Genomic DNA, 72,089 nt, shown 5'->3' on the forward strand with positions numbered 1-72,089 from the left:
CTATCCCTCTCTTTCTGCCTCATTTCGCTTAGCATACTTTCCGTGTAGTACACTTGTAAGTAAAATTCATGACTTCATCTTTTCTAACAGCTACATAGTACTTCATTGTGTAGATGTACCAAAGTTTCTTTAACCAGTCATCTGTTCTCGGGCACTCAGGTTTTTTCCAGTTTCTAGCTATTGTAAAGAGTGCTGCAATGAACAAACAAGTGCAAATATCACTTTGATTATACTTTTTTGCATTTCCGGGGTATATTCCCAGGAGTGGTATTGCTGGGTCAAATGGGAGCTCAATTTCTAATTTTTTGAGAATCGTCCATACTGTTTACCAAAAGGGTTGAACCAGTCGGCATTCGCACCAACAGTGAAGGAGGGTTCCTTTCTCACCACATTCGCACCAACAACTGTTGCTTTTGTTCTTTGGATGTGGGCCAGTCTTTGTGGTGTGAAATAATATCTCATTGTTGTTTTGATCTGCATCTCCCTGATGATTAATGATGTAGAGCATTTTCTCATGTGCCATTTAGACTTTCGGATTTCTTCTTTGAGATAGTTTCTGTTCATTTTTACACCCCAATTTTTGATGAGGTTGGATGTTTTCTTCTTGTGGAGTTCAACCAATACATTGTATATCCTTGATATCAATCCCATGTCAGGTGTTTATTCAGCGAATATCCTTTCCCATTCTGTAGACTGTGTTTGTATGTTGGTCACTGTTTCTTTTGAGGCGCAGAAGATTCTCAGTTTAAGATAGTCCAACTTGCCTATTTCTGTTTTCACTTGCGTGCCCAGTGGCATGAAATCTTTAAAGATACCATTAGATTCAATGTCATGGAGGGTTTTGCCAAATTTTACTCAGTGTACCTTATGGATTCCGGTCTTAAGTTGAGGTCTTTGATCGACTTTGATCTTATTTTTGTACATGGAGTTAGCAGAGCCCACATTTTTGCATGTAGCCGTCAAGTTTTGCCAGCACAATTTGTTAAAGATGCTTTCCTTTTTCCACTTCACTTTTCTTCCTTCTTTATCAAAGATTAAATGATCATATGTTTGAGTGGAAATGTCAGTATATTCAACCTTGTTCCATAGGTCTGCAGCTCTGCCTTTGTTCCAGTACCATGCTGTTTTAATTATTACTGATTTGTAGTAGAGTTTGATGTTCTGGAGGTTAATTACTCCCATTTTCTTTTTTCCCGAGAACTGCTTTAGCTATTCGTGGGGGCTTATTGTTCCATATAAATTTCAGGAGTGTTTGCTCCATTTCTTTGAAGAAGGTCATGGGTATAGTAATAGGGATCGCATTGAATTTGTACAGTGCTTTGGGAAGTATTGCCATTTTGACAATGTTAATTCTCCCGGTCCATGAACAGGGGATATTTTTCCATTTCCTCACGTCCTCTTTTGTTTTTCTGAAGCAGCATTTTGTAATTTTCTTTGTACACGTTTTTTACTTCCTTAGTTAAGCTAATTCCTAGGTATTTGATTTTCTTGTGTACAATTGTGAACGGGATTGTTTTTTTCATGTCATTTTCTTTTCTCCTTTAAAGTATCTATAAATATTAACATGGGAAATATGCAGTGCTAGAAAATATTTAGAGATTAGTTTTGGTCAATATTGGTCATTATTTTGGAATGTTTTATGTCACACAACTAGCAACTCTTGTTTAGGGAACTTTAAATGCAATTAGTTTGTATTTTTTCTATCGCTTTGCATGCAGAATGATTAAAAAAAAGACCTGAAAAAATATTCTTAAACATACCATAAAATGTAAATGAGAATTTGAGATTAAAAATTTCCCATAGAAACCTGGATTTTAAAAAATAGGTAATAGATATTGAAATTTTTATGATATACCAAATGGATTAGTGAATATGAATATACTCTCACTGTTACTGTCCTCCTGTTGTTCATCAATTTGCTTTAACAGGCCCAGAAACATCACCATTGTGAGACTTGTTTCTGTGTTTTTGTTTTTGTTTTTTTTTTCAAAGTATCACTCATTTAATAGATTCTCTCGATTTAAAAAAATTTTTAATAGTGAAACATCATGAGTTACGGATGCAGACTTGCACATTTTTTGCTTGGGTTTCAATTATACAATAATCAAATACACATCCCTCCACCAGTGCCCATTTCCCACCACCACGGATCCCAGTATCCCTCCCACCCCCCATCATCCTCATCCTACCCTGCCTCTGTGCATTCCCTTTTGTTCTCTCTCTCTTATTGGGTGTTGTGGTTTGCAAAAGAGGCAATGGGTGATAATCACATTTAGTCAATAGACTACTTTCAGCATGCTTCTCCCATACTGGGAGGATCCTCCCAACACCTTAATTTGCTGTTCCCTTCTCTATCTGAGCTCCCTTTTCCCCTAGCATGTGTGGTCGGCCTCCAAGCCATGGAGTAAAATTCCTGGTACTAATTTCGTCCATTCTTGGGTGTTAGTCTTCTATTTTGTTACTTTATGTTCCCCAGATGAATGCAATCTTTCTATGTCTATCCCTTTCTTTCTGAGTCATTTCGTTTAAAATGATACTTTCCATGTAGTACCACTTGTATGTAAATTTCATGACTTCATCTTTTCTAACAGCTACATAGTACTCCATTGTGTAAATGTACCAAAGTTTCTTTAACCAGTCATCTGTTCTCGGGCACTCAGGTTTTTTCCAGATTCTGGCTATTGCAAAGAGTGCTGCAATGAACAGACAATTGCAGATGTCACTTCGACTATACTTTTTTGCCTCTATGGGATATATTCCCAGGAGTGGTATTGCTGGATCAAATGGGAGATCAATTTCTAATTTTTGGAGGAACGTCCATACTGTTTTCCAAAATGGCTGAACCAGTCGGCATTCCCACCAACAGTGAAGGAGTGTCCCTTTCTAGCCACATCCGCGCCAACACCAGTTGCTTTTGTTCTTGTGGATATGGGCCAGTCTCTGTGGTGTGAAATGATATCTCACTGTGGTTTTGATCTGCATCTCCCTGATGATTAATGATGTGGAGCATTTCTCATGTGCCTTTTAGCCATTCGGATTTCTTCCTTGTGAAAGTTTCTATTCGTTTCATATCCCCATTTTTTGATGGGGTTGAATGTTTTCTTTTTATAGAGTTCAACCAGTACTTTGTATATCCTTGACATTAACCCCTTATCGATGTGTATTTGGCGAATATCCTTTGCCATTCTTTAGACTGTCTTTGTATTTTGGTCACTGTTTCTATTGAGGTGCAGAAGCTTCTTAGTTTAAGATAGTCCCATTTGTTTATCTCTGTTTTCACTTGCTTGGCCAGCGGTGTGACATCTTTGAAGACACCATTAGCTACTATGTCATGGAGGGTTTTTTCAGCATTTCCTCAATGTACCTTATGGATTCCGGTCTGACGTAGAGGACTTTAATCCACTTTGATCTTACTTTTGTACACGGAGTTAGGCAGAGATCTGAGCCCACTTTTTTGCATGTAGCCGTCCGGTTTTGCCAGCAAAATTTGTTAAAGAGGCTTTCCCTGCTCCACTTCACTTTTCTTGCCCCCTTATTGAAGATTAGATGGTCATATGCTTGGGGGGAGATGTCAGTATATTCAACCCTGTTCCATTGGTCTACAGCTCTGCCTTTGCTCTGCTGTTTTAATTATTACTGCTTTGTAGTAGAGCTTGAAGTTAGGGAGGTTGTTTCCTCCCATTTTCTTTTTCCCAAGAATTGCTTTAGCTATTCGTGGGGGCTTATTGTTCCATATAAGTTTAAGGAGTGTTTGCTCCATTTCTTTGAAGAATGTCATGGGTGTCCTAATAGGGATTGCATTAAATTTATACAGTGCTATGGGAAGTATTGCCATTTTGACAATGTTAATTCTCCCGGTCCATGAACAGGGGATATATTTCCATTTTCTCGTATCCTCTTTTTTTTCCTGAAGTAGCATTTTGTAGTTTTCTTTGTACAGTTCCTTTACTTCCTTAGTTAAGGTGATTCCTAGGTACTTGATTATCTGGGGCACAATTGTAAACGGGATTGTTTTCTTCATGTCACTTTCTTCTCTTTCACTACTTGCATATAGGAAAGCCATGGACTTTTGGGTATTGATTTTATAGCCTGCAACTTTACTATACAAGCGTATTGTCTCTAGAAGTTTCTTGGTAAAGGTTTTTGGATTCTCTAATTATAGTATCATATCATCTGCGAATAGTGAGAGCTTGATTTCTTCCTTTCCTACCTGTATGCCCTTAATATCTTTTTCTTGCCTAATCGCTATTGCAAGTACTTACAGTACTATATTGAACAGTAGTGGAGAGAGTGGTCATCCTTGTCTTGTCCCTGACCTTAGGGGGAAGGCTCTCAGTTTTTCCCCATTGAGGATGATGTTTACTGTAAGCTTGTGGTAGATGGCTTTAACTATATTGAAGAAAGTCCCCTCTATCCCCATTTTGGCTAGTGTTTTCATCATAAATGGGTGCTGGATCTTGTCAAATGTTTTCTCTGCATCTATTGATATGATCATGTGATTTTTATCTTTACTTTTGTTGATATGGTGGATTATGTTGATTGATTTTTGAGTGTTAAACCATCCTTGCAACCCCGGGATGAATCCTACTTGGTCATGATATATGATCTTTTTGATGAGTAGTTGAATTCTATTTGCTAGAATTTTGTTGAGAATCTTCGCATCCGTGTTCATCAGAGATATTGGCCTGTAGTTTTCTTTTCTCGTGGTGTCTTTGTTTTCTTTTGGTATTAGAGAGATATGGGCTTCATAGAAACTATTTGGGAGAGTTTCTTTTTTTCAATTTCCTGGAAAAGCTTGAGAAGGACTGGCAATAGGTCCTCTTTAAATGTTTGTAAAAATTCGCTAGTGAATCCATCTGGACCTGGGCTTTTGTTTTGGGGAAGGGTTTTGATTACAGTTTCGATTTTGTTTATATTAATAGGTCTATTCAGATACTCCAGATCTTCTTGATTCAGCTTTGGGAGATTATAGGAGTCCAGGAATTTGTCCATTTCTTCTAGGTTCTCTTGTTTCGTGGCGTATAGACTTTCTAAGTAATCTCTGATGATCTTTTGAATTACTTTGATTTCAGTTGTGATATCCCCCTTCTCATATCTGATTCGGTTTATTAGGGTTCTCTCTCTCTGTTTCTTTGTGAGTGTTGCTAGTGGTTTATCTATCTTGTTTATTTTCTCGAAGAATCAGCTCTTGGTTTCATTGATCTTTCAGATTGTTTCTTTGGTTTCCATGTCATTGATTTCTGCTCTAAGTTTTATGATCTCTTTCCTTCTGACTGATTTAGGCTCTTTCTGTTGATCCTTTTCTAAGGTCTTGAGCTGTGAGGTCAAGTTGTTTATGTGCATCCTTTCTACAGACCCAAGATATGCTTGCAGAGCTATAAATTTTCCCCTTAATACGGCTTTCGCTGCATCCCATAGGTTCTGGTAGCTCGTGTCATTATTCTCATTTGTTTCCAGGTATCTTTTGGTTTCGTCCTTGACTTTGTTCCTGACCCACTCATTGTTCAGCATCGAGTTGTTTAATTTCCAGGTGTTTGATTTGGTTCTCCGTGTCTGTTTGTGATTCAATTCTATTCTAAGTGCATCTTGGTCTGAAAAGATGGCTGACACTATTTCTATCTTCCTGATTTTGTTGAGGTATGTTTTGTGTCCTAGCACATGGTCTATTTTGGAAAATGTTCTGTGTGCACTGGAGAAGAATGTGTATTCTTTCTTTTTGGGGTGTAAAACCCTAGTATAGGTCTATAAGCCCTTTCTCTTCTATATCTTCTTTCAAAGCCAATGATTCCTTGCTGGGTTTTGTTCTTGTTGATCTGTCCAGAGGTGATAAGGCGATGTTGAAGTCTCCAATTACTATTGTGTTGCTAGCAATGTCCTGCTTAAAATCTGTTGGCAGTTGTTTTAAATATTTAGCTGTTCCCTCATTAGGTGCGTATACATTTAAGAGTGTGAAATCTTCCTGTTGTAATTATCCCTTGATGAAGAGAAAATAGCCTTCACTGTCCCTTCTAATCTTTTTCAAGGTGAAATTAATGTTGTTGGATACTAATATGGCCATCCCAGCTTTTTTGCAGTAGCTGTTTGCTTGCAGGATTGTTTTCCATCCTTTGACTTTGAGTCTGTGTTTGCTCTGACTGTTGAGATGAGTTTCTTGTAGGCAGCAGAATGTTGGGTTCTGTCTCTGTATCCATTTTGCCACTCTGTGTCTCTTAAATGGTGAATTTAGACCCGTTGACATTGAGAGAGAATATGGTTATGGGGTTTTGTGTCATATTTATGTAAGGGTGTGTTGTGGTTATAGGGTTTGTATTGTCTTATTGTAGCCCCTTTAGCCCTTCTTTTAGGTTTGGTTTTGAGTCTATGAAGTTCCTGAGCTGATGTTTATCTAGAAAGTAGTGTACCGTTCGTTCGAGTTTGAGTGAGAGTTTAGCCGGATAGAGTATTCTTGGTGAAGCATTCATTTCAGTGAGTTTTTTCACTATATCTAGCCACTGCCTTCGGGCGTGGAGGGAGGGTTTCCTCTGATAGGTCTGCTGTGAATCTAAGGGGTGCTCCTCTGTATGTGATTTCCTTCTTTCCCCTTGCTGCTTGCAGTATTCTGTCTCTATCGGCAGCATCGATCATTCTAACTATAATATGTCTTGGAGTGTTTTTGTTAGGGTCTCTTTTAGGTGGCACCCTTCGGGCTTCTTGTATCTGAATGGCTGTATTGTGGAGGTCTGGGAATTTCTCAGCAATGATTTGTTTAACCATGTTTTTTTTCATTGGGATTGTTTCCCTGAGCTTCTGGTAGTCCAATGATTCTAATATTGTTTCTTTTGGAATCGTCTCCTAGGACTCTGATTCTCTGTAGAGCTATTTTGAGGTCCTTTGCCACTGTTTGTTGTTGCGTGTTGGCTTGGTGCAGCTGATATTCCAGCTCACTGATTCTTTACTCAGCTGTGGTCATTCTATTTTTGAGGGCACGGACTGAGTTTTTGACTTCATCTATGGAATTTCTTATCCGTGCCATTTCTGTACCAAACTTTCCAATTTCTGCTCTCATTTTTCCTGTATTTTGTTGATTGTGCGTTCGATTGTTTCTTTCATGTCCTCTTTCAATTTACTGGATCTCTGTCTGACTGTTTCATTGAGTTGATTGAACATCTTAATCACTTCATATCTGAATTCTTTGTCAGAGAGGTCCCTAAGGTGGCTAGCACCCACTGAGGCTTCTGGACTTGTTTCCTCGTCGTCTCCCCGTGGCGGGGATTTGCGTTGTTTCTTCATGTTGGTGTGTATGTGTAGGGCTTAGATTTCTTGGTATGAGTAAACTACTTGGGGCCCCAAATCAGGCTTTGCCCACTTTTTAAAAGCCACGCCCACTTCTAAAGTGGCCACACCCCCACAGATATCTGATGTGTGCCCGGGGAGTAAAAACTGGGTGGGGAGAAGAGACCAGCTCGGCTTGGGCGGCGGAAAGGGAGAGGCAGAGAGCGTATTTTTGGCATATTGAATAAGTCACGGGTAGCTTGCCAGGCTGTGCAGTTCAGGCGATATAATCTTGATAGCTTGCCAGGTTCTCCAAGAGGGGTTGAGGAATCAAACCCGGGTCACCAGTTTTGGCCGTGTGCAAGGCAAACGCCCTAACACTATGCTATAAATATAATTTTAATAATTTTATCTGAAGTCATAATTTTATGTATGGAAAATTTGAAAATGTTTCCTCCTTAATCTTTGAACTCTAACAAACCAATATATTTCATCTTGTTAGTAGAACTGAAACATTTACTTTTTTCTCTTGACACATTATCCAACCTTTAGCATTTTAGTTCATATACTTTATGGCAATACGCTTGTTTGCATAAATCCAAGAGAAAGTAACTATTTGTATCCCATCAGCGGCCAAGACTCAGAGACTATAAAAACCAGCTTCCGGAGGAAAACAGTGCAGTCTCCTGCCCCCGCACCTGGCTGTACTCACCGGGGCCCCTTGGAGGGGAGCGGGTTGAGCTTTCCTCCCCGCCCCGACCAGGGCTCTGGCAGCCGAAGACCTCCAGGACCAGCCACCACCATGCTGAGACCACTCTCCGCACACATGAAGGTACTGGCAGAGGGACAAAGCCACGCGGGTTCCGGGGCCGAGATCTCCAAGCCTACTCGGATTGGAGTCGAGCATCCTCCACCCAGATCCTCCAAATTCCAGTAGGCGGGGGTCACACCCACCAACTGGCCCCCTGGCGCCGTGTAATCCCATCAGTGGCCAAGACTCAGAGACTATAAAAACCAGCTCCCGGATGACATCTTATTATGACATCTCATTCCTACTTTGACAAACTGGCAGGCTACCGAATGTAGCCTGCCCACACGGCAGAGTCTGGCAAACTCCCCATGGCGTACCCAATATGCCAAATACCAGTAACAATGATGGGTCTCATTCTCCTAAAGAGTCTTGAATATAATCTCAGGGCTAGGATGAAGGAGACGTTACTGGGGCCTGCTCGAGGCAATCGACGAATAACAGGATGATTTGTTATTGTGAGCATTTTAGTTCATATACTTTATGGCAATATGCTTGTTTGCATAAATCCAAGAGAAAGTAACTATTTGTAATGGATAATTTAGAAAATGATTGTTTTGATTGTATTTAACCGGAATATCAAAAACCATATTGCTTCTGAATTAAATTTGACCCCTTCAAAGTCTAAAAGAAGAAATCAGTGGAAACAGTCATATGCTTTGCTTATAGGGTTTGAATCACTAAGAAGACAACAAAAGTTGGCCTTGAAATGACCAAAAAATAGTTATTATTGATGAATACTGATGGAGAGCCTGGAGTCCAAACTCTAACATCAAACATTAAGCTCTGTCTAGCATTCATAGATTTAAAGAAGGCCTTTGATTCTGTTGAGACTGAAGCGGTCATCGAAGATCTAGCCAAACAGGGCATTCAAAAAGAGACTGCAGCTAAATCTCACCAAAACAATGTTCATGAAAAACGAACTAGTCCCTGACGTTCCATTTGTTCTCAATGGAATGAACATCTCCGAATGCAGCAGCTATGTGTACCTGGGTCAAAAAGTCAGCATGATGAATGACTTGGCGCCAGAACTGCACAGGAGTAAGAGAGCAGCATGGGACGCCTTTAAGAGCGTCAAAGGAGTTGTTAAGAGGACAAAGAACCTCCGGCTCCAGGCACATCTTTCCGACTCCACCATTCTTCCGGAACTAACATATGCCTCAGAGACCTGGGCCCTACGAAAATAGGATGAGAACACTATTCAGGTATCCCAAAGAGGAATCAAAAGAGCTATGCTTGAAGTATCACGCTTCATTCAAGTGAGAGAAGGAAACTGGAGTTCCGAACTCCATTGACGATCAAGAATCAGGGATGCTATCTCGTTTGCCAAGGCGTCGAAAATCTGATGGACTGGTCACGTAATGCAATTTGAAGACAACCACTGGACTAGAGCTGTTACTGACTGGATTCCACGGGATTTCAAAAGGCCGTGTGGCTGTCCACCTATGTAGTCAGACTTCTCCGTCAAAACCCTGAACGAATGGTTTAAGACTCTTCGTGTTTCTGGAGCGAGCAGATGCCATTGTGCTATACTAGCACACAAGAGGGACAAATGGAGACATTATTGACGCTTGTTCAAGCAAATCGATGATCAACAGGATGATAAGTGATACAAGTGATATTGATGGTGAATGTTTTTGTTTTTGTTTTTGTTTTTTATAATGAACTACATTCTTGTTACTGATGTGTTGTAGCCTATGCCTTAGAAGTCTTAAACTGGCTATATTTCCTTATACACAGGTATTAGTCACACCAACAATCTAGACAGACCCAGAACAAACAGCTATATCACCACAACTTCAACACAGTAGGACTTAATGGGCTATGAGGTCAACAAACTACAGATAGTCAAGAGCATAGTATGGGATGGACTCTGGCCAAAAAGTGGAAAGCTCATGAAATAATCCCTGTCTTGTTCCCTCAAAACTCAGAAGGATCCACTGAAGTTAAAATGAAAACACACTGGCTCACGGTTTCTAATTTGGAGTTTGTGACAATTTCTCCCTGGGAGAAGCTGACTTATTCTGAATGATTCATTGATTGTTGTACTCTTATGATTTCCCAGCACCTATCTATAATTGAGGGTAAAAGAAACATGTTGGTAGTTATCTCTGACCCCTTTCTGTACAATACTGGTCAACAAAGAAAGATACCTAAACAGATTTAATAAATGACAGAGCATCTGAGCCCCAAGGCCATTCAGAACTCAGTCTAGAATTCCTCACCAAAAATTTTAGCAATGCAAAAACTAAAAAAAAGATTATATCAGTTATTTCTGTGAATATGAAAAATTACTTGTAAAATTTATAACAGCTAAAGTTAATCTATTACTGTAATTACTTGATAGAATAGAGGTGAGGATGGGAAGTAATAATGTATTTCAGTAATATGCCTTTTTGGAAACTATGTTAGAGTCTGCTTAATCATTTTTGAGGTTTCTGTATTTCACATGTAAGCTGCAATGAATTCTAAAATTTTTAAAAATACCTAGGTAGGACTTTCTGGATTAAAGTGTCCTACTTTTCTATTTGACTTGTACTGAGGAAGAACCAGAACTATTCTTTCTAGAGATCATGCAACATAAAGATAAGAACATTCATATAGACTTTAGGGCTGGAGCGATAGCACAGCAGGTAGGGCGTTCGCCTTACAAGCGGCCAACATGGCCGACCTGAGTTCAATTCCTCCGCCCCTCTCGGAGAGCCTGGCAAGCTACCGAGAGTATTCGATATGCCAAACACAGTAACAACAAAGTCTCCAATGGAGACGTTACTGGGCCCGCTCAAGCAACGATCAATGGGAGGGCCTTTACCCTTTACCTTTACCTATATAGACTTCAGAAGAAGTACCGCAGTGATGATACTAGGACAATAGTATTTGTTTTCAGGAAAAAATTCTTGGAAGAATGCTTATCTCTTTTTCTCTCCTAGTATGCTCAGGGAAAGGCCCTGTTGGCTTTTAATAAGTGACTGTGACTTTAATAACCAATCAATCCATCTGTTCCATCACCAAAAATATACTTGAATATAGATTGACACAAGAAATTTAGGTCTTCTCAAGCCACTTTACCAAATATTTGGACCACACAAACTACTTAATCACAATACCTCTATTTGTTAGGTGGGTATGGAAAATGGAAATGTTATATATAGCAATGGGGAAAATCAATTTTTCTAGTTAATAAATCCTGACCACCAAACCAATGACATCTTTTGGTAGCAACCCAATGCTGGTGTGTGTCCCTATTCTTAAAAATCAAACAAACAAAAAACCAAAAATACTGTTCAACATTTCCTGAACACTCCAGTAACTGCCTGAAGCTTTCAACAAAGGTCATTTACTGGTCTTAGATAAGAAGGGATCCAATATATCCTTTGAAGAATTATTATCTAGGGTTAAGGATATAGTATAGCAGGCAAAATGTTTGCCTTGAATGCAGCTGAACCAAGTTTGATCCCTGGAACCTCATAAGGTTCGCTGAGACCTGCCAGGAGTGATCGATCTCCAAACACAGAGCCAGGAGTAATTTCTGAGTACCTCTGGTATGGGCCACGCAATAAGCTAAAATGAAAAAAAGAATAAAAAAATTATCAATACCGGGCTGGGTGCCTCACAATGGCTGTATTTCATCTGTGGTTGCAAGGCTTACCTCTCTCTACTGGAACATGTGAGTCTTTGTAACCCCACACATTTCCCACACCTCAAATAATAACACCCGACCATTGGCAGTTAAAATAAGATCCTGTTCTCATTCTCTTCCTTGCTGCTGAAATAACAACAAGCATGTGTAGGTACCATACAAATGTCATCCCTTCATAGCGCCAACAGCTATCCACTTCCACCACCCTCATCACCTTAGTTTAGTATATGTGATCCTGAGGACCTTATGTAGTGCTGGGGACCATATGTGGTATTGGCGATCAAACTTTGGTTGGCTTCCTGCAAGGCAAGTGCCTTCACCCCTATCCTATTTCTCTAGCTCCTACATAAAATAGTTTTTATATTTGATATATCATTTCATCCCTGGAATGAATAATCTTGGTCATACAGTGTAATACTTTTATATATTGCTGATTTGTATTTAGTGGTGTTCATTAAAGATTTTTGCCTCTACATTCATGAAGTTACTTGGTTTTCAGTTTGCTGTTTTCACTGTCTTTTTCAGGTTGGTATCAAGTTTATACAAGCGCCATTCAATAAGGTAAGATATAGTCCTTATTTTTCTATTTTCACAAAGAGATTGTGTACCATTGGTGTTATTTCCTCTTTATATCTTTGGTAGAATTCTCTAGTCAAACCATCTGGGGCTGGAAATATCATTCTTGGCAGTTTTAAAATTAGAAAATAAATTCCTTCAATAGGACTATTCAAATAATCTATTTCATATTCAGTGATTTGCAGTTTTTTTATTTAAAGACCTGGCTCATTTCTTAAATTGACAAAATTTATTCATATAGTGGTTTATAGTATTATACTGATTGCCCCCTTGGTGGCTGCAATTAAAGCTCTTCATTCTTAACATTATCTTATCTGTTGTTTTGTTTCATTTTGTCAGTAGAGCTAGAGATTTTTCAATTTTGTTTATTTCTTTTAAAATTCCCAAGCAGTACTTAGTGGATCTAGGGCCACACACCTGGCAGTACACAGCTGTGCAGACCAGTGGTTCAAAGTTTGCACTGGTGAAGTTGTACTACTCAGGTCCTCTGGTGCTGAGGGTTACCAGGTTCATACCTGACAGTCTTTATGGACTATCAGGGATACACAGTCTGGTCTTTCATCTTATTTTAATTGAAGAACATGCGTTAAAAATTGTCTCCAATGTGTTACTGCTTTCATTGCCATTGATTTCCACTCATGTTCAATATTTTCTTGTGTTTATTTGTGTTGAGTTTACCTTTGCCTTTTATTTTCCTAGTTCTCAAGGGAGGAATTTGGGGTATTGAATTTGATATCTATACAGTCCTCTGATTCTGGGCTGCTGTTACATAACAGAACTCCAGAAACCATCAAAATTTTCAATGAGAAAAGTGCCCATTGGAGATATGCTTTACAGTGACACTACTCTTCAAGTAACAGAAAAAAAGAGTCCCGAATGTTCAACTACAGAATTGTATAGAACTAACATATCAGTGATTTGACTCAATCATTTGACTAGTATTTTTTTTCTCGAAAATGAATCAGTTGATTTATAGGCAGGAGTTACCATGGTGTCATTAAAAATATTTCAATAAAAGTAACATACCTTTTTATCCCTAGTAGTGTTATACAAGAAGTTTGCTCAATCCAGCACACTGAGACAAAGATTTGACAGGAAAACAAGGAGGTCTTTATTTATATCAGATGTCCAAGCTAGGCACCATAACTAGGCAAACGTAACTGAAGCTGTTTGCTGGGATCAGAGGTTCTAAAAGCATTTCTATAGAGAATCTGTGGGCATGTGACTTCCTATCAAATATGAGACAGTATTTGACTGGCATCAAATATAGAAAAGACATTGGGGTCACGTCATGACACCAAATACAGAAATGATACTGGGGTTATAGTACAGCAAGCATATCTGTCACTGTCACTGTCACTGACACTGTCATCCCATTGTTCATCAATTTGCTCGAGCGGGCCCAGTAACATTGTGAGACTTGTTACTGTATTTGGCATATCGAATACATCACGGGTAGCTTGCCAGGCTTTGCCGTGAGGGAGAGATACTCTCGGTAGCTTGCTGGGCTCTCCGAGAGGGGCGTAGGAATCGAATTCGGGTAGGCCATGTTGGGTGCATGCAAGGCAAACGCCCTACCCGCTGTGGTATTGCTCCAGCCCAGCAAGCATATCATAAGAAGTAATTATAATTATGGTTACATCAAGGAATGTTGGACAAGTCTGTTTACCTGAAATCAGGTGGTCCTATGGTTTTTGTAGGTAACAGTTAAATTCTGAATCACACATTACAGTAGATAATAATGAATCTTCTATACACACCATTCATATCTTTGCCTGATTCCAAGTCTGCTAAAGTTTGTCATTTTACATTTCTGTTGGACTTTCTGAAGTTTCCATTGTGTGCAAGTCAAAGCATAGCTTTATATTTTAAAATTTGGACAAATTATTTTCTTGTCTGTGTCTGCTCCTCTTGTACAAATTGAGCATTATGGACAACTAAAAACCCATTTGCTGGACTAGAGAGAAGATTGAGGTTAAAGCATGTACCTTAATGTACATGTGCCTTAAACATCCTCAGCCAAACAAATATTTTGTCTATCAGTTCCTGAGAACTGAATGTAGGATGGATGCAACTGCACAGATTTTTTTTACCACTTTTTCATAGATGGGAAAAAAGGGTCATCTCCGTGCCAATGTCCATGTATATAGTATACCAAGATGCCTAGTTTATTTACAGAAAATTCCAAAACTTGTATCATTTCCCGTGCGCAAAGGTGGGAATTTCTGAGCTTCCTGGGCACCAAATGGGCTGCAGGATGTTCTAGAGGGTATGCTTGGAGCTCTGTGCATGTGTATGCAAGTGTGTACTCGGAATAACTTCACCAGAAGCAGGTTTTGAATGTACCCACGATCCGAGTTGAGAGGTGCTGTACGGGATTCTGTTCACCATGGGCTGTGGTGTGCTGTGTTATGTAGCCCCCAATAAAGAGTTTGGGGAAACAAAAAAAATTGATTATATACCTGGCATCACATAGTCCTCTAGACTGGGCCTAAAGAGCATGCCCCCTCATACCAAAACAATCAAACCATTTTTCTTGTCCTTTGGAAAGTTCTATAATAGCTGGCACCAGCATGTTCCCCTGTACTTCACTTGGAGGCAGCCCTGGAAATCCTAAAGCCCCACAGTTGTGATGTTAGGAGACGCAGGTATAGCTAGAGTGACCCAGGTGCTCCCTGGCACTTCAGAAAAGGAGCCCGTATATAAAATCACTGGCTCAATTGGCCAAGAGCCCCAATGGGGCCCCCAAGTCTCCTGATCACTGTTAGCAGACTGAGAGATAACAGAGTGGATAAGGCACTTCTCTTGCATTTGTCCAGTTGGGGTTCATTCCCCAAATACATATGGTCCCATGAACTCTGCCAGGAGAGATTCCTGAGCACAGAGTCAGGTGTAAGTCCCAGAGCACAGTCAAGTGTTGCCCCCAAATCAAACCAAACTGATGCTAGTGGAGTTCCCAAGTGACTTATGTGAAGCAGGGAGAAGAGTGGCAGCAGCCTCAAGAAGGAAATGTACCATTTTCTCTCTATCCACTCTGCAACCCAGGGAACAGTTTGGGAAATTTAGGACTGATAATACTATAAGAACAATACCCAAGAACAGCAGAAACACAGGCCAGGAGGCTAGGTCCATGCTTGGAATCCCGCCTCTGGTGTAACCACTATGGCAATGATAGTTGAAAATGATCACTCTGGATAAGAACTGTGATCTGAAAGTAGGTAAAGGGAAAAATGTGATAACCTCCCAGTATCTTTGTTACAAACCGTAATGCCCAAAGGGGAGGGAGAGAGAAGAGGGGGAGGGAGAGAAGTAAACAGAGACAGAGACACAGAGACAGAGACTGAAAGACAGAAGAAAAGTATTTGCCATAGAGTCAGATAATGTGTGTGTGTGGGGGGGGAAGAGTTTCAGGGGAGGGAAACTGGGACATTGGTGATGAGAAATGTACATTGGAAGAAGGATGGGTATTGGAACATTTTTTGACTGAAACCTGATCATGAACAGCTTTGTAACTGTATCTCCTGCTGTTTCAGTATTTTTTTAAATGAAGTCTGCTGTGGGCTTTGATCCTTTGCAAGAAAAGAAAGTCCGTTTTATACCTTACCCAGACCTTTTGTATCTTTTGCATTTTGCCTCTCAGATGAGAATTTCAGGAGATGAAACAGTGGAGTGTAACATATTTTATTTGGAAGTTCTGAGGAAGGGTGGGGAGAGAGAGCGTGTTCAAGAGAGAAGGTGGGCTTCGCCAGAATAGAGAGAGAGAAACAGAGAGAGAGTCTCAGTACACATCCCAGAATTTAAGTATGAAAGTACTTATCTCAAGATGGTAGATGTGGGCTACATATGTACTCCAGCATCACATGCACTCATCAACCTGTGGGTACCTGCAGGACAGGGTCTCTGGCATCATATGCATGCTCTTCTCTTTTTTCTCTTTTACATAATTTATTTTACACCTAATATACCAAACAACACTTTAAACGGACATACATTATTGCACTTTAACTTTCAACATTTGACAATGCATTCAGGAAATAATCTGCAGACTCAGTTAACAAATTAAAGAACACCTGTAGACAGAACTCTCCGAAGTGGTTTATTAGGTAAGAATTTTACAAATGTTACATTAATGGTAAGGATGGAGCAGGAGAGTATTGCGCCTTCTCCACACTGCGCGGCGAGAACCACGGATAGTGTGGTGGAACTTGTGATCCTTCTCTAGGCCACTGCTCTTGCGGCCGGTGGATGTCAGCCCTGGCATCTCCCCTGTGCTTGTGCACTGGTTTTGTGATCCGCTGGGTATCAGGATTTCTTCTGATAGCTTTATGGAATGGATGGATGAGGATAACCTCAAAGAATTTGTACTTGGAATCTTCACCAACCCAGTAAAAATTCAGGACTCTCAGAGCCCCACAATGGCGTCCTACTCGTTCCTCCGCCACAGACTGAAGGCTTCGGGCAAACTTGAGCTGGTTAACACCGTGGTGATGCACGGAATTGCTGTAGGTCGCACTCTTTGGCACTGGGCGTTTGCGGGAGCGTGCAAATATGCGAATCCGATAAATAACATAGCCTTGCTTGGCCTTGTAGCCCAGCCTACGTGCCTTATCTGGTTGGGTGGGCGGGGGGGGGGGGGATGCAGCGCAGAGAGCTGGTGGTACTGCCAGCAGCGCACTCGCAGGTAGGAATCACATCACATCCGACTGTTTCTTCCTCCAGAGCTCCTGGATGTATTTGTACACACTCATCTTGGAGGCTTACTGATGGCTGCCGCTCAATGAAAAGCTGCATGCTCTTCTTTTGATCAAGATGACTTTTATAAGATTTCTCCCAGGCTTCCTTGTGTGGGACATTCTACCTAGGTAAGAGTTGTTTGCTAGGATGCTTGTTAAAGGGTAGAGTTGAGAGTAGTTGAATGTCTTGTGTAAAATCTTATCTCACCGGGCTCACTGGATGGCACTGTCTCACCGCCTGCGTTCGGTGCTCTTGAGCCGCTGTGTGTGGCCTGGATCGGAACGACTGTTGGCCAAGGGTAGATGGAAGAAGAAACGAGTGCCAGGCCGGTCTATATCAATAGTAGTTTATTCCAATCCTCTTCACTTCTGTCTTTCTCTGCCTCCTTCTCTTCTGGGCCCCAATCTTGGAACCTCTCTCCTTCTGGCTCTGACTCTGGATCTCTGGAGCCCGAGCTCTCTCGCTCCTGACTCCTTCCGCCGAGCTTACTTCTTAGTTTATATAGCAGTCACATAAGGCGGTGACATAAAGGTGGGTTGAATACTGACGAATCAACAAAGAGAGGTAAGACCACTCCTCCAGGAGATTAACTCAAGGATAAAATCTCATCTACAGAGATTACTTCAGATTACTAGGAGATCTGCTCAAGGGTGGGATCTCAACAAGGGTGTGTTCTTCCCTCAGTTAGTAATCTAGTTAAATAGTTGTAATAAATCTACTTCTAATATTTCTAGAAATGTCATTCTGTATGAGCACAGTAAGAGATATAAATTTAGTTTGGTTCTTCCTGAGAACATCTCACTATACATTCCGCAGTCCTCAGGCCAGGTTAATCTTCCTAGCTCCAGCAGGGTCCTAGTCTCATCGTTACTTACTTTTGGATCATAACAGCATTTGTCCATGATCATGCCCTCAACTTATAGTTGAGTATCGTGCCACTTTGGCCTGGCCCATTTCGATGCCAGGGTAGCTCACAGCTTGCCCTGGGTCCATTCAGTCCCTTATAGGGACCCTGCTTTTGGGTTGCTAGGAACTAAGGGCAACTGAGTCAAGAAATCAGATGCCCAGGAGTAAATATTATTTGGAGTCAATCAACTCCCAAGTTACAAAGCATGATATTAACTGTCTTCCTGTGTCCACACAGAAAGGACATTGCTTACAATACAAGTTCAGTGTCCTTAGATGGATGTGACCTGACAAACCTAAGCTACCTGAGGAAGGACAAAAGAGTGTTATCCTACAGTCTTGATATTCCTTTCCTGACCTTTGTTGCTCCTGGAGCTTCTCTCAGAGGTGGGTTCAGCCTTCTTTCTCTCTACCTCTGTTTGTGTCAGACTAACTGTTAGCTCCTGTGTCCACAGATAGGTTTTTAGCAGCATTAATGCTAGTTGATTTTATTACTTCCCAAGCAAGCATTGCCATGGGGCCCCTTTCCTATCTACCTGACTGCTTTAAAACCAAAGCATACACAAAGAGGGTTCAGAAAAATAAGAAAGGGATATGGTGGGGCTTATTCAGAAAAGCCTGCTTAAAAATTGATTAGGGAGGGAATCTTTGTCCATCTCAGTGGTTATCTTTCTTGTTAAAGAAAAACAGTAGAAGTTGAATTTCAGTTTTGTTACTGCTTGATTCGTTTGCTTTTAAATTGAAGAATAGAGTTTGAGTCGATGTAAACAGAAGCCAGTGTTTTCTAAACTGTGCTGCATATTAGATATAGCTGTTTTAATTGTTTTAAATTTATTTATTTTAGGTATTGGGGCTATACCTGCCGGTGATCAGGGGCTACTATTGACTCTGCTCCTGTTCAGGTATTAGTCCTGGGAGTGATGAGAGAGAAATGTAGAGCTGAGAATTGAACTGGGTTCAGCTTCTTTCATGGAAAATGCTTTAATCCCTGCACTATCTATTGAGTTCCTTTAAGGAATTTAGTGCCCATATCAATTAAGGCAGGGCATCTGATACCAATATTTTAAAAAGAGTTTTTGGGTGGTTCTGAAGTAGACAGATAGATAGGAAAGGGTTCCCCATGACAATGGAATTCCTTGAGAAGTAACAAAACCTATAGACCTAAGACTGCAAAAAGCTCACCTTGTAGACACAGAAACTAAGGCCTGATAAGACTTCATCTGGCATCAAAAGACCCAGAGAAGGCTGGACCCCTCACCCCACCCTTCCAAGAGAAGCTCCAGCAGAAACAAAGACTAAGGAAAGGAAATTCAAAGAAGACCATTAACCACTGCCAATTCTACCCCCTAGGCAACCACCCTAGCAACAGACTCTTACCTAGGTAGAAATTATCATATTGTGCAGCTTGGTAAAACCTCTATATAAGCCAACTTGAACAAAGAAAGCCCGCTCATGTGATGAATGAGCCAGTGTGCTGCTGTGTCCATGTTTAAGCACATGTGGTGCCAGAGCACATGTGTCGTCCACATATCCCCTCAGACGTATACCTATCAATCTATCCTAGATCACTTTACTGCTCAAGCAGGATCCTGGGGAACTCTTGCTGTCAGAACTGTTATTCATTATTTGGCAGTAGGTGGAGGTAAGGGACTTCATGGTACAGCATTAAGAGGATGCTGTGAGTTTGGGTATTGTCCATTTATAAAGCATTTGGAAAAGATTTGATAGTTAAAAAAGATTCAAGAAAACAAAAATGGCACTTCAGAATTTAATTTAACAAATTTGAGAAAATATAATGAAAGATTTAATAAAACAACAAGACTAGCAAGCCAGCTTTGCGGGGGTCCTTTGTCAAGTTCTAACTCTACAGAGTTTGGGTGCAGTTTGCTTATTATATCCATTTTGTTAGGAAAAGGTCTATGGGGACTTTTGCTTTATATTCCAGAATGCCTTTATTATATATGCTCTGAACAGCAGAACTGGAAAATTAGATAGATCCTATGACCCAATCACCACTCAATGATGGGGTTGCTACTATTTCTATGCATAAGCCCCACCATATTGCTTTCTTATTTCCCAAAATCTGTCAATAAATACAGAGAATTTTAGCATGCCTTGGCTTAGTTCCTTATACATTGGTATATATGTGGCCGCGCGGTTCTGGGAGCTGGATTTTGTAGTCTCTGAGTCTTGGCTGTTGATGGGATTACACGGCGCCAGGGGGCCAGGTGGTGGGTGTGACCCCCGCCTACTGGGATTTGGAGGATCTGGGTGGAAGATGCTCTACTCCAATCCGAGTAGGCTTGGAGATCTCGGCCCCGGAACCTGCGTGGCTTTGTCCCTCTGCCAGTACCTTCATGTGTGTGGAGAGTGGTCTCAGCATGGTGGTGGCTGGTCCTGGAGGTCTTCGGCTGCTGGAGCCCTGGTCGGGACGGGGAGGAAAGCTCAACCTGCTCCCCTCCAAGGGGCCTTGGCGAGGAACAGCCAGGTGCGGGGGCAGAAGACTGCACTGTTCTCGTCCGGGAGCTGGATTTTATACTCTCTGAGTCTTGGCCGTTGATGGGATTACACGGCGCCAGGATATATATAATATATAATACTGTTATATTATAATACTATATAATATATAATATCCATAATATATAATACTGTTAAAATATGTTTTTATTTATTTATCTGATGCTTGAAACACACACCTTCTGCAGAGTGTCACTCCTTTACAGTCCCTCCAGTTCCTTCCTTAGTGGGGATAGTCACGTGAAGGGCGTAGTGTTGATATATTGTTTGAAAATTGTACCCTATCACTAACAAGGTAGGAATAATAGTAATTAAAATAAAAGAACAAAAGCAACCAGTGTTGGCATGGATGTGGGGAGAAAGGGACTCTCCTTCATTTTTGGTGGGGATACCGACTGCTCCAGCCTTATTGGAAAACAGTATGGACGTTTCTCAAAAAACTGGAATTGAGCTCCCATTTGACCTAGCAATACCACTTCTGGAAATACACCCTGGGGGACCAAAAACGCACAGCAGAAACATCATCTGCACTCTTATGTTCATTGCAGCACTATTCACCATAACCAGAATCTGGAAACAAACTGAGTACCAAAGAAAAGATGAATGGATAAAGAAACTATGGCACATCTACACAATGGAATACTATGCAGCTGTTAGGAAAAATGAAGTCATGAAATTTACCTATAAATAGATAAGCATAGAGAATACAATGATGAGTGAAATGAGTCAGGAGAGGGACAGATACAGAATGACTGCATTCATTTGTAGTATATAAAAATATATAGTAGAAGACTAATTAATATCCATAGACAGGGAAAACAGGGGTTAGGAGAATAGTTGGAACTAACCACAAGTATGTGTGGAGCTGAGGGTAGGTAAGATTGAGAAGAGAGCTGTATGACAATAATAGCTGGGAATGGTCACACTGGACAAGATCTGATTAGGCAAAGGTTATTCTTGATAACCTTTAAGTATAAATGTTGCAAACTACAATGCTCAAAAGGAGAGAGAGAGAGAGAGAGAGAGAGAGAGAGAGAGAGAGAGAGAAGAAAGGCAGCTACCATAGAGGCAGGCATGTGGTGGGGAATGGGGGGGGGCGATGGGAGTGAATCTGAGGACACTGGTGATGGGAAATGTACACTGGTAGAGGGATGCATGTTGGAAAACTATATGACTGAAATCCAACCATGGACAGCTTTGTAATGGTCTATCTCACAGTGATTCAATTAAAATTTTTTTAAAAATTAAATAAATAAAAAATAATAGTTTTCTTCATGTAAGTTGAAGTTTTAATTTCTGAAATAAGTGAGCAAATTGGTTGAGAAACTAACAAATTAGCAGTGAACCTCTCAACCAACCAGCAGATTCCTCTACTTGCATTTTAAACCAGTAAGCTCATCATTGTCATACCAGGCAAGCACAAGGTCATGCAGAAAACAGAGAAAACAGATGAAACAGGAAAAAGTGTGTGGGGGGGGGCACCCAGAGGGCACTGCCAAGAAATTGTGTAGAAAACTTCTAATCTGATATTAGAGTGTAGGTTTCTTACTCATCACTGGTGTTTTTATTTTTCAATCTGGCCACAATACATATTGACCCATGTTGCAGAACTTCTCAGAGATTCAATATTCACTGCTTCTAAATGGAGGGCAAGTCTGACACCTGAAATAAGGCAGCAGGCTGTGAAAAATCCCTATGGAAGGATAACGTTTTACTGAGTTTCGAGTAATAGTTTCTCATTCCTTGGTCAAAATGTCACTGTATGCTACAGAGAAAATAAATCCAGTGGACACCATTTTCCCCCAAATCGTTATAACTTCACCCCCGTGTTTGTTCATAGCTATCAGCAATTTCTAGATGTTGTGACTTACCCAAACACCATTGGTTTTTTTACACGCTAAAATTGAATTGAATATAAGGCATTTATATGATACAAACAAGTGTTAAAATGCACTGTTTTAATGTACTTATGTCTTAAAGGAAACTAGGACATTGTAGCAGATAAGAGCAAAGATAACTTTTTCAAAACTCTTATAAAAAATTCTGTCAAAGCAACTAAAGAAAAGCAAAAAAAAGTTTCAATGTGATCAGGGTTATGAGGCAATACTCTCCAGAAAGCTATTCTACTATATTTTAAAAATTAGCTAGAGTTGTGATTTTCTTCTGTAAAAAAACAAGTTTCCTAATAAGAACCATTTCTCAGGAATTATTAAAAACAAACAAGTAAGAAAACGTAAAGACAGAAACTAGATATAGTTTATTCTGATGAACATATGGTTGATCTTTGTGTCTGTATATCTATAGTGCATAACTCAAACAGGTTGCCTGTTTCAGGACCCAAATGTCCATGAAATACTAAAAGGGATATTTTAAAAATCATTATTATACAAATGAATGGTCAGTCATGAATAGAGAGCAGAAATAAAGCAGGAGTGAGTAATTAAATACAAAATGACACTGTCAAGTATTCGGTTTAATGCTCTAGTTCTATTAATTTAACTACAACCTTTGTAGAGCTGATATAACCAAAGCAGCTCAGGTTTTAATTTTTTTCAATTTTAAAAAAATATTCTCATTGAATCACTGTGAATTACAAAGTCAAAAAGCTATTCATGTTTGAGTCTCAGACATACTATTTTTAAGCAACAATCCCATCACCAGTGCAGTTTTGTCCACCAATATCCTAAGTTTCCTTTTTATCCACCAGTCTACCTGTATGGCAAACACTGCTTTCTTTTTATCCCCCAACCCCTTCCTTTTTGCACTGTTGTTTCCAATACTGTTACTGTTATCATCATGCATGTCACTTTACCTCATTCAGAACTTCTATTACTGTTGTAGTGATCTATTCTATGAACTTTCACAACTTCCCCCAAGCCTCCACCAGTTTCAAGCTTTATGTTAAGAACACATTTTTCTGTACACATTGTTAATGGCTACAGTAATTCTAGACTCAATACATAAATGAACATTTTGAGTATAATGTTTAAGAAGCTCAATATGCATCCAGAATAATTTATGTGAGAACAATGCTTATTTCATCAGAACCCAATGAGTTAACACGATGTGATAAGATTACAGTTTGTACAGATGAAATAGGGAGACCCCGACTGAGATTCAGTGAAGTCTCTGATACCCCCAAACTTGATGGTTTGATCAGCACTGCCTGTCACCACATAGCAGGCCATCTTATGGACAGCCAAGGTGGAAACAAAATGATCGTTTATCAATGATGGTCCCCATGCATTGCATCTTTTTATAATTCCATACACATAAGGTACTTTCATAATCATAACTGAAGATGAAGGTGCCTTGAGAATGAAACCAGACCCCACACACCCTGTTATCATGACTCACGATGGTAATAAGGTTCTTGCCATTGCTGGTATTCCACATCTTAATCGTTTTATCTCTGGATCCAGATAGTATAAAAGGTCGGAGCTGGTGATTTTTTCCCATTACAGAAACTATTGCTTCCACAATGGAAGGATATGCATGTTCTAGAGCTCAGAAAATGTGTTCCACAACATGCTGGTGTTTCTGAAGCTCACTTTTGCACTGCATAGTTGCTGCAACCCAGATACCCACAATGCATTCATGGGAACAGCTTGCTGTCGGCATGCCATCCTGATTTGTTCGCACAATATAGGCCCATTTTGTGTGATCTGTGAATGATTTTATGCAGTAGCCAGTGTGGCTATCCACATCTTTAAAGTTGTATCCTGTAAGACAGACACTATATAACCTCCACTGGGCATGACAGCCACTGAAGAAACATTGTGATCGTGGTCATATGTAGTTCTAATGCAGAGAGAACTCTGAAAATCCTAGAGTTTGATGGTCGTATCTGCAGAACAGGAGGTGAGTAATTTTGCAGTTTGCTCAAATGAAATATCCTGACCTGAGTCTGTATGGCCTTTAAGAGTCTGTTCCAAAGCCCCAGTCTCATAATCCCAGGTTTTAATTGTAGCATCTTCTGAGACAGAAACCACAATAGTCAATATGGGGTGGAAAATCACTCTAGTAACAGGGCTCCTGTGGCCATCCAGTGCATGTTTTTCTAAAACAAGAGGATCCCATTCTATCAGTTCATGTCTCACTCCAATGGGTACACCTGCTTTCACTTCTTTTGTTTGGTTTAGTTTGAATTCTAAACTCATAACCTTCCTCTGTAACCCAATAATAGATGTTGAATTCTTTTCCAAAAGCCTGGCACATTTGTTATCTAATTCTTGACTTATATCCAATTCAGTTTCCATTTTAAAAATGGAATTGGCCTGTTTAAAGACATTTGAATTAAGATAATCAACTATGTTTCTATGGCACTCTCCTGCTTGTCTTGGTGTCAGTGCCATTTTGGAACACAGCGTTCAGCTTATTTGAAAGTGTGATGTTTTCCTTCTGGGGAAGCAAAACACATTCAATTCCAAGTTGTATAATAGGCCACTGATTGGACTCCAAACATGATAAATTGTTTCTCTTACAAATGAATCCTATCTATAATCAAGAGATTCCCAGCGCATCAGGTTCAGAGAAATCTGCTCCCTCAGTCTCAGCAAAGCCTCTTCCCACCTTTGCTCCCATAGAGTAAAGGAAAACTGGAAAATTTAGAAGGATAGGAGGAAGGATGCAGGGAAAGAGCAAGAGGGTGGAGTACTGGGCTCAGTCCCTTAGAAGGTAAGAGACAGTACAACACAGACTACTGAGACTTTACAGGATCTAAGAACAGCCCTGGTTCCTCTCCTCATACAAGATCACTTCCTCCCTTACCTTTCTCACTGCCTTACTACACCTGAGATTCTGCTTCTCTGCTCCCTCATTACAAATGTCTGCATCCGGACTCCACAGTCACCCAAACTCTAAAACTATTAGTTCCTGGCTCTTCTTATACCCCCTTCTACATGTGTCTACAAGAGGCCTCAGTAGATATCTCTACCTTTGTGTTCATAGATGTTTTAGAACTCCTATCATCTTCTCAGGATGTTTGGTTTCTGTTTGTGTCCCTGAGGATACTGCCTCATTCAGGAAGTCTCACTGCTCAAGCCTGCAGTTATCCTCTTCACCATGGTTCCCAAAGGTATGTGACTGTGACATCACTAAACATGTTAGCATGAGCCCTGCTGTTATGGTTGCATGTGGATGCTCAAGCCTAAAGGGGACACGCCCCTCCTCCGACCAGAAGAACTTTGCCTTATGTAGGACAAGAGGCTCTGAAGTCATGGATATTTTGTCAGAATACGAATACAGCCACAAATGCCCTTAGTTCTTAAAGTAATTCAACAGAAATACTGGACAAAAGACTCAATTGAGGTTCTCCTTATATGTCAAGGAAGAAATGATGTCATTATTGCCAGAGACACAATATATTTTCCACAAAATCTAATGTCAAAGAGGGCACTGCAGGAATATTTGATCATTGGCCTGCCAACGGATTTCCAATTGGTAGAATCTAACATAATTTGAGACCCTGTTCGGCCCTGATGTATTTCTGAGGGGCATTGTTTGCTTGAAGAGTTGTCTTTCAATATTTGACTGGGTTTGTTTCCTTTCACTGTTCAAATGTGTTTTTTGCAGGCAGCAGAGTGTTAAGTTCAGTTTTCTCATCCATCCTGCCACTCTGTCTCTTCATTGGTGCATTTAGCCCATTGACATGGAGAGAGATTATTGTTATGGAGTTTTGTATCATCTTTCTGCAGTAGTTTGGTGTGTTTGTGAAGCTTGTCTTGTAGCCCATTTAGTTCTTGTAATGATGGTTTTGGGTCTATGGAGTTCCTGAGTTATTGTTTATCTGTTAAGTTGTGTGTTGGTCCTTTGAATCTGAATGAGAATATAACTGGGTAAACTATTCTTGGTGAGGCATTTATTTCATTCAGTTTTTTTTTCACTCTGTCCCACTGCTGTATTCGGGTACAGATGATTTTGTTTCATACATCTGCTGTAAATCTTCAAGATGCTCATACACTCACACACACACACAAACACACACACACATAGTTTCCCTCTTTGATCATTTTGTTTTCAGAGTTCTATAGCACAGCGGGTAGGGTGTTTGCCTTGCAAGCGGCCAACATTGCTGACCAGAATTCGATTCCTCCGCCCCTCTCGGAGAGCCCAGCAAGCTACTGAGAGTATCTCGCCTGCACAGCAAGTCTGGCAAGCTACCCGTGACGTATTTGATATGCCAAACACAGTAACGATTCGATTCTTCTGCCCCTCTCGGAGAGCTCGGCAAGCTACCGAGAGTATCTCGCCTGCACAGCAAAGCCTGGCAAGCTACCTGTGACGTACTCGGTATGCCAAACACAGTAGTAATTGTCACAATGGAGACATTACTGGGCCCACTCAAGCAAATTGATGAACAACGGGAGGACAGTGACAGTGACAGTGACAGTTCTCTCTCTATGGCTTTTGTCATTCTCATTAGGATATGGCTTGGAGTATTTTTATCTGCAATTCATTTATTTGGTACCCTTGGGTCTCCTGGATCTGGATGCATGCACTCTTCAGCTCTGGTAACTTTGCAGGAATGATGTCTTTGACTATTGTTTCTTCATTGGTGTCATCTTCCTATCCCTCTGGGACCCTGATGATTCTTATGTTGTTTCTCTTCAATTTATTCCAAAGTTCCCTTGCTATTTGTTGGATTATATTAAGGCTATTTCCCCCATCTTCTGCTGCTGTCCTCGCTGGGGCCCCTTGGAGGGGAGCGGGTTGAGTTTTCCTCCCCGCCCTGACCAGAGCTCCGGCAGCCCAAGACCTCCAGAACCGGCCACCACCATGCTGAGACCACTCTCCGCACAAATGAAGGTACCGGCACAGAAACAAAGGCACGCAGGTCCCGGGGCTGAGATCTCCAGGCCTACTTGGATTGGGGCTGAGTATCCTCCACCCAGATCCTCCAAATTCCAGTAGGCATGGGTCACACCTACCAACAGGCCCCCTGGTGCCTTGTAATCCCATCAACGGTCAAGACTCAGAATATAAAACCCAGCTCCCGGAAGAGAACATCGCAGAGTCTCCTGCCCCCGCGCCTGTCTGTCTTCGCTGGGGCCCCTTGGAGGTGAGCAGGTTGAGTTTTTCTCCCTGCCCCAAACAGGGCCCTGGCAGCCAAAGACCTCCAGAACCAGCCACCACCATGCTGAGACCACTCTCCGCACACATGAAGGTACCAGCAGAGGAAAAAAGGCATGTGGGTCCCGGGACTGAGATCTCTAGGCCTACTGGGATTGGGGCTGAACATCCTCCACCCAGATCCACCAAATTCCAGTAGGCGGGGTCACACCCACCAACTTGCCCCCTAGTGCCTTGTAATCCCATCGACGGCCTAGACTCAGACTATAAAACCCAGCTCCTGGAAGTGCATGGCCGCATTCGCGGCCTCGCGACATCTTATTATCTCATTCCTACTTTGGACAAACTGGCAGGCTACCGAATGTAACCTGCCCACACGGCAGAGTCTGGAAAACTCCCTTTGGTGTACCCAATATGCCAGATACCAGTAACAATGATGGGTCTCATTCTCCTAACCCTGAAAGAGCCTTGAATATGGCACTTTTTAAAAAACTCTCAGGGCTAGGACGAAGGAGATGTTACTGGGGCCTGCTCAAGGCAATCGACGAATAACAGGATGGTCGTGATCATGATCTGCTGCTGTCTAGAAAGTTTCTTCATCTCTTCTTGGAGCTCAGTAAACCAGTCCTCAGAAGCTATTATCCTATTACTGAGTCTTTCCGATGAGTTTTTCATTTCACTTACCAAGCTTTTTAGATAGGTCAATTCTGTTCTTGATCACTTGATCACTTGATATCCTGTTACTCACCAATTTGCTCGAGTGGGCGCCAGTAACATCTCCATTTGTCCCTGTCGCGTGCTAGTGTAGCCCAATGGCGTCTGTTCATTCTAGGAACACGAAGAGCCTCAAACTGATGGTTCAGGGTCTTGACGAAGAAGTCTGACCAACTGGTAGGTGGGCGGCCACGTGGTCTTTTGATGTCCTGTGGAATCTAGTCGGTAACGGCTCTAGTCCAGTGGTCATCTCCAAATCTCGTTAGGTGTCCTCCCCATCTGATTTTTGATGTCTTGGCAAAAGAAACAGCGTCCCTGATTCTTAACCATCGACGGAGGTCGGAATTCCAGATTCTTTCTCTCATTTGAGTGAAACGTGATACTCCAAGCATAGCTCTTTTGATTCCTCTTTGGGAGACCTGAATAGCGTTCTCATCCTGTTTTCATAGGACCCAGGTCTATGAGGCAGAAAGAAAGAAAGAATTGCAGAAAGTAAGTAGAATTGAAGAGATGTGCCCAGAGCAGAAGGTTCTTCGTCCTTTTAGCTATTTCTTTGACGTCCTTGAAGGCATTCCAAGCCGCTCGCTTCCTCCTGCGCAACTCAGGTGCCAGGTCATTTGTAATGTTGACTTCTCGACCTAGGTACACTTAACTGTTGCATTCGTATTTGTTCATTCCATTGAGAGTGAATGGAATGTCAGAAATGAGTCCATTTCTCATAAACATTGTTTTCGTGAGATTCAGCTGTAGTTTGACCTTTACACACTCAGGATTGAAGTCGGCCAGCACTTGTGCCACTTGGCTGATGTTTGGTGTTATAAGAACAATGTCATCAACGAAGCAGAGGTGGTGTAGTTGCCGACTGTCTATCTTCACTACCATTCTTTCCCATTCCAGTCATTGCATGATGTTCTCGAGGGTGACACTGAAGAGTTTCGGTGAAATGGTATGACCCTGCCAAACCCCTCTCTTTACGTCAATGATCACCTCTCTGTAGAATGGTGAGATCCTTGTAGTGAATCCACAATACAGCTCATGGAAGATCCTGATGTATTGACATCGAATGGCTTGTTTGGCTAGGGCCTCGATGACTGCTTCCATCTCAACAGAATCAAAGGACTTCTTTAAATCAATGAACGTTAGACAGAGCAGCATCTTGAATTCCCAAGAAACCAATGGGAGCTTGGTTATCGTGTGGATATGGTCAATGGTGCTGAATCCTTTGTGGAACCTGGCTTGCTCGCATGGTTTTCCTTCATCTAGTGTTCTGTCAATCCTATTCAGGATGACTCGAGTGAAGAACTTGTAGATGAGAGACAATAGGCAGATTGGGCGATAGTTGCCAATGTCATGGATGTCTCCCTTCTTGTACAGTAGTACAGTCCTGCTTGTTTTCCATTGGGATGGAATCTTGCATTCATACAGGTAGTGTGTGACGTGTTGAGCAAGTGTATTGATGAGTACTGATGGCAGTTTCTTCTGGTGTTCAGGTCTGACCTTGTCTGGGCCGTGTGCTATTAGGTTCTTTACTGATGAAATGGCATGTGGGATTTCGTAAGGGAGAACTTTGGGAACGACATATCCATCCTGTGGAATTTGGTATGTGGGCATGTGGACGTGGCTCTCGAGGGGATCTGAGTAGAAGTCATGGATAATCTTCTCCATTGCCCTTGGTCTTGTAGTTGGCAAAGGACAGGCGGGCGTTGTGAATGCTTTTCCCAGTTTCTGTCGCATCGGCTAGCACTGCTCTTCTCTCTTTGAGGTCTTCCATTATCCCTTCTCTGCACTGCTTTGCAAGCTCGGACGTTCGCTTGAGGTTGCCGGAGGCTTGTGCCAAGCCATGTTGACGAATGAGCTCGAGAGTTTTCAAAGACAGTTGTCTTTTTATGGCGATCTCCTTTTTGGCGTTCTTCACAGAATCCTGTAGGTGTTGAACCAGTCGACCCTATTCCTCGTCAATATTGTCAATGATGGCATCTTCCCATGTTGCCGCAATAGTGTCAAAGAGCTCCCAGTTGGGGGGCGTTCTGGGAGTTCTCTTCTTAAAATTTGAAGCCCTTTCTCCCCATTCTGCGAAGTAGAATTTTACACAAAGGAGACTGTGATTCGATCCTGTTTGGAATTTTGGAACAACAGCGACATTGTTCAGACAAGATCGTCGATTGAATATGATGTGGTCAATTTTGTTGTGGAATCATCCACCGGGAGACTCCCATGTCCAACGTTTAGATTCAGCCTTCTGGAATTGTGAGTTACCATGGATGGTCTTTGTCGATATGATGAATTCAGACTGTCTCTCACCCTGTCCATTCCCTTCTAGGCCATGGGTCCCGATGTGCAGTTTTTTGGCTGATCTTCTCGGTCCTATCTTGGCATTAAAATCACCGATTATGATCTTGTAGAAGGTGTGGTCTTCTTTGTAGAACTTCTCCAGCTCCATGTAGAACTTCTCAGTTTCTCCTACATCATAATTGGATATTGGTGCATGGACAACTAAGATAGAAACTGCCAGCGGTGACCCACATCTATTCAAGTGTAATCATCTAATTCAGGATGTTAGGCATTCGAATGAATCAACGTTTATGGCCAAGATCGTGTTGACAAGGACACCTCACCATCGTCTCTTTTGTCGCATGTTCCGAGCAACAGTTCTTCCCCAGTGTCGAAAACGTTGTGATGTGATTGATGCCTTCTCGTTTCCGTCAAATCAATGATGTTGTACTTGATCATTTGTGCTTGCACCATCAGGTCCTCGATGGATGCATCTGATGCCAGCAGACGTGACAGTCATTTTTGTCCTTTGTTTTGGCAGCATAGGTAGGCCCTGAGATTTTATCAGCCTCTCCTTTCTCATCCTTCTTAACACTGCCATATTGGTGGCTCTTTCAGGGTCAGGGGTATGAGACCCATTGTATTTACTGGTTTTGGCATATCGAATACACCACGGATAGCTTGCCAGGCTCTGTCGTGTGGGTGGAACACTCTCGGTAGCTTGCCAGGGTCTCCGAGAGTGATAAACACTTTTAGGGTGGCCTCTAATTGTCCTTGCAAGTATTCCCATGGTTCAAACCATATTTCAACGCAATCAAATATGGTGTGGTGATCTTGTCTTAAGTGTTTTATGATTTTTCGTGTGGCCACAACGCAACCGTGTGGCCCGGAAAGTGTCCTGGATCATATCCGCGGCTGTGTAGTGGTTGTAGTGGAGGTAATGGAGGTCTGCCGGGCTGCTGGGAGCAGGCAGATTATCTCTTTTTCCGGTATTTCTGTTCTTAGTTTTCTCCTTTCTGTCCTCACACACTCTTATGTTTTATTGGCAGTGCATTCCATTGTTTCTTTGAGCTCCTTATACATTCCCAGCAATTTCTTCTCTACATTCCTTATGAGAGCGGTTACAAAGCTCAATATTACGGTTGAGTCTTCTTGACTAACATCATACTAAGCCTGGTGGTTTTCTTGCTTTACAATTATGAAATTATGATCTTTGCAGTTTGGGCTTGTTTATTGTGTGTTGTTGTGTGGTCAGGTGCCTACAGTTAGAATGTCTTAGTGTGTTTATGGTGAATTATGCAGAGATAAAGAAAAACTTGGCCATGGTGTATATTGGAGCTGCCATGGTCTTCATGGACCAGATGTGTGTGGGGGGGGAATGGGGGGGAGGTGTGCAAAACAACTTTGCTGCCTAAAATCCAGAGCCTCTGATGCCTGAGCTTTTTTAGTGTTCTGGAACCTGGGCTGTGGGGAACCAAGATGAGGCAACTAAGCAACCCTCTCCTTCCTACAGACTTCATAGATTGTAGCCTTATTCTATAGGTTTTTCAAAAATATGCTGCTTAATCTGTTTCCCATTTTTCATTGTTTTCTGATTTAAGTACACTGTATTCAGGTAATATACTTTAATCTTTACCCTCTAAAAGCATTGATTTGTTTTATAATCTAGAATTTGGTCTATTTGGAAGAAAATTCTATGTACTCTTATGTAATATATGCAAGGCCATTATCATATAATTTTCATATAGATGTTAAGTCTTATTGGGTTATATTATTTCTCAAGTTGTCTTTCCAGTTGATGGTCTCCCTAATTGTTCTATCCAATATTGGAAATAGATTATTATTGAAGTCTCACTGCTGTTGCTGACTTACCTTTTTATTCTAAAATGGAATTTTTCCATTTATGATGAGGTGGGGCAGTTGGGTCATAGACAACAGTGCTCAAGGACAACCTTTGCTGCAATACTTTCAGGTAGCTCCTGAAGTAACAACGATGAAACCTGGGTCTGCCATCTGGAAAAAAATCACAGTAGCAAGATGATTCAGAAGGTATGAAACAAACATAGAATGATCACACTCATTTGTGGAATACATAAAACATGATATTAGAATAATACCCAGAGGCAGGAATTTTGCCATAATGTATGGTGAATGCAAGTAGGACAGTGAAGGGACCACTATGACAATGATAATTGGAAATCATCTTTCTGGACAAGAACTAAGTGCTGAAATAATGTAAAGTGATATGCATGATGCCCCTTCATTAACAGTATTGTGAACCACAGTGTCTAAAAAGAAACAAAGGAAGAAAGAAAGAAAGAAAGGAAGAAAGAAAGAAAGAAAGAAAGAAAGAAAGAAAGAAAGAAAGAAAGAAGAAAGGAAGGAAGGAAGGAAGGAAGGAAGGAAGGAAGGAAGGAAGGAAGGAAAATTGTCTACCATAGGGTCAGGCTGGCGGGTGGCTTTAATGGGTGAGGGAAACTAAAGATATAGATGGCAGGAAATGTATGCAGGTGAAGGGATGGGTTTGAAAATATTAAACAACTTTGTAGCTATGATTCAGTTAAAATTGTCAATTAGGGACCCGTGCTGGTGGAGGATGGGCACTGATGGAGGGATGGGTACTTGATCATTGTATAACTGAAACCCAAGCACAAAAATTGATAAGTCTATAACTGTACCTCATGGTGTTTCACTAATAAAAAATAAAATAAATAAAAATAAAAAATAATAATAAAAAAATTCTTTTTAATGGGAGGTCAATTTCAGCATTCCCACCAACAATGAATGAGGATCTCTTTCTCCGCCTATCTGCGCTAACACTGGTTGGTATTATTCTTTTTGATGTGTACCAGTCTCTGTGGCATAAAATGATATCTCATTTTTTATTTTCATATCTCGAATGATTAGTGACATAGAACATTTTTATGTGCCTTTTAGCCTTATGAATTTCTTCTTCTTTTTAAAAGTTTCTGTTTATTTCTTCTTCCCATTTTTGATAGGGTTCAATGTTTTCTTCTTATAAAGTTCAACCAGTGCCTTATATATCTTTGATACTAACACCTTATCAGCTGGGAAATTATGAAATTTGCTTATAAATGGATGGACATGGAGACTCTCATGCTGAGTGAAATGAGTCAGAAGAAGATGAACAGATATAGAATAACTGCACTTATTTGTGGAATATAAAAATTAGTATGAGATTAATACACAAGATCATAAAAATAGGCACTTGGAGGATTGGTCAATGGTTGTCAGCTTTCCATAAGTGTGTGTGTGGGGGGGGGTTAAAGGGTAGTTAGGTTATATAGGGGACAAGTATGACAATAATAGTTAGAAATGATCATTCTGGGTAAGAACTGAGTGTTCAGAGTAGGTAAAGGGACATACATAATAATCTTTCAGCAGCTGTATTTCAAACATAATACACAAAAGGGAAGAGGGAGAGAGAGACAGGATCTCTCCTAGCATCTGAAGACTAGTGGGATGGACTCCTTTCTGCCAGGACACTCCTACAGAAGTTGAGATTCCCGAGGCTCCCTCCAGCTCATCGTGCTGACCTGATCTTCACATCTTCACAATGGTCAAACCTGGGTAACCCTAATGTGTGACAGGTAAATACTAATGCCATTATTGTTGTATCTCCTGCTCTGTCTCCAGTTCCAAGAACCACTCAGTAAATAACAGCCTCCCAAAAATGGAGAGTTCTCCAATCTTGCTGTGTATATGCAAAAGAACAAGTGAGGTTTTGTTCTTTAAGTCACCTGGAAAATTTGAAATGAAGTTGAAGAGAAAATTATGTTTTGGTAACTTGCCTTTTGTCAAAATCAGATTCTAGTTCTACAAATGTGATTGAACAAATGCTATGAATTCTAATAGGATTGATTTAAAAGGTACGTCCTTGGGTAATTCAGAAGAAACTGTGTTTACCAATAGGGAATCAGCCTAGTCTATTAAAGAACTCAAAGCTGCATATGCTGTCACTAGCCTGACCAGGATTGTGGAAGCCAGAGATTTAACAGGGAGAAAAGGCGGACATGCTCTTACATAAGCCTGCTAATAGAATATCGGACTTCGATCTAAACTGGTTATAAATATTCATTCTTAATTCTATTTACACATACAATTTTTTGGAAGGAACGAAGATATTTGACAGCTGAAATAGTCCAAATTTATGAGTGAAGTAATTATTCATTTTCATTTTTATAATCATAGAATTAGGTATGGTGGTGCCATGTTGCTTCAGTTTGTTACTTTCCGTTGTGTTTGCTTTTATTAAAATTTTTATTAGTGAGACACCATGAGATACAGCTGTAGACTTACAAATTTTTGTGCTTGGGTTTTAATTATACAATGATCAAGTACCCATCCCTCCACCAGTGCCCATTTCCCACCACCACGGATTCCAGTATCCCTCCCACCCCCATGCCCCCATCCCACCCTGCCTCTGTGGAAGGGCATTCCCTTTTTTTCTATCTCTCCTTTTGGGTGTTGTGGTTTGCAAAAAAGCATTGAGTGGCAATCATGTTTGGTCTATGATCTACTTTCAGCATGCTTCTCCCATCTTGGGAGGATCCTCCCAACACCCTTTATTTGGGGCTCCCTTCTCTATCTAAGCTAACTTTTCCCCTAGCATGTGTGGCTGGTCTCCAAGCCATGGAGCAAAATTTCTGGTACTAATCTCGGCCACCCTTGGGTGTTAGTCTCTTATTTTGTTACTTTATATTCCCCAGATGAATGGAATCTTTTCCTCTCTTTCTGACTCATTTCACTTAACATGATACTTTTCATGTAGCACCACTTGTATGTAAATTTCATGACTTCATCTATTCTAACAGCAACATAGTACTGCATTGTGTAGATGTACCAAAGTTTCTTTAACCAGTCATCTGTTCTAAGGCACTCAGTTTTTTTCCAGATTCTGGCTATTGTAAAGAGTCTGCAATAAACAAACAATTGCAGATGTCACTTCGACTATACTTTTTTTTGCCTCTCTGGGATATATTCCCAGGAGTGGTATTGCTGGGTCAAATGAGAGCTCAATTTCTAATTTTTTGAGAGTCGTCCATACTGTATTCCAAAAGTGCTGAACCAGTCGGCATTCCCACCAGCAGTGAAGGAGGGTCCCTTTCTCTCCACATTCACGTCAGCACCGGTTGCTTTTCTTCTTGTGGATGTGGGCCAGACTCTGTCATGTGAAATGATATCTCATTGTGGTTTTGATCTGCATATACCTGATGTTTAATGATGTGGAGCATTTTCTCATGTGCCTTTTAGCCATTCACATTTCTTCTTTGAGAAAATTTCTATTCATTCCATTGCCCCACTTTTTGATGGGGTTGGATGTTTTCTTCTTGTGGAGTTCAACCAGTAACTTGTATAACCTTGATATCAACCCCTTGTCGGATATGTATTGGGCTAATATCCTTTCCCATTCTGTAGAATGTCTTTTCATTTTGGTCACTGTTTCTTTGGAGGTGCAGAATATTCTTAGTTCAAGATAGTCCCATTTGTCTATCTCTGTTTTCACTTACTTGGCCAGTGGCGTGACATCTTTGAAGATACTATTAGCTTCAATGTCATGGAGGGTTTTGCCAACTTTTTCTTCAATGTACCTTATGGATTCCAGTCTGAATTAGAGGTCTTTAATCCACTTTGATCTTACTTTTGTACATGGAGTTAGGCATAGTTCTGAGCCCACTCTTTTGCATGGAGCCGTCCAGTTTTGCCAGCACAATTTGTTAAACAGGCTTTCCTTGCTCCACTTCACTTTTTTGCCCCCTTATCAAAGATTATATGGTCGTATGCTTGGGGGGAGATGTCAGTACATTCAACCCTGTTCCATTGGTCTACAGCTCTGCCTTTTTTCCAGTACCATGCTGTTTTAATTATTACTGCTTTGTAGTAGAGTTTGAAGTTAGGGAGGTTGTTGGATACTAGTACGGCCACCCTAGCATTTTTGAAGGAGCTGTTTGCTTGCAGGATTGTTTTACAACCTTTCACTCTGAGTCTGTGTTTGCTCTGACTGTTGAGATGAGTTTCTTGTAGGCAGAATTATGTTGGGTTCTGTCTCTGTATCCATTTTGCCACTCTGTGTCTCTTAATTGGTGAATTTAGACCATTGACATTGAGAGAGGTTACTGTTACGGGGTTTTGCGTCACCTTCTTGTAAGGATCTGTTGTGCTTGTAGGGTTTGTCTTGTCTTATATAGTAGTCCCTTCAGCCCTTGTTTTAGGTTTGGTTTTGAGTCTGTGAAGTTCCTGAGATTCTGTTATCTAGAAAACAGTGTACCATTCCTTCGATTTTGAGTGAGAATTTAGCCGATAAAGTATTTTTGGTGAATTATTAATTTCAGTGAGTTTTTTCACTATATCTCGTCACTGCCTTCAGGCTTGGAGAGTTTCCTCTGATAGAGCTGCTGTGAATCTAAGGGGTGCTCCTTTGTATGTGATTTCCTTCTTTAACCTCGTTGCTTGCAGTATTGTGTCTCTATCGACAGCATTGATCATTCTAACTATGATATGTCTTGGAGTGTTTTTTGGGGGTTCTCTTTTAGCTGGCACCCTTTGGCTCCTTGCATTGTGGAGCTCCGGGACTTTTTCCTTGATAATTTGTTTAACCGTGACTTTTTCATTGAGATTGTTTTCCTGAGGTTCTGTTAGTCCAATGATTCTAATATTGTTTCTCTTGTAATCGTCTCCTAGGACTCTCATTCTCTCTAGAGCTATTTTGACGTCTCTTGCCACTGTTTGTTGTTTCCTTTTGGCTTGGTGCAGCTGATCTTCTGGCTCACTCATACTTTCCTCAGCTGTGGTCGTTCTATTTTTGAGGGCACAGACTGAGTTTTTTATTTCATCTATGGAATCTATCATTCGTGACATTTCTGTGCGTAGCTTTCCAATTTCTGCTCTCTTTTCGTCCTGTATTTTCTCAGTTGTGCGATCGATTGTTTCTTTCATGTCCTCTTTCAATTTACTGGATATCTGTCTGACTGTTTCATTGAGTTGATTGAACATATTCATGAGTTCATATCTGAATTCTTTCTCAGAGAGGTTCCTCAGGCGAATAGCACCTACTGAAGCTTCTGGACTCTTTTCATCGTCCTCCCTGTGGTGGGGATTCGCGTTGTTTCTTCATGTTGGTGTGTAGGTGTGGGGACTAGATTTCATGGTATGACTAAACTACCTGCCACCACATGAGCATTGGCCCGCCTAAAATTAAGCAATGCCTACTTCTACAGAAGCCACGCCCACTACTAAAGCGGCCATACCCCCACGGGAACCTGGTGTATGTGGGGGGAGTAAATACTGGGTGGGGGAGAAGACGAGCTCAGCTTGGGGGACGAAAAGGAAGAGGTAGAGGCTCAGAGCTGCTTTGTCTCCCAAGGTCCCAGAGGATGCCTGAGGGTCTTGCAGAGAGAAATCCAAGTCCAGGGTTCAAGAAGCAGTGGATAAACTGACCTGGGTGGGGAGAAGACCAGCTCAGCTTGGTGGCCGAAAAGGAAGAGTGTGTTTCTTTTTTTTATATTGTGAAATTTTAATTTTAAGGCTTCTGAATTAAACTTGACAAAAATATTGATACATTTCTTGTCTGCTGAAACAGCAAGAATCTGAAATCATGATTCTAGCAATTACACTTTTTAGAAATCAATGAATGGTTCACTAGTATTCTTAATCTATTTAAGATAGCATTTAGAAATAAAACAGAAATGTTTCATTTACATGCAATCCAATTGAACAAATATTTGCTGCATCTTAGTTTAAGTTTTAATTTTATTTAATTTATTTTTTATTTTTAAACAATTTTTTATTAGTGAAACACCATGAGGTACAATCGTAGACTTACAAATTTTTATGCTTGGGTATCAGTCATAAAACGATCGAGCACCCATCCCTCCATCAGTGCCCACTTTCCACCACCACTAATCCCAGTAACCCTCCCACCCCCCATCTCCCCATCCCACCCTGCCTATGTGGCAGGGAACTCTCCTCTGCTCTCTCATTTTGGTTGCTGTGGTTATCAAAAGAGGCATTGAGTGGCAATCATATTCGGTCAATAGTCAACTTTCAGCATGCATCTCCCATTCTGGGAGGATCTTCTCAAAACCCTTTATTTGGTGGTCCCTTCTCTATCTGAGCTGCCTTTACCCCTAGCATGTGCGCTGGCCTCCAAAACATGGTGTAAACCGCCTGGTATTTATATTGGCTATTCTTGGATGTTAGTCTTCTTTTTGTTACTTTATGTTCCCCAGATGAATGCAATATTTCTATGTCTGTCCCTCTCTTTCTGACTCATTTCGTTTAGCATAATACTTTCCATGCACTACCAGTTGTAAGTAAATTTGATGACTTCATCCTTTCTGACAGCTACATAGTATTCCATTGTGTAGATGTACCAAAGCTTCTTTAATCAGTCACCTGTTCTCGGGCACTCAGGTTTTTTACAGATTCTAGCTATTGTAAACAGTGCTGCAATGAACAAACAAGTGCAGAACTCACTTTGACTATACTTTTTTGCCTCTCCGGGGTATATTCCCAGGAGTGGTATTGCTGGGTCAAGTGGGAGCTCAATTTCAAATTTTTTGAGAATCGTTCATACTGTTTTGCAGAAGGGCTGAAGCAGTTGGCATTCCCACCAGCAGTGAAGGAGGGTCCCTTTCTTGCCACATCCGCACCAACACTGTTTGCATTTTTTCTTGTGAATGTGGCCAGTCACTGTGGTGTGAAATGATATCACATTGTAGTTTTGATCTGCATATACCTGATGTTTAATGATGTGGAGCATTTTCTCATGTGACATTTAGCCATTCGGATTTCTTCTTTGAGAAAATTTATGTTCATTTCATCGCCCCTTTTTTTGATGGGGTTGGATGTTTTCTTCTTGTGGAGTTCAACCAGTACTTTGTATACATTTGATAACAATCTCTTGTCAGATGTGTATTCAGTGCATATCCTTTCCCATTCCATATACTGTCCTTGTATTTTGGTCACTGTTTCTTTTGAGGCTCAGAAGCTTCTTAGTTTAAGATAGTCCCATTTGTCTATCTCTATTTTCACTTGCTAGGCCAGTGGCGTGACAACCTTGAAGATACCATTACCTTCAATGTCATGGAGGGTATTGCCGACTTTGTCTTCAATGTAACTTATGGATTCCTGTCTGATGTTGAGTTCTTTAATCCATTTTGATCTTACTTTTGTACATGGAGTTAGGCAGAAATCTGAGCCCACTTTTTTGCATGTAGCCATCCAGTTTTGCCAGCACAATTTGTTAAGGAGGCTTTCCTTGCTCCACTTCCCTTTTCTTGCCCCCTTATCAATGATTAGATGATAATATGTTTAGGGGGAAATGTTAGTATATTCAACCCTGTTCCATTAGTGTGCAGCTCTACATTTGTTCCAGTACCATGCTGTTTTAATTATCACTGCTTTGTAGTAGAGTTTGAAGTTATTGAGGTTGATTTCTCCCTTTTTCTTTTTCCAAAGAGTTGCTTTAGCTATTCATGGGGGCATATTGTTCCATATGAATTTCAGGAGTGTTTTCTCCATTTCTTTGAAAAAATTCACGGTTATTGTTATGGGGATCTCATTGAATTTGTACAATGCTTTGGGACATATTGTCATTTTGACGATGTTAATTCTCCCGATCCATTAGCACTGGGTATCTTTCCATTTTCTCGTGTCGTCTTTTATTTCCTGAAGTAGTGTTTTCTAAGTTTCTTTGTACAGGTTTTTTACTTCCTTAGTTAAGCTAATTCCTAGGTAGTTGATTTTCTGGGGCACAATTGTGAACAGGATTGTTTTTCTTTTTCATGTCCCTTTCTTCTCTCTCACAATTTGGTATAGAAAAGCATTGGAACTTTGGGTATTGATTTTATAGCCTGCAACTTTACTACACAAGTCTATTGTTTCTAGGAGTTACTTTGTAGAGGTTTTAGGGTTCTCTTAGTATCATATCATCTCTGAATAGTGAGAGATTGATTTCTTTCTTTCCTTTCTGGATGTCCTTAATAACTTTTTTTGGTGTAATCTCTATTTCAAGTACTTCCAGTACTATATTGAACAGCAGTGAAGACAGTGGTTATCCTTGTATCGTCCCTGATCTTAGTGGGAATGCTCTCAGTTTTTCCCCATTGAGGATGATGCTTGCTGTAGCCTTGCGGTAGATGCCTTTAACTATATTGAGGAAAGTCCCCTCTATCCCCATTTTGGCGAGGGTTTTCATAAAAAAAGAGTGCTGGATCTTGTCAAATGCTTTCTCTGCATCTATTGATAAGATCATATGTTTTTTATCTTTTGTTGATATGATGGATTATGTTGATTGATTTCCTAATGTAAACCATCCTTGCATCCCTGAGATGAATCCCACTTGGTCATGGTATCTGATCTTTTTGATGACTTGTTGAATTCTATTTGCTAGTATTTTGTTCAGAATCTTCGCATTTTTTATCAGGAATATCGGTCTGTAGTTTTATTTTTTTGTGGTGTCTTTTTTTTCTTTTTGTAATAGAGAGATATCAGCTTCATAGAAATTATTTGGGAGAGTTTCTGTTTTTAAATTTCCTGGAAAAGCTTGAAAAGGACTGGCAATAGTTTCTCTTTGAATGTTTGGAAAAATTCCCTAGTTAATTTATCTGTACCTGGGCTTATGTTTTTGGGAAGACTTTTGATTACAGTTTCAATTTCCTTGATGCTAATACGTCTATTCAGGTACTGTACATCTTCTTGATTCATCCTTGGGAGACTATACGAATCCAGAAATTTATCCATTTCTTTTAGGTTCTCTTGATTCGTGGCATACAGACTTTCAAAGTTGTCTCTGGTGAACTTTTGTATTTCGTGGGTTTTTGTTGTGATATCCCTATTCTTATTTCTGATTTGATTTATTAGGGTTCTCTCTCTCTTTCTTTGTGAGCTTTGGTAGTGGTTTATCTATCTTATTTATTTTCTCAAAGAACCAGCTCTTGGTTTTATTGATGTGTTGGATTGTTTTTTTGGCTTCCATGTCATTGACTTCTGCTCTAGGTTTTATATCTCGTTCCTTCTGTCTGATTTGGTCTTTTTCTGTTGATCCTTTTCTAAGATCTTGAGCTGTAAAGTCAAGTTGTTTATGTGGATCCTTTCCTCCATCCTGAGGAATAATTACAGAGCTATGAATTTTCCACTTAATATGGCTTTAGCTGCACCTCATAGGTTCTGGTAGCTCATGTTTTCATTCTCATTTTTTCCAGGTATCTTTTGATTTTGTCTTTGACTTCCTTCCTGACACACTCGTTGTTCAACATTGAGTTGTTTAATTTCAAGGTGTTTGATTTGGTTCTCCGTGTTTGTGTGTGATTCACTTCTATTCTCAGTGCATCGTGGTCTGAAAAGTTTGTTGATACTATTTCTATATTCCTGATTCTATTGAGGTATGTTTTGTGGCCTAGTACTTGGTCTATTTTGGAAAATGTTCCGTGTGCACTGGAGAAGAATATGTATTCTTTTTCGCGGGGGGGGGGGGGGGAAGCCCTGTTTAGGTCTATAGACCCTATCTCTTCTACTTCTTATTTCAAAGCCAATGTTTCCTTGCTGAGTTTTGTTTTTGTTAATCTATCAAGAGATGATAAGGTGATGTTGAAATCTTTAGCTACTATTGTGTTGCTAGCAATGTCCTCCTTAAAATCTGTTAGAAATTGCTTTAAATATTTAGCTGTTCTCATATTAGGTGCATATACATTTAAAAGTATGATTTCTTCCTTTTTTACGTATCCTTTGATGAAGAGAAAATAGCCTTCGCTGTCCCTTCTAATATTTTTCAACCTGAATTTAATGTTGTCAGATACTAGTATGGCCATCCCAGCTTTTGTGAGGGAGCTGTTTACTTGCAGGATTGTTTTCCATTCTTTAACTTTAATTCGTTGTTTGTTCTGACTGTTGAGATGAGATGAGTTTCTTGTAGACGGAGAATGTTGGGTTCTGTCTTTGAATTTATTCGCCTCTCTGCGTCTCTTAATTGATCAATTTAGACCATTGACATTGAGAGAGATTATTGTTATGGGGTTTTGTTTCATCTTTCTGTAAGGGTTTGTTGTGCTTTTAGGGTTTGTCTTGTCTTATAGTATCCGGTTTAGCCCTCTTTTAGGTTTGGTTTTGAGTCTATGAAATTTCTGAGTTGCTGTTTATCTAGAAAATAGTGTACCATTTCTTTGAGTTTGAGTGAAAGTTTAGCCGGATAAAGTATTCTTGGTGAAGCATTCATTTTAGTGAGTTTTTTCACTATATACTGCCATTGCCTTCGGGCTTGGAGGGTTTCTCCTCTGATAGGTCCGCTGTGAATCTAATGGGTATATGATTTCCTTCTTTGACCTTTCTGCTTGAAGTATTGTGTCTCTATCAGCAGCATCCTTCATTCTAACTAGAATATGTCTTGGAGTGTTTTTGTTAGGGTCTCTTTTAGCTGGCACCCTTCAGGCTCCTTGAAGCTGAATGGCTTCATTGTCGAGCTCTGGGAATTTTTCAGCAATGTTTTATTTAACCGTGGCTTTTCCCTTGGGATTTTTCTCTGAGCTTCTGGTACTCCAATGGTTCTAATTTTGTTCCTCTTGGAATCATCTCCTAGAACTCTGATTCTCTCTCAAGATATTTTGAGGTCTCTTGCAACTGTTTGTTGTTGCCTGTTTCCTTGGTGCAGCTGATCTTTCAGCTCACTGATTCTGTCTTCAGTTGTGGTCATTCTACTGTTGAGGGCACAGACTACTTTTTTTTATTTCATCCACAGAGTCTTTTATTCGTGATATTTCCGCTCTCATTTCTTCCCATAATTTGTCAATTTTTTCTATCATGTTACTGGATATCTGTCCAACTGTTTTATTGAGTTCATTGAACATCTTCATGACTTCATATCTGAATTCTTTGTCAGAGAGGTCTCTTAGGTGAGTAGTACTTACGGAGGATTCTGGACTCTTTTCATCGTCCTCCCCATGTGGTGGGGATTTGCGTTGTTTCTTCATGTTTGTGTGTAGGTATGGAGACTAGATTTCTTGATATGAATAAACTACCTGTGGTCACGTGAGTGTTGGCCCGCCTAAAATTAAGCCATGCCCTCTTCTACCAAAGTCACGCCCACTTCTGAAGAGGCCACGCCCCACGGGCACCTGGTGTGTGTGTGGGGAGGAGGGTAAAGGCTGGGTGGGAATGAAGATCAGCCCAGCTTTGGGGATGAAAATGAAGAGGCAGAGGCTTAGGGCTGCTTTTGCTCCAGGCTCCAAGAGGACGCCTGGGGCACCTGCAAGGAGAAAGTCATGTCCCAGGTTCGAATACTGGCGGATAAACTGACATGGGTAGGGAGGAAGACCGGCACAGCTTTGGGGACTAATAGGACCTTTGTATTTCCTAAGGAAGCAAATCACACTGCCCTCATTAGGTCATAGAGGGCCTTTTACACCTCCAGAGGCTAATGATTTCAAAGTGGCCTTCCTGCGCCTAATTGATCTGATCTTTTCTTTCAGATATTGATAACTTTAAAAATCAACCAATCATTTTCTGGGACCCATTCAAACCTAGGTAGCTTGACACTTTTACCTCTTATGTAGGCAGGGTCTACATTCCCTTTGTCAGCAGGAGAAGCTCCACAAGATGGACCTTCAACCAATTTTCTCCTTAAAGACATAGATGGTGCAATCTCTAGTGGAGAATATGATGTAGGCAGGTAGATATGAAAGGACCCCTATGGCAATGAAATTACTTGGGAAGTAATAAAAGTAATAGCCCCAAGGCTGAAAAAATCTCACCTTGAAAACACAGGAACTAAGACCTGATTAAACTTCAGGGGCACAAAAAACTCAGAGAAGGTTGGACACTCCCTTCCTCAATACTCTCAGAGAGAAGTTCCATCAGGAACAAAGGCCAAAAATGGACTTTCAAAGACCATCAACCTCTCCCAACTCTACCACACTGGCAACCATCCTAGCAAGAGAGTCTTAACTTAGCAGAAACCCACACATGGACAACTTCAGAAAAAACATATAAAAGACTACTTGAGCAAAGTAAGTGTATTCATATGCTGCCTGAGTCCATCTGCTGATTTTGTCAATGTGGCACATGTGGTACTGGAGCACATGTATCCCGAGCATCTCCCCTCTTTAAATGGTACTGGAGTTCTCTCCAACTTTGGAGAAGCTCACTTTCTCTCTTGAGCATATTACTCTCTCTTCCTTTCTCTCTCTTCTTCCCTTTCCTCAAAAAGTCTCCAAATAAAATCTGTTTTTACTTCCCTACTGAACTTCTCCGAAATTCGTTTCTGTGAGAAAGACAAGGACCAGGAAACCCTGATTAAGGGCTAGCACTGGCTTTCATTTCCTGCAAAAGAGCAATTCCTTGCTTCATCCTGAGTCCACAGCTCTCAGAAAAATTGAATGGTAGAGATTAACTCCTTTGTTGAGAAGGACAAGTAGATGTCAGTTGTGTCTTGAAGGCCTCCTAATTATGGAACTCATAATTAGTGCTAAGAAGGGATTCAGCACAGATTTATCAGTCCTAGCCATCCCAGCCAGTCACTGGGTGGCAGAGGTGAATCTGGAGCAAGTGGCCATCTCTCTTCTCTCCCCTTCATATAATCCACTTGTGGGGTGGGGGACCACTGATTTCAGTTCCACAGTGCATCAAGGTTTGGAGACCAGTGTAAAACTAAGCAAAAAGCAGTGTAGATGATAGTTTTAAGGAATTTGCTGCTAAAATGGGGGAGTTAAGTGCGATAAAAGTGTTAAGTCATAATATGCCACTCATCTCAAGCAATCTGCTATCAACTCCCCAAAACAGAAGTATAAAGTTTGTATAGGAATATAGGTAAAATACATTTGCATAGATATTTTCTAGATAAATGATATCTAATAACAGGTAAGATAATTTTACAGCACCTTTTGTTTCATAAAAATCATCCTAATATTATTGTGCTAATTGGGAAAAACAGCCATATTAATTGACTTTAGCAGGATAACAAACTTTTTACCTTAATGATTTGAGGTAGTTTTTCAAAATGGAGCAAGGTGAGACTTCCTATTAAAAATACATACTTTTAGGGTATAAAGCTCTTGTGTACAGGGAAGAGACACAAGATCAGAAATAGTGCAATGTACCACTTTAAATTCTTCTCCAAGTAAAGATAAAACAAAGATGGCCCTGTGGTGCAGTTAAAGGAAATGTTTAAGAATGGAAAATAAATAAGACTAAGGTTATTAGGTATATTTAAGTCTGGCTTTATTCATGAAAAATAGCAGGCTCCTTTAGAATTTTATGGTAATTAAGATGTGTTAAATTGAAGAATAAAGTGAGAGGCCTAACATAATTGTACAGCAAGTTGACAAATTTGAGAAAATGCAGATGGATGGGCATAGGGATGGATCAAAGTGCTGAAATACAAGCCTGGCCTGCAGAAACCATTGATACCTGTCACAACATGGTTCCCTGAGACAAAACCCTGGTGACCTCTAGCAATACAATGAACTATCTACTCCACATAGCAGGGCCAGGTATCACTGGGAATGGCCCTGCACCTCCGTCTCCTCCCTAAGTTCCTCTTCTTCCACAAGAAAAGAAAGAAAGAAAAATTATACAGCTAAAAGTTCTGACTGAGAAATCTTTTAGAGGAACAAAATTTTATTACCCCAAAATATGTTCTTTCTTAGAAAAAGGTTTTTTTCAAAGGTATCTTTCTAAAGACTGGGTGTGGATTATCTTTTGCTATTCTGCAATGTTTGGGTTCACATCAATTCTTGAGGCCTAATCATGTGATGCTTAGGGACCCAACTATTTACCTTATAGTTCTCAGGGGCTACTTAGGATCCAGAACTTAACATATGAAAAGCATATGCTCTACATTTGAGCCATATCCCAGACCCTAGATGTTGCCTTTCAAAAACTTATTGAGAAGCTGGAGACATAGTATAGCAGGTAAGGTGTTTACCTTGCATACGAATGACAAAAATCAATACCTGGAACCCCAGATGGTCATCCATGACTTCAATGAATAATCCCTGAACACAGAGCCAGTAGTAAGCCCTGAACAATGCTTTGTGTGACCCCCAAACAAAAAGAAATTAAAAAGGCATTAACGTGCATTGTAGGATAACATCGGGAGTTCAAGATGCCGCTCTGTTTAACGTTCATTGATTTAGAGAAGGCCTTTGATTCTGTTGAGACGGAAGCGGTCATGGAAGCCCTAGCCAATCAGGGCGTACAAACTCAATACATCAGGATCCTTCGTAAGCTCTATTGCAGATTCACTACCAAGATCTCACCATTCTACAAAGAAGTAATCATCCATATCAAGAGAGGGGTTCGGCAGGGTGATACCATTTCACTGAAACTCTTCAGTGCCACCCTTGAGAACATCATGCGATGACTGGAATGGGAAGGAATGGGAGTGAAGATAGATGGTCGGCAATTACACCACCTCCGCTTTGCTGATGACATTGTTTTAATAACACCAAACATCAGCCAAGCTGCACAAATGCTGGCCGACTTTGACTGTGAGTGTGGAAAGGTCGGACTACAGCTGAATCTTACGAAGGCAATGTTTATGAGAAACAGCCTCGTTCCTGATGCCCCATTCGCTCTCAATGGAACGACCATCTCCGAATGCAACAGCTATGTGTACCTAGGTCGAGAGGTCAACATGACAAATGACCTGGCACCCGAACTGTGCAGGAGAAAGAGAGCGGCTTGGAACGCCTTCAAGAACGTCAAAGAAATAGCTAAGAGGACGAAGAACCTCCAGCTCCGGGCACATCTCTTTGATTCCAATGTTCTTCCTGCATTAACATATGCCTCAGAGACCTGGGCCCTACGCAAACAAAATGAGAACGCTATTCAGGTCTCCCAAAGAAGAATAGAAAGAGCTATGCTTGGAATATCACATTTCACTCAAATGAGAGAAATAATCCGGAGTTCTGACATCCGTCGACGATCAAGAATCAGGGACGCTGTCTCATTTGCCAAGGTGTCGAAAATCAGATGGGCTGGTCACGTAATGAGATTTAAAGACGACCGCTGGACTAGAGCTGTTACTGACTGGATTCCACAGGATGTCAAAAGACTGCGTGGCCGCCCACCTACCAGATGGTCAGACTTCTTTGTCAAGATCATGAATGATCAGTTTGAGGCCCTTCATGTTCCTGGAGCGAACAGATGCCATTGGGCTACGCTAGCACGCGACAGGGACAAATGGAGACGTTACTGGCGGCCGCTCGAGCAAATCAAAGACTAACGGGAAGTTAAGTAATTAAGTGATTAAGTGTAGGATAACATTCGTTTGTCCTTTCTCCCTTGCAACAGGGAGCTTAGATTTATCAAGTCACACCCATCACAGTGTTCCGGAGTCACTCCCATTCCTTTGTGCTTATCTGTAATTTCTCTGTGCTCTCTTCCCTAATAGGTCTATCACCTTTTCCCTTAATTAGACTCTGCTAACCTGTAAGCTCAGATCCTTCTAAGGACATTTGACTTGTATTTATGTATTGCCTTTCTCCTTTCCTTATGTTTTTTGCATAGTTTACATTAAAGCAATGCCCTTTTTGTATAGACACAGAAGATAGTTAATATTATACTTTTGTAACTTGGGAGTTAATTGACTCCGACTAATATTCACTCTGGGACATCTGCTTTCATGACTTAAGCCTCAGTTGCTCTTAGTTCCTATTACCCCAAAAGCAGGGTCCCGAAGAGGGACTGAATCAATCCAGGGCAAGCTGTGAGCTACCCTGACATCGAAATGGACCAGGCCAAAGCACCACCATACTCAACTATAGGTTAAGAACTTGGTTATGGACAAATGCTATCATGATCCAAAAGTAATGATGAGATTAGGACCCTGCTATGGATAGGAAAGACTAGTCTGGCCTGTAGTCTGAGATCAAGATGGCCCCAGGAGAGCAATTCTATAAGCTTAACTTACACAGTAAGTATCTCTTACTGTGTCTGTACAAAATGACTAATATTATGAATGTATGTTGTTGGACTAAGGAAAGGAGAAACACACATAATTGGAATTTCAGTCTTGGGAGAGTCATCTTGCTGGATGAGAATCTGTCCTAGAAGAAGTACCCCTGAGGGAAGGGCTTTACCTCTGTTCATTGTGTGACCATGCCTATGTGTAAGCCCCAACCCCTGATGCTTTGGGATTTAACTAGGCTGTAAGAGTTGCCTGGGGGAGTGAGGAGAATTAAGTAGAATGGAGATGGAGGCAGAAGCAGAGGGAGAACCGGAGGAGAATGAAGATGAGATTGGAATATTCTGCAACTGAGACTAACCATCCTGGCCCTCTTTCCTTCCTTTGCCTGCCCATCACCATCAGCCTACCCAGGGTGGGGGAAGCAGCTGGAGACTACCAAACATGAGCTGGCGCAAGAGATAGAGAAGCACATCCCATTAGTAAATACACAAAGTATAAAGGAAAAAGGTCTTCCTATTGTCTCCCTCAGTGTAATAGGAAGACTGGATCTTTTCATTTATTTTCAATGTAGAAGGCAGAATTTAAATCTGTATAGCAGTCATATTTCTGTGTAAACTCTCACAACTGGGCTTCCTTTTCTTCACCTTCCTAACCTTCTTTGTTTTAAAGGTATTTAAGATGGGTCTGAAGTGACATAAGTGAATTTCTCACTAAGTATCTCCCATATATATGGAGGTATACTTGCTTTGGCAAGCTACTGAGAGTATCTCGCCCACATGCAAAGCCTGGCAAGCTACCCATGACGTATTTGAAATGCCAAATACAGTACAACAAGTCTTACAGTTTGTTGTGAGACATTACTGGTGCCCGCTCAAGCAAATCGATGAACAACGGGAGGACAGTGCTGCAGTGCAGCGCTACTAAATTTCATATTTATCTTATCAATTTTCATTCTCGTTGGATTATTTGCCAGACTCAATGAACATGAAGGGGTAAATGATTATTTTATTTGTACCCCAAGGGACTAATCAATACAGTTAACTGGGTGACCAAGAGAAATGTCCAGGGTAAACTCTTCTGGGCACAGGTTACCTTATTTGTGTAATAAAATGCTGGATTTGTTAAAGGGATTTAACAAAGCATTTGTGAGACTGAAATAAATCTAATGATGAAATAAATCTAATGATGTAAACCAATATGTAAGCCTGTAAATTTCTGAAGCTTACAAAATATAGACCTAAGGACAACCATTCATAGACAATTAGGTTTTAAGCTATAGCTTATGAATAATTTCCTTACTCTGTTTCAGCTTTTCTCTATAATTTTTCTTCTAGTTCTCACTATCAGAGAACTTTTAAGGATAGGCATTCCAGAGAAAGAGGAGAGAGAAATGAACAGTTTTTCCAGTACATAAAACTTTGGTTTGTGGACTATTTTGAACTGATATTGACCAAGACTCTATAGTATCAAGAGAAATTTTACCAGAAAAAAAATGAAAAATGAGGGATTGGAGAGATAGTATAACAGGTATAGTGCTTGTCTTGCATGTGATGACCCAGGTTCTGATGTTGGTGAGCCCCAAAGATGGCTTATGTGAAGTGGGAAGGAGAAAGATGGTCGCTTTCTCCCCATCCACCTCTGCCATTGTAATTCAGGGTTACTTGGTTTTTGTCTTGCTTCACAGAAAATAATTTCAGGAGTAGATTAGCAGTGAAGTAAAACTGATTTTATTTGGAGGTTTTTAGAAGGGGAGGAGGGAGAGAAATTGGGAGAGAGTAAAGCGCTTAAGAGAGAACTCGGGCTTCTCCAAGGATGGAGAGGCCCCCTACACACATCCAAGAATTAGATAGGAAAGTACATATCTCAAGAGGGGAGATGCAGGAAACACGTGTGCTCAGGCACCACATGTGCTCGGCCACATGGGCACAAGCAGCACATGGGCTCAGGCAGCATATGTGCTCCTTTCCTTTGTTCAAGATGACTTTTGAAGGGTTTTACCAACCTGCCCCCACATGGGGCTTCTATCTAGGTAAAAGTCCATTGCTAGGGAGGTTGTCAAGCGGGGTAGGGTTGGGAGTTGTCAAGGGATGGGAGTGGTAAATATTCCTCTTTGAAATTCCTTTTTTTACCTTTTGTTTCTGCTGGATCTTCAGTTGGAATGGGGTTCAGCCTTCTCTGTGTCTGTTGTTGGCCAGGTAAACGTCTTATCAGGCTTTAGTTTCTGTTTTCTGCAAACTTGGCTTTTTGCAACTTCAGAGCTACTGATATTATTTCCTAGGAAATTCATTGCCCATTGCCTTGAGCGGAGAGCCCGGCAAGCTACCGAGAGTATTTGATATGCCAAACACAGTAACAACAAAGTGTCCAATGGAGACGTTACTGGGCCCGCTCGAGCAAATCGACGATCAACGGGAGGGCCTTTACCTTTACCTTTACCTTATTACCTTGAGAGAGAGGGCCTTCCCTATCTACCTGCCTGCCTACATCAGTTCTATTCCCAGCACCCTATATTGTCCCCTGATCACTTCCAGGAGTGATCCCTGAGTGCAGATCCAAGAATAAGTTCTGAGAACTGCCAGGTATTTGGGGAAGGAGAGGAGGGGGCAGGAAGAGGAGGAGGTGAAGGAGGAGGAAGAGGAGGAGGAGGAGGAGAGTAGTAATACCATTCAGAATTTGAAACTTATGCCCTCTATGGGGAACAAACTTCTAATTATCTTTGTAACACAACTTACCTTCTCCTATCATGTAAGTCTTCACATTCTTTTCTTGAAAATATGAGCTTGTTCCTTTCCTTAATTCAGGATATATTTTTGTTTTCATTTTGCTTATTGACTTTAGAATATGAATGCATGTAGTATCTTTATACATATATATTTAAATTTGTCCTTATCTACTAATTATTCATCTGATATTATTTTAATTGGTTGACCAACTCTAAAATAATGGGAATGGGGAGGAAAGTGGGACATTCCATTTCTTTTATCTCTATCCCTGTAGCACTGTAGCACTGTCCTCCCATTGTTCATCGATTTGCTCGAGGGAGCACCAATAATGTCTCACAACAAATTGTGAGATTTGTTGTTACTGTATTTGGAATATTTAATACATCACAGGTAGCTTACCAGGTTTTGCTGAGTGGGCAAGATACTTTCGGTAGCTTGCCGGGCTCTCCGAGAGGGACAGAGGAGTTGAACCCGGGTCCACCACATGCAAGCAAACACCCTACCTGCTGTACTATCACTCCAGCCCATCTCTATCCCTACAACTTCTAATTACTTCTAGAGCTGTGCTGCCCAGTTCAAAATTACTTTTGCTCAAGAATTTTTTTTAAATTTTAATATGCTTTATCTTTTACATAAAGGTTCCATGGATTATTCTACAATGTCGGAGAAAGGATCAAGATAAAAAGGCTTTAAACTGCAATATTAGTTTTTACTTCACAAATGAGACCCTGCTTCATAGAGAAAAAACTGAAGATTTCTGAAAAAGGAAGCAGAATCAACACAGTTTCTATTTGGGGGGACAAGGGATATTCCAAAGCAGTGCTAGGAGATCAAGTGGTTCCATGGATCAAACCAGGGATTTCCACATGCAAAACAGGTGCTCCACCCTTTGAAGTCATCTACCTAACTACAGAGAGTGTTTCAATTAGTTGCTTTACCATCCACTGCCTCCTCCCGAGGGCAGATTCCAAGTTGTATATAATTGGAACAGGAAAGGTATTCTCAATAGAGGTAAAATTATGTTAATCATTTACAGTGAGAAAGTATTGTCTTTGAAAGGCCTTTTGTAACTCCTAACAGCCTTTGTAAAGGTCTTTAGAAATTTTTGGTTCTTACACCATGGGTAAGGAGCTCCCACTGAGGTCCAAAATCAATCTGAGCATTAGAAAGCTTTGGAGGTGTCTCCAAAGCATTAGCATTTTTATTACTTTATGATCTAACCACCTCCATATAAAAGTGATTTACTCCCTTGGTATGTGCAATATAATACTAAAGAATTAGCACTGGAACAGCCGTAGGAGTCAATTAACCCAAACCCAGAATTCTAAGCAGTAGAGATTACTTTTTGCACTATCTCCCAGTAATTATATTGAGCAATGAAGGTGATTTCACCCCCTTCCTAAGTACCTTTTTTCAACATTTTAACTATCTCTGAGTCTAATCTTATGTGTACAAAAGTTTATTAGGTATAATTATGAATATTTCTGCTGTAGGAAACCAGGATATACCATCCCCAAATATGTTGTACTTGAACACCAGAATATGCTGAGCCTCTTATGTTTCTTTGGCATAAGGATTTCTAATGGACCATTTCAAGGAACAGCAGACAGGAAACTTAGAAAACAGAGTAGAACTTACCTTTTATTTTGTTTGTTTTGGTTTTGTTTTGATGCCACACCTGGGAATGCTCAGGGGTTACTCCTCACTCTTCATTCAGGAATTACTCTTGGTGATACTAAAGGGACCATATGGGATGCTGGGGGTCAAATGCAGGTCAGCTGCCTGCAATGTTAAAACCTTATTCGCTGCATTATTGCACTTGCCCCCAAAGTTACACTTTTTTAAGGAGGCTTATACATTTATAAAAGAAAGCTCCATTTTCAGAAGAGTTTTCTTCCCTGTACCATGAAGAAAAAGCTGACTCTAAATTACATGAGAAAAGTATTTGTGAAAGGCCTAACATATCTGTCTAACAAGATTGATCCCGATTTACCTAACTTTTCCAGATAAACTATCAATAACTGGGGGAACCCTTAACCACCTTTTATTTTTGCTAAAGATGATTTTTTAAATTCTTTTACAGTAAAGTGTTACAAATGCCAGGATCTTTGTTTCATGCACAACAGAAGAAACAAATGCAGACAAGGAAAATTTCTCAGGACAAGATTCTATTGGGGGCTTATGCTGGAGCACAAGGGATATTGTATGGAAGACAAGTCACTTCCTGCTGACTCTCTGAAGGGAGACTGATCAGAAGGAGTTTTCAGCTGGTACACATGGAATTTAAGAGCATCCATCCAATCTAGTTACTCTCTTGACCATTGCCAAGAGACACTGCACTCAGCTCTAGGAATGAGGCATCTAAAAATGCCTCATTTGAATTTGCAGCTTAGGGTTTGGCACACAGTACTGTAAGCAGCACATGCCAAGTGAACATCAAGAGCACTCAGCCCCACTAAGTAGGCAGAGTTTCTCATTACTATCACCTTAGGAAAAGTCAAAACAGGAAAACTCCATAATATTGTCTGGTTTCGAGGCTAGGAAATTTCCTTTGCCTTGCCAGAGGTAGAGGGATAAAAGAAGACAAACTGGAGCCATGGGTGAGGGGAATCTAGGCAAAGGCCTGCTTAGCTTGTCTTGAGAAAGTTGTAGCCGGCAGTGTTTGTCATTGTAATATCATACATTAGGAAAGGTTTCAAACTTGTTTTGAGGACTTTACATATTAAGCTTCTTGATTGGGGTGAGGGGCCGAGTGCAGTGTTTATTCTATCTCAAATGAATTTTATTACTTACAGTAGAGCAAGCAGTGTGTGAGCATCAACAGAGAGTACATTCTCTTGCTCCTGTGCTTGAAGGAGGTGATGCAGATAACCTGAATGTATCAGTACATTGCTAGAGTTCAGGTGGCTGAACAAAAGTTGCGTTTGAGTCTCTCCCTCTCCCTCCCCCTTTCCTCTCCCTCCCCCCCTCTGACTTTCCCCTTCCCTTTCTCTCTCCCTCTCCTCCACCCACCTCTTTCTCTCTCCATCTCCATTCTTGAGAGTAGGTAGGGTCTCCTGCTTGCAAAGTCTATGTTCCAGTGCTTTATCTTCCTGACCCTACATTTGAATTTTTTCATTGTTTTGTTTAGTTTTGTTTGTTTGTTTTTGTTTTTTGGATTTGTTTTGTTTTGTTTGCTTTTTGGGTCACAGGTAGCGATGCATAGGAGATACTGCTGGTTCTGCACTCTGGAATTACTCCTGGCAGTGCTTCTTGAGGGACCATATAGGATGCTGTGCATCGAACCAGGGTTTGCCATGTACAAGGCAAATGGCCTATCATTCAGGAGTTCCTCTTTTAGACAGTCTAGTCTGCCACCCAGAAGATGTACTAATCAGGTCTATCTGAAGTTAACCAGTAACAGAAAACATACAGCATGCACAGAATAGTCATCAAAGAATCACATTTTAAAAAATAGCTTTACATATTTCCTATCATTTTCCCCTCTGATAAATACCACAAGGAAGGATAAGAGAGACTAACGCACTCTAGATAAGTAACATTCATACACAAAATTGTCTTTCTAAAGGACATAAACCAGAAAGAGAGAGGGTAGATAGAGCCAATAATAACTTTAAGCTACTTTTTAAAAATCTACTGCATTACTCAGTGATATCTAGAGTCTGAAAATGAGAATGTAACACAAATACCCATGAAGTACCAGACTCAGGTAATTTTTTCCATTTTGGGTGGGCTTTATGACAAAAAGAAAGCCACTATCAGAATGTAGATGATTTGAAAAATAGCATAGTTTTATTTAGGGGTTACAATTGGGGAAACAGAGTTTTCTGATCTAACTGGAACTTCAATACTCTAACCATAATAGTGTTGACAGTTATAAAGCAGCAGATAGTCTTATAAAGGGGATTAAAGATTTCATGTAGTTTATTTTCCACAAAAGGCAGGGACAATGACTACTGGAATATCTCTTCCAATTGTGAGTCAATAGATAAAGTTTTTCCAAGAGAAATATATACTTGTTTACTTGTGCACATCTACAAAAGTGTATGTGCTGCCATATATAATACAATGATGATGTTAGGTACTCATGGTGGCCTTCTTATAGGCTTGATCAGCTACATGATTCTCTTTTGTATTATCAGATGCCCTTATTTTAGACATCTGTATGAGTGTATCTGTCTGATTGCTGAGATTTGTTTTAGAAGTTCATGTCTACAAAAGTGGTAGATTATTTTTTTGCCAGTCTATAGTATTCCACATGGTAGGGCAGATACTGGAATATTGATAACAACCCAACTATTAGTAGAAACACAACAAGGGTAATTATTTGTGATGTCTGTTAATATTGACTTTAATATACTAATTAAATAAACCACATCCACTTTTGTTTACACATAACTTTCACTAATACTTTCATTGATAGTTGACAAATAGCACAAAGTTGTAATTTCATCAGTTAATCTGACCTAAAAATTCAGTATTTTAAATCAGTCAGGGCCCCTTATTTTTGTTTATTTGGGGGGGGGCATACCCAGCAGTGCTCACTGCTTATTTCTGGCTCTAATGCTCTAGATTACTTCTGGAAGGTTCAAGGATATGTGGTTCTGGGGATTGGACCTGAGTCAGCCACATAAAGCAATCACCCTACCTGCTACATTCTGGCTTCAAGAACCAAGTCAAGGTTCTTGATGAATGAGTCATCAGTATTATTGCATGAAGGCAATGGAGTTGAACATAATTATTTTTTAATGTGTAGCTGCCTCTTATTGCTATAAACCTTGGAAAGATAGAAAAATTCTTTTTGCCCAAATGAGCTCTTTTCAGCGTGGTTAAGAAATGAATTGTGGAAGATGTGCACTGGCGGATGGATGGTTGTTCGATCATTGTATGACTGAAACTCAAAAATGAAAACTTTGTAACTGTATCTCACAGTGACTCAATTAAAAAAAGAAATTAAAGTAATGCATAGCAGATTTGTAGTATAAAATAACACATTTAATTATGTATGCATAAAATCTATATAAATGGGGAAAATGAGTAGATGGATAGATACAGCATCCTATGACAGGAATGTTAACTAACATTTAGAAAGAACTGATATTAGAAAGGACCAATTCAAGGACTCAGTAATAGGAGCATAATTCACATGTTTGAATCCTTGAGTTTGATCACCAGCATTGCAAATCAAAAGCATTCCATCAAATAAATGTTGAGAACTAGTTGACTTAATGAGAGGGCCCATGAATCTGACATCACCCATCTAGCCAAGAGAATGACTCTGCAAAAACTTTATACAAAATGTTAATTTTTCATAGTTCAAAGAGGATGGAATAAAGTTATGAAAGAATGAAAGTCAAAACCAACTTCCGTCATGGCAGGACAGAAGGGTCTTACCATGAATATTATCCTTCTAGTTGTATTAAAAGCCCTCATGTTGATTACTTTGAATTTCTACTCGAGAGATATTGAAACTATAATTAAGTTAGATGTTAAGTCTTGCTGGGATTTTGCATAAAAGACTGCATTTTGGGTGTCTGTTTTTTCCCCTTCCCTTTTTGTTGTTATTCCTGTGTGCCAAGAATCAGCCTCTTGTTTTGCTGTGATTACACTTGATTCAATGTTACCACACCTCTGATGTACTCAGAGGTTGTACATATTTATGGTGGTGTTCACAATCTTGTTTTCAGTGTGTTGAGTGTTATTAATTTGGTTGTGGTACTAAAGATCACATTTGCAGAGCTGGAGATTTGCACCTAACAGAAATGTGGAATGGATCTAGGTTTTGAACTCTACATCTCTTACAAGCATGGTAGGCACTATACCACTATGTTACATACTTAGGCTCCTGTTTCTGTTTGATTTGGAACCACATCCAATGGTATTCAGAGCTTACTCCTGGCTCTGCGCTCAGAGATCACTTGTGAGCTTGGGGACCATATGGGATGCCAGGGATTGTCCTTGGGGTTGCTAACCTACAAAGCAAGCATCTTACACACTCTATTATTGCTCCCCTCCCCAGCTAATTTCTTTTTTAACATTGTATAAATAATACAAAGGTTTTAACCAAGCTGATATTAAATCAAAATAACAAGAGAAAATTATTAAAAGTCATGGAAGATTAGAGAAGCCTAAAATGTAGAAGTACCAGAACAGTTGGCTAAGAAATGGTCTTTAATATGCTTGACTTTTTATCACTACTTGGAAAGAAGTGCACTTTTCCAAAACTGATATTGTTTTGTCATAAATGCTTAATATCCTATTGCTAAGGAAAAAATGCTCCGCAAAACTGAAGAGACAAAGTCTCTAAAAAAGATGCATGAGATAAGAAAAAGTAAGAATCATTAATCAGTGATTCAAAATCAGCCAAGAGCAGAGAGAAGGCTCACAAAGCTATCCTCATGCTTAGCATGTGAGAATGCCGGTTTTAATGCCCAGTGCAGAATGGTTTCCTGGGCACTGTTAGGTGTGACACCAAAACAAACAGGAAAAACAATGAAAGAAGAAAGAAAGAAAGAAAGAAAGAAAGAAAGAAAGAAAGAAAGAAAGGAAGGAAGGAAGGAAGGAAGGAAGGAAGATGCATCAGAACAGACTGAAATGGTCAATTAGGAGAGTCATAAGATCATAGTAATGATAAAAGACCTAAAAAATTGGGCTACATTTCTGTGTTTAATGCATAAGCCCCTCTAACTGGTCCTGAGAATTGGTTTATGCTTGAATACATTCAATATTCAGAAGTCCTTCAAAGAAAGAGAACTTCAGATCAGTATTTGCTTGAGTGGACATTTGTTTTTCCATAACTTCTTTCATTGACGTTATTTCTGCCTTCAGAAGCAACATAAATACTACTGTATATGTTGAAGTTGTTGATTATTTTTACTGATGAAGGCCTTATGTGTATTGATATTGAAATGACCCTGACTAAACAAGAATTGATGTAACTGAGATAAAGAACTAAGTTATCAATTAAAAAGAACCTGTCTACAAAGACCCTGATAAATATATATGGGAAAAGCAAAATAGATAAAACCCAGCTGTGCCAAAAGGTCACACCTAAATGCAAGTTAACAGGTGGCTCTGACAGTATACCTCTGAAAGCAATAAAAATATAGGATCTCAGAATTAAGGAGTCTGAAATGCCTTCTGAGCTTATCACTCATGGTCCTCAAGCCTTCTCCAGGTCTTTGCAAAAGTCCCTGGAAACTTTCTGTTTTTTTTTTGTTCTGTTTTGGGGCCACACCTGGCAATTTCAGTGGTTACTCCTGGCCGGACCGATAGCACAGCGGGTAGGGCGGCGTTCGCCTTACACGCGGCCAACATGGCCGCCCCGAGTTCGATTCCTCTGCGCCTCTCGGAGAGCCCGGCAAGCTACCGAGAGTATTCGATATGCCAGACACAGTAACAACAAAGTCTCCAATGGAGACGTTACTGGGCCCGCTCGAGCAAATCGACGATCAACGGGAGGACCTTTACTTTACTTTACTTTACTTACTCCTGGCTCAGGGAATTACTACTGGGAACCATATACGATGCTGGGGATTGATTCCAGTGGGGATACCTGCAAGGTAATCACCCTACCAGCTGTACTATTGCTCCAGCTTCTCCCTGGGAACTTATACTTGGAAAAATAGCCTTCCTCTCCCCACAAAGGAATGGTATATGAAATATCCAGATCTAAGTACCACCTGCCTGCATGCCATTCTCTCAATCTTTTTTCAGTAGTTCACACCCATCAATTGCAATTATAGTGTTATATTGAATTATATTGTTATAACATATATTCTATTCAATAAATCATATTGTTACTTGTTGATATGTAATCAGCATTAGTCATAGGTGAAACCACTTCAACAAGAAGAGTGTTAGTACTTTTGAGATCTGAAACTCATTTTACAGATACATATATAGCCCTACTTTCATATGATAAATATTTGAATACCTGAAGTGGAAACTCCTTACTTTTTAAAGGGAAATGCACAAATTTAATTTAAAATATGTATAAGCTCTGCAGTATGCATATACAAACCTGGACATGTTGCTTTGTTTTGACGAACACAATTCACAATAATTTTTTTTTGTTTCATTCTTCAGACTGCAATTGCGTTCAAGGATTACTCTTGAGATAACTGCTCTTGATTAGGCTTGAGGAACCCTAGGGGGTACTTGGATTAGCTCTGTGCAAGGCAAGGAGATTACCCTATGTACTATCTTTCAGTCTCCACAATAAAAATATTAACTCTCCCCATCGCTGGACTTCTATTAAAATGATCTAAAATTCCCTTTCAGCCCCACCCCATGGCATACAATATACATATAACACATACCAAAATATGTCTCCATATTCTTCATATAACCAAAATATTAAACCTAAAAGGTTCCATTCCTGCTGTGGATACCTTAATTATTTGGTCATTCGTGAATCACACTGTGGCAATATAGCATTTTTTTTGGCCTGGGTATTATGCAACTGGAAATTAGAGATTAAATCAGATTTTACCCTTTCTGGTTTCAGAAAACAGCTTATCACCAAGGACCATCCATCTTCGAATGAATAAGATAAGATACATACACAACTCTCAATAATACCAGCCACAGATGATCAAATTCATGTTCCTTGCTTCATAAATAATTAGCAGATAGAAGTGAAGGTGGCTCAAACTGCTGGGGCACATGTTTTTCCATGTGGGAGTCCTATGTTTGATTCCTTGTGCTGCGCATTCTTCTGAGCATCACCTTGAGCACTAAACTGGGAGCAGCTCCACCAAACACCACTGAATGTAGCCCAATTACAAACCAAAAAGATCACTTTAACTGTTTGCTTGGACCCACTAATAATTGAAACAATCTTTTTGTTAACTGAGTGTTAAGATTCTTTCCTTCCCTTAGGTTCCTGAAATTTGATCTATTCTCAGCCTGGGCCAGTACAAAACAACTCCTCAAGAGTTCCTCAGAAGGAAACAGGCGACATCAGGGTAAAAAATTATCTGATTTACCATCCCCGTATTCAAATCGCATCTCACTATTCCACTTCTAGTTCTTTCTAGCCTTGTTTATTCCTCTCTGACAATGAAAACACTTTTATCATGTTTTTAAAAACTTGCTTTAATTTTTTTTTTTTTTTTGCAGTCAAATCATGTTTCATTTATTCTTATAAAAGACAAATATATGTTTTTTTGTTTCTCCCTTGTCATAAATGGTCCTACACACACACAAACTCACAAACACACACATTTAAAATAAACTTCCTTTGCCTTCAGCTCCATAGATTCTTCTCTAGTGAATATTTTTGTGTAGGTTGTTTCTATGTACAATTGTCTATCCCATTGGTGTTTTGTCTGTTCTTATTTCAATGACACTCTGGTTTAAGTATTTTAAAACATAATAAATTGTCATAGTCATTATGTAATGTGTTTGTTCTTCAAAGATATCTTGCAATCTTTGTCCTATTTGGTTCTCATATGGTATAAAAACATGTATTCCAGTTTAGCAAAATATTCTCTTTGAATTTACTTGGAAAGCACAAAAAATTGTAAATCTACAACTTTAAAAAAAATAAAATAAAATAAAGGGGAAAAAAAAAAAAGAAAAAAAAAAGAAAAATATCATGAATTCTACTTTTTAATGTTTGAAAGCATTAATAAATTAGAGACATTTGAAAATCAATATACAGTAAATAAAATAATGCATATTCAAATTGTATATAATAAAGTTATAGTGAAGGGATTCTAATATAAAGATAAACCAAGTTTATAAATTGTGAAAGATTCAGTGTTTTGAAGGTAGCATATTTTCTCCAAACTTGCTTTAATTTTAATTTAGGCACTGTTACAATACTGGTAACAGTAATATTTCGGGCATACAATGTTCCAATACCACATTCAGTACCAGAATGTCAGCATCCCTACACTACAGTTTTGCTGAGACGCTGACTCATCCACTGGCTCTACCTTATTTGCACACTTGTTTCTGTAGGCTAACGTTCAGGGTCTACTACCATGGACCATTTTTTGTTGCCTATGTTACTCAATTCCTGAGATGTTTTGTAGATGTAATGTTTGTGTTCTCTCTATTATGTTAGATCTCTTTCCCCTTTTTGCAATAGTACCTTCTTCCCTACTCCCTTCAGTTCATACTTTGAATAATGTCTCACTGCACTATGTCAGAATGTGCTTTTATTTTACTATTATGCATATCCTGACTGAATTTCATCTGATTAATTTTAGCCCATCATATGGCCTGTCAGTAACCCTTTGATTCCTAATTCTCTATCTTTATCTTAAATTTTATGACATTTTCAAATTTGATGTGTTCCTGCTGTCTCTTTATACAAATTGCTGATAAAGGTGTTGAATAGGATTTTCATGGTCAGAGCTCTATAGTCGGAGACTGCCCTCATTGCTGCATTGAACTCAACATCTGGAATTATTGACCCTACTACTCCCATATACTCTGAACAATATATTTACTCAGCTTACATATTTTTCCCCAGCATTGACGATGAAGTACACTGCTGTTGTCCTGAAGGAAAAAAACTTATTTTAACCATAAAATGAGTTTGTTCAAAATAAAAATAAAGGCACTTTAGAAACTACAATGGCATTACAAGAAAAAATGAGCACTTACTAGAACAAAAACTAGCACTCTTTTAAATGGCTTTTAGAGAGTATTATTGATGTGCAGGGCTGGAGTGATAGCACAGCGGGTAGGGTGTTTGTCTTGCATGCCGCCAACCCGGGTTCCTTTCCTCCGTCCCTCTTGGAGAGCCTGGCAAGTATCTCGCCTGCATGGAAAAGCCTGGCAAACTCCCAGTGACATATTTGATAAGCCAAAAACAGTAACAACAAGTCTCACAAGGGAGACTTTACTGGTGCCCGCTCAAGCAACTCGATGAACAACGGGAGGACAGGACAGTGCTACTGTATATGTGGATAGTGCTACTGCTACTGTATTGATGTGCAGAAAGGTACCTCCTTCTTCCTTCTGCTTGGCCAGGGAAGCAGCATGACTTTCCTGGAGGAATAAAGTCATGTTTGTTCCTGTAATTTGCTTATTGTATATTTCTGGAAACTCTTTTCTAGCCTCCTGTTAACTTAAATAGTTCCTGTACAATTATTTCCATGTTGCCGAGTACCACATTTTACCGAATAATGGCCACACTCTTTTTTCGTACTATTGGGTGATTTTTAAAAAGCTTCACATAATGGTTGCACCGCCCCCCATTTTTGCAAAATTTTGGCATCCAGTTTTGGCATGCATAATTTATGCAGTGAAATGTCATATGATGTTGATATACTTTTGGGTCACAGGGGAAAAATTTGCCCACTTTATGTGCATTCTGCTGGGTATGAGTATGTTAACATCAACCAGACTCATAAAATTTTCAGGGATACAAACTCTAAATAAATGGGAACAAGACCTCTATACGGAGATATATAGAAATACATCACTGTACTTCATATGTCAAGGGACATGCTATATGATGGATAAGGAATGACTTCACCTTTTCACTTGGGAGTGTCTCAGATAGGAAGGGAGTGTATGTTCACTGATAGCCTATACCCAGGATTACCACCCCCAGACCTTATTCTTCTAGGTCATAAATAAAGAGAGTGAGAAGATGACTTTTTCAAATAATATGGGACAGAGGAATAAAACAAAGACAAGAGCATTTTCTCAGGGCCTTCATTGCCCTTAATTCAATCAAATAATCTACTGTCTTTAATGGTAACTTACTTCCCAAGGCATGCAGGGCTTTAATTTATCTTAGTTCACCATACTGAGGTGAACATTTACTATTTTTAAATACCTGTTCTAGACATATTATAAAAAAAATAAACCCCTTTAAGGAAGAATGACCCCATAATAGTCCATCCAGTTATTGGATTATGTTCATATATCCTTAGATCTAATAGCTTTAATAACTACTATTTTCAAGAACTCAAAACCTTCCATAACTCTATGAAGACAGAGAAGCCATCAAAGAAAAATGACTTTAAATAGGACTTAAGAGGGCCGGAGTGATAGCACAGCGGGTAGGGCGTTTGTCTTGCTCGCGGCAGACCCGGGTTCAATCCCCGGCATCCCATATGGTCCCCCAAGCACCGCCAGGGGTAATTCCTGAGTGCAGAGCCAGGAGTGAGCCCTGAGCATTGCTGGGTGTGACCCAAAAAGGCAAAAATAATAAAATAAAATGGGATTTAAAGTTATGTGTGCCAAAGTAATCTTACTGAAGTAGGTCAATTCACAAATTCCCTGGAATGTCACTCTTGCCATTCATAAAGATCTAATGGTTTAGTTTGTTTTCTCTCAGTGTTCAAAGATGATTTTATCTAAGTATTTGAGTGTTATTCTCACAATCAATACCATATATTTGTCTAGTGTTTTTTAGTTTCTGATATTTATCTTAAGTGATACTAGCAAGAATCAGCCATATATATTCTATATAGTATTATTATTGAGAAAATATGGCTTGATCTGCCATGATGGGCTGAGTTGGCGGTTTCAGAAAATGCTTCTTTTAAACCAAAAAAAATTATTTTCTTAGAATTTCCTGCCTCCATTTGCATTCTTTGATGCATAGTTGTGAGTAAATGTTTGAAAGGGGAATAAATACATAAGATATTCTAAGTAATGTGAATAAATATTAATTGAAGATAAAAAAATTCTCACCAGAGCTACATACTTGAACTCATAAAATACATAACAAGTAAAATGGGAGGAATGGGAATAGCAGCTCATTTGAACATAAATGGATGGTACCAGATCTTTGTTGGTGAGTAGAGTGTAATATAACATTTATCCTGGTGTGGACCTATACTCCTGAAACTTGTAAACATGGCATCTCAATTAAAATTATATAAGTATTCAACAGAGTGAACATGCTTCAACCATAATAACAAATTGCAAATACAGATATTTAAGGCAAAATGATGATATTTTATTCAAGGACATGCCCATTATTAAGATATTTATTGAAAGTCTATCTGGATCAAGAAGAGATCAGTCATTTTGATTTTAGAATTCAGTCCACATATCCCCTGACTTTTGGAACTATAAACAGAAGCTCTTCTGAAATTAAATCCTTAATAAAATAAACGAGGCAGCCACAAGGTGCTTTTTTTCCTTTAAGAAGGTAAGAGAAGTTGTTATTGTTCATTCCTCTGTTTCACTATATACCTTTATGAGGAATTCTGTCTAGACTGTCTGTTCAGAATGCTACACTAGATTATCAATGAGAATATGATCATGAGCCTACACTATTAAATTCCATTCTCTCTCCTTTATTTATACAGTGGAGTCTATTGCTGACAGGGTTTTTTTATTTCTACATCAAGTTTTAATTGGGCTATGTAATTATCTTGTATTAAAGAATTGATAAAAAGCTTTTGTTATTTTGACTAAAGTAGTCCTGAAATTTATCAGATGATGGAACTAAAACAGTTTAGTAAAGAATTTGGTGTCCTTTGTTCAAGGAGAAATAATTCACAAATTGGTGCAGTACAATACTTCACAAGTAGTGAAACACTTCCTATGAGGTTTGGGGCAAGAGCAAGTTTGGCAGAATGTCAGAAGAAGTAAAAGAAAAAAATGGCATAGACTAAGATTGGGGATTTCATATCAGGTTAGCAATTCCTATTGTCCACAGTAAGGCAAGTTAGCAAAACTGAGTTGGAAGATTTTGGAAAGCATTAAGCTTCCTTGACTGACTTTGGTTTAGATTTTTTAATGTGTTCTGGGCTACTGGAGCTACTTCCATTTGTGGGTCTAATATGCAAATTAGCTTTAGAAATCTACACACCATCTGAAATTCACTCTTTGTAATTATGTTTCTATACTCTACAGGGAAGAAAAATAGCCACCCCAAAATAGATCGTTGGCATGATTATTTCAAGCTGTCTTGTTTTAAGTGAAAGCCAACAGGAAAAGCTCTGAAAATTAAGGTGAAATGCCCCTTGTATGAAATGTTTATGTGTGTAAGGGAAATTTCCACTACAGGGTGTGTTCCTCCCTTCTTTCATACCAAGGAAAGGGAAATGACCAAATCTCAAGAAAATCTGATTAATGAAAAAGGTATGAACATATCTGCACAATAAATTCAGCCTTGTTATTGTGCTTTCCTGGCAACATCTCAAAATTTACTTCCCAACCCCAACATCTTCCTTTTCTCTTTAGTTTAAGTTGATATTGAGGGAAATGGCCTGACCCATCTCAGGGATTACTCAGTTTTGCTGGCTTTCCCTCATTTTTAGAGGAGTTTTACATATTATTTAACTTTTGCTCTTTTCCTATTAAACTTTTTTATTATCAGGGTGTCTCAGCCAAAAGGGAAAATCATTTCCTCTTTCAAACAGACGCTAGTTCCCTTGTTCACTTAGTTTCATGCTGATCTGCATATTTGTGGCTCTAATATTTCTGATTTAATGCAAAACTGCAGGGAAACCTCGTTTTGTGTACTTAGCTCTATTGAGCTTCTCATAATAAGTTATTACCTTATAGGTAGAAGATTTGTGGCAATTTTGAATGGAGCAAGTCTATTGAAACCATTTTTCTAAAAGCACATGCTCATTTAGTGTCTCTGTCACAGTTCAATAATTCTCATACTATTTTGAACTTTTTCATTATTATATCTGTTATATAATTGTGCTTTATTTGGGGACAATACTTGACAGTGTTAAGGGCTTACTCCTGGCTCTGTGCTCAGAGATCACTCCCAGAGGGCTTGTGGGATCATTTGAGGTGCCTAGCATCAAATTGGGTTGCCCCAGTGCAACACAATCTCCTTACCTGCTGTACTATTCTCCAGTCCAACATTGTAGAGATAATTGTTGATGTTACTATTCTCACTCTTTTAGGATGGCATAAGCTGTGTACATATCAGAAGAAAAACTTAAGAAAGAATTTTGTTTGTGTGTTAGGATTGCTCCACAGAAGGACCATCCCTCCCTCTAATTTTTTCTCCCATGCTGGGAATCCCAGGCATGAGTCGAAGGGAAGTAAGAATGACCTCAGGCATCAATGGCCCTGGAATTAAGCTCAAGCTCAGGCAATCCCTAAAAGCTTTAAGTCACTGAGCAACAGGTCTAGCCAATCTGACTAGGGAATCTCAAAAAGCAGGGCTTTCAGGATCACCTTGCACTGAACTTTAACTTTCATTTTCACCTCTCATGCTTGCCTAGAAGGTACTTTGAGTCATTGAGACATCTCATCTAGCTCACTTTCTTTTTTAGATGGAATTTTCAGCAACTCCTGGTGACAGTGGTGTGGTTCTAATTTTTTGATGGTTGGGTCTGGCAGTTTTGGAGGTTACCAGGATTACATTAGAGATTATTGTCATTGGGAAGTATTCATGTAGATGAAACTCATGACCTTGTACACGCTAAGTATATACTCTCTTTTTTTTGCTTTTTTTTGGGGGGGGGGTTACACCCAGTGATACACAGGGGTTACTCCTTGCTTTGCACTCAGGAATTACTCCTGGTAGTGCTCGGGTGACCAAATGCGATGATGGGAATCGAACCCGGGTTGACTACCCGTTGTATTATCGCTCCAGCCCCAACACTCTACCTCTTGAGAAATCTCCCTGACTCTCCTATTCCTCCATCCTTTTGTTTTTGCACACCAGAAATTGAACCCGTCTCTCACTGCTGAGCTACATCTGTGGTTGCTCTCCTTCCTTTCTGATCCTCTTCTCTGACTTCACTATTCCCTGAAAGAGAACAATATTAAAAATATTTAAAACCCTATGATGATCTTTAACAGCTCAAAGGAGATTAAGATTCACAAGACTCACAAGTTTCTCACATAAAATCAGAAGCTAGGAATGATTAAGCTTTAGAGAGGAAGCCCTGTCAAAAGCTGAGATAGGCCAAAATCTGGGCTATTTGTGCCAATCTATTAGCCAAGTTGTGAACACAAAGGAAAAGTTCTTAAAGGAAATTAAAAGTGCTACTTCACTGAACACACAAATGATTAGAAAGCAAAAATGCCTTATTGCTGAGATTGATAAAGTTTAAATGGTCTAGATAGAAGATCAAACCAGCCATAGTATACCCTTAAATCAAAGCCTCAGCCAAAGTAAGGTCCAAATTATCTTCAATTAAATGAAGGTTATAGAGGTAAGAAAGCTTCAGAATTAAAGTTTGGGAGTAGCAGAGGTAGAGGTAGTTTATAAGACTTAAGAGAAGAAATCTCTACATAACATAAAAGTTCCTGGTGAAGCAGCGAATACTTCTTTCTATAAAAACTATACCAAATTATCTAGAGGATCTAACCAAGATTACTGATGAAAGTGATTTTCAGTCTATTCAAAACAGCTTCTATTGGGAAAAAAAGACCATCTAGTACATGTATAGATAGAAAAGAGAAGTAAAGGCCTGCTTTCAAATCTTCAAAAATCATTTGTTAGGGGCTTTCTTGTTAGGGGCTAATGAAACTGGTGAGTTGAAAATGAATCCAATGCTCACTTACCACTCTGAAATGTTTAGGATCCTAAAAATGATGCCAAATCTATTCTGCCTGTGTTCTAGAAAAAGAAGTCAGGATGCCAGCACATTTTGTTGTTGAATGGTTTATTGAATATTTAAAGTCCACTGCTCAGAAAAATATTTTCTTTCAAAATGTTATTACTCATAGATAATATAACTGGTCATCCAAGAGCTCTCACTGAGGTGTATTATAGAGTTTCATATGGTTTTCATGCCTAATTACAGCATCCTTTGTATAGCCCATGGATCAAGAAGTCATACTGCATTTTAAGAGTTAATATTTAAAGAAAAAATTTCATAAAGCTCTGTATATAGATGTCATAGAGAAGTTCTTTGGATAAATCTGGGAAAAATGAACTGACTCTTGATGCCATTAAGAACACACATGATTCAAGAATGGAAGTCCAAATATCAACATGAACAGAAGTTTGATTCTGACACTCCAGGTTAACTTGGAGTCAAGACTTCAGTGAAATAGGTCACTGAAGATGTGGTGAGAATAGCAAGACAGCTACAATTATAAGTGGATCCTGAAGACATGGCTATATAGTTGCAATACCATGATTAAGCTTAAACATACGAGGAATTGATTCTCATTAATAAGTGAAGAAATTAGTTTCTTGGACGGAGTCTATTTCTTTTGCAGATGCTGTGAATGTTATTGAAATGACAAAGAATTTAGAATGCAACATAAACTTCTTTGATTTTAAAGCAGCAGCAGGGTTTAAAACTATTGACAACAGTTTTGAAAGAATTTCTATTATGCATAAAAATACCATTAAACAACTTCATCACAGGGAACAGAGAAATATTGAAAGAAAGAGTAAATCAGTGCAACAAACTTCCTTGTTTTAGCTTATGAAAATGTCATTAGCCAGTCCCAATCTTCAGTCACCACCACCCTGGCAGCAGCTATCAACATAGAGGCAAGACTCTCCACCAGCAAAATGGATCACAGTAAAAAGCTCAAATAGTGACTAGTATTTTTCACAATTAAATATTTTGAATAGTGATGTGGATTTTTTGACATAAACTCCTGAACATTCAGAGACTGTAGTATAGTGTGAACATAATTTTTATATGCACCTATAAAAATCAAAAATATATAAGATTAAATTTTGACTGGGGAAGCAATATTCACTTTATTATGTTGATCTGGAATCAACCCATGATATCTTTCTGAAAATGTTCCTATATATATTTTTTTTTCTAATTTATCCCCCAAGACTATTAATCTAAAATACAAGTAGCTTTTCATCAGTTCCCACTTGGAAGGAAGCATTTTCAAAAGTGATAGTACTATCATTTCAGTTTTCAGATAGATTTAAGTATAACAGATTCATTTTTCTCTTTGATATTTAGGCCTTCGAAAACTACTGTTTGAAGCTGAATTTTACTGACTCTCAGTTACTGTAAGTTATTTATTTATGTTGGTAAAATGATAGCACTGTCTGTAGCACTGTCCTCCCGTTGTTCCTCGATTTGCTCAAGCGGGCACCAGTAACATCTCCATTGTGAGACTTGTTAACTGATTTTTGGCATATTGAATACGCCACAGGGAGCATGACAGGCTCTGCCATGCGGGCGGAATACTCTCAGTAGATTGCCGGGCTCCCTGAGAAGGACAGAGGAATCAAACCCGGGTTGGTGGTGTGCAAGGCAAACACCAGACCCGCTGTGATATCATTTCAGCCTGTAAAATGATAATAAAGAAAAAATGCTTTTGCATTTTCCTAATGTGACACTGATCAAAACAAAAAAGCATTTTATAAAAGTGAATAAAGTATCCATGTAAAATAGCATTTATGTAATCTCATCCTGACCTTTTTATTTCTTTAATTGTTTATTCAACACTTCTGTAAAAAAGTGCTGTGGTGCTGTGGATCAATGTCTACAAATATTAGATCCATATTTAAAAAATTAATAAACTGAAGCTTTTGATGAGCAATGAAATATAAATACAAAATACAATTCCATTTTAATTGCTGTTAATGTAACTAAAAAACGTTTCACTGAGTAAGAATGTAAAAAGAGAAATTTTCTTTTCCAAGTTCAAGATGAATTCTTTTATAAGATTTACATGGTCGCCAGAAAAGTAGCCAAAGAGGAATTTCCAGAACTTCAAGTCTTCTTACTACCTGTGATTAAGTGCCAATTTCCTGCTCTGGATGAGGAGCTTAATAAAATACACATAATAAAAGGCAAATGGAACATCTGATGTATAGACAAAACTGCCTCCTCCATATGGACTTTGTAAGGAGATGAGGTGTCATGTCAAATGACTCACTAAATTCTAAATTTTCCACCAATTTGAAACTTGCTACCTCAAACTTTTTTTTTATTTTCAGCAAGACACAAGACAGCTGGTTATTTAGTTTAAAGAGTGAATGTTGGTGTCTTTTTTTTTATTTCAAGCAACTCAGGTATTTTGCTACATTTACATAGGTTTGATTTAATGAAAAAGGCCTAGAATGTTAAAAGCTTAAAGCAAAGGTATGGCCAATTAATTAAACAAAGAGGTCATTAAGATGAGGTGACTTTAATGGGGAAGAATACCTCAGGAAATAAACTCTGTAAATGTCTCAAGGTTATGAAATCAAAACACTGAGCACAGCCAATCACAAATAGCCATTGAAGCTTTAAGTTATAACCAATCAAATAATTTTCTTTATTTCTACTTCTACATATTATATTAACCAGTGGTCTAATTACTTTTGGGTTGATACTTCCCCACTGTAATTGGCTTTTGCTCAAATAAACTCTTAAAAATTTAATAAGCCTCAGTTTATTTCTTAACAGGATGTGTTATTGGTGGCAGAGGATAAAAATGCTTCATTCAGATTAGACAAAGGCAAGATACCTCCTTCTAAAAGTACTTAAAATTTTCATGGAGATGTCACATCCAACATATTCTCAAGGTGCAAAAGTTATAATAGCCTTGAAATTTTTAAATATGTCATTGAGATCCTGTGGCCAGAACATAATATGTTTTATCCCTAACAGTAAAAAGGTGACAGTAGGAAAAGAAGCTGATTTTTATTTTATTACTTTTCTGGGTTAAATATGATCACAGTCTTTTTTCCTCTTGAGCACAGAGGCACAAATAGTAGCAAGAAAAGACTGTAAACACATAAGTTTACTTTAGACACACACAAATTGAAAGATTTAAAATAAAATGTATTCCGACCTTTCTCATTCTTCAGCTTTGTCCTTTGTGATGTGTTATTTATAGCCAGAGCTTGGGAGTGGGGGTGGGGGTGATTTCAAGTCAAAACACAGTGCAGATTAAGCCACTGAAAAATGGCAATTGTGAGACGTATTCAGTAGTGTTCTGTAAAAGAACTCATTTCACCACCATAACGATGAGACACTGATATTTGGCAAAGCGATTCCATAGATTTATAGCTTCATCATCTGCTTTGCTGATTGCTAGTCTCTCAAGGACAAATGTGCTCTCAGACACAATTCTAAATATCCTGGATAAAACAACATTATGTCTATTCTGAATAGTTATGCCATAATTAGGAAAAAGTTGCTAAATAAACTTAATTGAGCATTTAGAGGACGATATAAAACATTTATCTCTATTTCTTCCCTAGACGATTATTTCAAAATATCCACTCTTTGATTGGTCATCTCTATATGTTAATAGCTTGGATAGTGTTTGGTGACATTTTCCACAGAGATGTGTAACTCCACCTATGGCTCTTTTTTTTCCTTCTTGTTTTCAGTACTGGAAGGGTTTGACAATGACAAAGCCTTCAGGTATGAAATGGATAGTCAGAGTTTAAGAAAAAGACCAGAAAATTTAAATGGAAAAAATCTGTTTGAAAAAGAAGACATGATTCTGCTAAACATTTAGGGGAGGAAAAATGGCTTAGAATTGAGAGTGAGCAATGATTAAACAGTAAGAATGGTTTCTTTCAATCACCTCTTGACATTTATATGGTATCATAAGACCTCTGGTAACTCTTCGTTTACTCAAGCAACAATAGAATCTTTGCAATTACTCAGCAATTTATTCAAAACACAACAGACAAATCCACTGAATTTGTTGCTGTTGTTATTGTTACTAAAGAAATTTAGCTGTAGGGATGACATTAGGAAAGCACTGCACATATTCATAGCTATATTGAGGGTTTGATGGATACTTAAGCAGTTTCCCATTTTTTTCAAACACACACAATGTTGCAAACAGTATTATAGGTGCATCTATATTCAAGTGGGTAAGCACTGCATTAAGATACATTTCTACAAATAGAACAGCTGTGTTAAAGGGAATATGTGTTTAAAATATTAATAGATACGATTAAATTGTTCACCAAAGAATTTGAACATTGTCAGTGTTTTAATCTGTTTCAATCTGATCAGAGAAAACAGTAACTGGTTGTTGTTTAAATTTGCACTTCTTAATGTGTAAAATTTATCCTTTTCATATTTATGTTGGTCTTGTAAAAATATGTTAAGATATTCT

At 39.5% G+C, this 72,089-nt stretch overlaps 2 pseudogenes; both read right to left on the reverse strand.

Moving 5' to 3' along the window:
- Positions 1–16,396: 16,396 nt before the first annotated feature.
- Positions 16,397–17,023, reverse strand: LOC130034255 (60S ribosomal protein L15-like; annotated as a pseudogene).
- A 6,465-nt stretch (positions 17,024–23,488) lies between these two features.
- LOC130034111 (platelet-activating factor acetylhydrolase IB subunit beta-like) lies at positions 23,489–24,787 on the reverse strand (annotated as a pseudogene).
- Between the last annotated feature and the right edge of the window lie 47,302 nt (positions 24,788–72,089).

This window comes from Sorex fumeus, unplaced genomic scaffold, assembly GCF_029834395.1.
Source record: "Sorex fumeus unplaced genomic scaffold, SorFum_2.1 ptg000058l, whole genome shotgun sequence".
Classification (NCBI taxonomy): Eukaryota; Metazoa; Chordata; class Mammalia; order Eulipotyphla; family Soricidae; genus Sorex; species Sorex fumeus.